Source organism: Natrix helvetica, assembly GCF_964273705.1.
Source record: "Natrix helvetica genome assembly, chromosome: 1".
Classification (NCBI taxonomy): Eukaryota; Metazoa; Chordata; class Lepidosauria; order Squamata; family Natricidae; genus Natrix; species Natrix helvetica.
Window position 1 is genome coordinate 204,728,310 of NC_138548.1, and position 53,425 is coordinate 204,781,734.

Sequence of the window (53,425 nt, forward strand, 5' to 3'; positions counted from 1 at the left end):
TATCACTAAGTTTTGTATCTTATGATTCTTGATGAATGTATTCTATTTTATTATACTTTAAATAGTCCGAGAGCATATGCACCAAAGACAAATTCCTTGTGTGTCCAATCAAACTTGGCCAATAAAGAATTCTATTCTATTCTATTCTATTCTATTCTATTCTATTCTATTCTATACTGTATATCTACTGTATATCTATCCTCGAATCATTTCCTCCCAAAGCTAGCTTCCTCTTTTAAAAGCAACTCTCCCATTCTTAAGCCCCATGTTTGTGTGGAATATTTATGAAGAATTTCAGAAGAACTTACAATACCTTTACCTTTAAATTTGTTTCACTCTTATAGGTAACATGGAAAAATGGGGAAATGCAACCACCGTGACTGAATTTGTGCTTATTGGGCTCTCTAAAAACTTCAAAGTTCGTGCTGGATTGTTTGTCCTCTTCTTGGTTATCTATCTCATTGCTGTAGCCGGCAATGGCCTCATATTGGTGCTGATTATCGTAGATTCCCACCTCCACACACCCATGTATTTTTTCCTTAGCAATCTCTCCTTCATTGACATCAGTTATATCACCACCTCTGTCCCACAGATGCTGGTCCACTGCTTCATGGACAGGCCTACTATCCCACTGGGCAGATGTTTTGCTCAGATGAGCATCGGTGGCTTATTAGCTATCACGGAATCGGTTTTGTTAGCTGTGATGGCTTATGACCGTTTTGTGGCAATATGCTACCCTCTGCGCTACAACCTGATCATGAGTCGCAATTTATGCATCCAGTTGGCTGTGAGTCTGTGGGTCAGTACCTTCATTATTACTATTGTCCCCTTTTTCACCATGCAGGCAACTTTGTGCCAGAAAAATGTAGTGAATCATTTCAAGTGTGAACTGCAAGCAGTGTTGAAACTGGCTTGCTCTGATACCCGTGCCAGTGGAATTAACATGGTAATAACAAGTGCCATTACATTAGCATTCCCCTTCTTCTTTATCCTGGTGACCTATGGCCGTATTGGATTCACTGTTTTGCGTATCCATTCGACACAAGGTCGGAGCAAAGCCTTGTCCACTTGTGGATCTCATCTCACTGTGGTGAGCATTTATTATGGCACCATCCTGGCCATGTATTTGCGGCCTCAAGCCAAGACATTCTCCAATAGGGAAAAAGTAGTGGCAGTCTTTTATAGAGTTGTGATCCCCATGTTAAACCCCATCATTTACAGCCTGAGGAACAGGGATGTGAAGGGAGCCTTCTGCAGACTAGCTGGGAAGAAAGTAGAGGAAGCAGCTTGATTGATCTTCCGCAAGCAAGTCCTTTTTTAATATAGTTTTGTCATTCTATAAGAGAGGACTTTGTGAAGTGTCGTTCTCCAAGTATTATCATATGTCACCCCCACTCCTCTTTCCTTATTGCTTATGCTGGCTAAGGCTGAAGAAATTGTGATAGCAGCAGTCTGAGGACCAATCCTAGAGAGTCTCATTTGAACTGTATGGTCATCAAAAGTTCTCAGTACTTTTGACCTTACAGGAATATGGCCTTACAAGAATATTCCCCCCACCCCATTTTTCTTTCTATCAGATTCAGCTCGTTCTGACTTCTATAATGAGAATTCTAGGTTTATTTGCTCTCAAAGAACATGGATTTTTAAAAGAAAACTGGCAGAAGGCTCACTTTGTTGCTAGTATAGAAATAAGGCAGGGAGCTTCAATATAATGCAATAAACTTTAAACTACATATATTTGTATTGTCAAGGAAATATGATGGTACAAAGCCACATTGACTGATGGTGTCACCTACCATAGATGTGAAGTTCCGCCGACTATGATGCAGAGATTTGCATTTTTAGAATGATTAATATTAACATTTTATGTACTTAGAAAAATGTACATTTTAGGTAATTTTTTAAAATTAAAAACTACACCTTTAAGTAATAATATTTAATTCAAACCAAAATCATAGTACGCAAAATATGTCTAGAGCATATTAAGTAGCCCCTCTGGACAGTTAATGTAATTTATTAAAAGTTTTGACAATTGGAACTACAGCAAAACGTAAGATAACTTATGAGTTCTTGTGTTCTTTCCTAATAAGTTTGTTTGTTTTTTTCTTAACATTTTTATGTAATTAACTTTGGCAAAATCCATTCATGTAGTAAATGAAGAATTTTCATATATACGGTATATATATATATATATATAATAAAATATGTTAAGACTATGAAAAGTTGATTCTTTAAAGGTTGATAAAATGTGAACTGTTTTTCTTGAGGTCTTTCTTTTCAATTGGAGGATGTGGGGCCATGCCTAAATTTTGGCACCCTAAATCTGTCTATAGTATTGAGCCAATCAGTTTGCAATAAAGATGGGCAATTATTATCTGACAATTATTATCTAGAAGAGTCTGGATCTTCTTCAGTTCTGTCTTGATTAAGAAAAATGATTTCATGATTCCCTGTTTCCCATCCTTAGAGATACATGCTAGTGTAGCTATTCAATAGCAAACTAAATATGGTGTGATTTATGATTGCATAAATACCATGGTCATTTATTGGATAGGATCTCTGTAGTTCCTAGTGGCATAACAGAATAACAGAGTTGGGAGGGACTTTGGAGGTCTTCTAGTCCAACCCCCTGCTCAAGCAGAAGACCCTATACCATTTCAAACAAATGGCTGTCCCATCTCTTCTTTAAACCTCCAGTGATGCAGCACCAACAATTTCTGAAGGCAAGCTGTTACACTGGAGAATTGTTTTCACTCTTACAAAATTTCTCCTTAGTTCTAGGTTCCTTCTTTCTTTTATTAGTTTTCATCCATTGCTTCTTGTCTTGCCTTCTGGTGCTTTGGAAAATAGGTTGTCCCCCTTTTCTTTGTGGCAGCCCCTCAAATTGGAACACTACTATCATGTCATCCCTAGTCTTTCTTTTCACTAGACTAGACATGCCCAATTCCAGCAAGTGTTCTTTATATTAGCCTCCAGTCGCCTAATCATCTTTGATGCTCTTCTCTGCACTCTTTCTAGAGTCTCCACATCTTTTTTATATTGTGGTGACCAAAACTGGATATAGTATTCCAAGTGTGGTCTTACCAAGGCATTATAAAGGGTACTAACAGAAAAGGTGAATACGTTGCAGTTGAAAAAGTTGAGATAGTGGTCATGACAGCATGATTAAAGCCCTGACTTTTAATACGTGTATGAAATATGGACAATACAAACAAAAGGAGGGAGATTTTGATAGTGTGGTGAAGTCTACCATCTTCATTTTTTTTTACCTGCACTTGTGATGATAGTTTTAGAGCCACTTCTAAACATTCAATGTATGTATTCTCTTCAGGTTTAAATTCTGAAAAATTTATTTGATATCTTGGTAGCAAAGGCAGCTATAGTTAACATCAACAATTGTATATTAATTCCCAGAACAAATTGCTCTCTCGTGCTCTCCCCCTCTCCCCCACCTCTGAAAAATAAGATAATGATTGAGACTTTAAATTAACAAACAATATAAGAACCTTTTAAAAAATAACTGAAGAATTTATTGAGGGTTGTTTATTGAGAATCAGGGCCATAGGATTCACACATAATGTTTAAACCTAGGATTCACTGAGAACCTGATGAAGTTCTATGATAATCTAAAGGCAAAAACAAGAAAAGTCTATCACTAGAGCTTTTTTTTTTTAATTAACAGGTTCTATAGCCTGAACAAATTTGTGGATAATTACTCTTCTGGACCCTCATCCCATGTCCCCCCCCAAAAAAGCACTTCCAGTTCCATCTCTATCCAGTGGTGAAATTCAAAAATTTTCCCTACCAGTTCTGTGGGCATGGCTTGGTAGTCATGTGACCAGGCAGGTGTGGCTTGGTGGTCAGGTGACCAGGTGAGCGTGGCTGCACAACTGATTCATACACAATGTAAAATCAGCTGGACTTCACACAAAATGTCCCCTGCAACAAGCAGGAACTTCACAGACAATCAGTCACAGCTGATTGTCACACAATTGATCGGTAGTAAAAAAAAAATGCTTTAAAAAAAATTTTTTTTTAATTCCGAGGATTGCCCGGCACAGCTGATTGTCCCACAGCTGGATTTTTTTATTATCGGTTCGGGCGAATAGGTAGTAAAAAAAATGCTTTAAAAAGTTTTAAAAAACAATGATCTGATTGTCGGAACTTTTTTTTTACTTGTTTAAGTGGTTTTCTTAACTACTAGTTTGGGCAAACAATAGCAATTTTCACTACCAGTTTGGGCGAACCGTCCAAACTGGTAGTATTTCACCCCTGTTTCTATCCCCTTTCTCTTGCTTGGTTTTTGTATAAATAACATAATGTATACATGTGTATGTATGTATGTATGTATGTATGTATGTATGTATGTATGTACACACACACATATATGTGTGTGTGTGTGTGTTGTATTTGTACTGATAAATAAATAAAGGGAGACTAGTATAGATCTATTTCGAGCTAATTAGCTCTCATCAGCTAGCCATACCCTTATGATGAGAGCTAATTAGCTCGAAATAGATCTATACTAGTCTCCCTTTATTTATTTATCAGTACAAATACAACACAAATATAAAAAGGCAACATTAAAAATAAAAATATGGTTTTCTGCCTGCATGGTCTTCTGTGATGAGCCGAAGGACAGAAAGAGGGAGTAGTGACCTTCCTCCCATATTTAGGCATACCAGGGGTTGTAACACAAATACATACATACACACACACACACACACACACACACACACACACACACACACACACATATATATATATATATATATATATATATATATATATATATATATATATATATAATGAGGACTATAAATTTGATCAATGTGATAGAGATTATTAACAATGTTAGTGTAAACTGGATCAATATAAATGAAACTTGGTTAAGTTTGTTCATATATAATAGAGAAATGTTTAGATAGAACAAGAAAGATGTAGATCAGTGGGTCTCAACCTTCCTAATGCCGTGACCCTTTAATACAGTTCCTCATGTTGTGGTGACCCCCAACCATAAAATTATTTCATGTTTTCCGTATTTTTTTTGAAAATATGTGTTTTCTGATGGTCTTAGGCGACCCCTGTGAAAGGGTCGTTCGACCTCCAAAGAGGTCCTGACCCACAGGTTGAGAACCACTGATGTAGATGAAGGTAGAGATAAAGATAAGGAGTTAGGCATTTTTTGAATATATATGTTTGAACAATATAATAAAAATTATTTAAAACCTCCACATTGGCAACAGGAAGGACATCTGACCAGTAAACACTAAGCTCCATTCAGTTGCCCAGACTCCACCCCACAAGGGATTATGGGGGTCATTAAAAAAAGATGATGATAATACTCAGAGAGAGAGAGAGAGAGATATACCAAAATAGAGGCTACACATCTTGACAGTCGGTATGGAAGTAGATTCTCTGGGATCAAAGCATGGCTAAAGTCAAGAAGTTTGGGATATTGTTCAAGAACGAAATCTACTGCATTGGAGTATTTTAAAAAAGCAAATCGAAACAACAGTTATTTATTTAACTTTTCTTCTTGGTTAAGGAAAGAAATAGTCAGATCATTTTCTCCTGGCAGTTGGCACTTCAATGTTTCATCTGTTTATGTTTCCCATGGAAATACATTTCTTTTCCCATAGTCTCTTAAATGCACCTTTGACTTCCTTATTCCGAAGGCTGTAAATCATGGGGTACATCATAGGTGTCACATTGGTGTAGATCAAAGAGACCAATTTGTCTTCATTCAGGGAGTAGCTGGCCTTTGGACGGATGTAGATAAAGATGGCACAGCCATAGTGGAGGAGGGCCACAATCAAGTGAGCAGCACAGGTGGAGAAGGCCTTTTTCCGGCCCTCAGCACACTTGATCATGAGGATGGAATGAGCAATAAAGACGTAGGAAATCAGAATGAGCAAGAACGGAACGAGTAAAATCATCGCGCAGACAAGGAACACAGCCACCTCTTTGTCATGTGTGTCATTACATGCCAGGAACAGCACTGGCGGGATGTCGCAGAAGAAATGGTTAATATTATGTGAACTACAAAAAGGAAGACTGAAAATCAAAGCAGTGAGTCCCAGTGAGATTGTGAATCCACTGACACAAGCTATCACCAAAAGTTGCTTGCAGAGATTCTTGTTCATGATGAGAGTGTAGCGCAACGGGTTGCATATGGCCATGTATCTATCATAGGCCATCAAAGCCAATAGAAAGCATTCAGAGCCCCCAAAGGCAATGAAGAAGTACATCTGTGATGCACAGGCAGTCAAGGATACACTTCTGCTCTTGTCCAAGAAGTTGGCAAGCATTCGCGGCACAATGACCAGAGTGTAACAGACCTCAATGAAAGACAGGTTGCGCAGGAAGAAATACATGGGGATGTGGAGGGCAGGATCAAGTAAAGTTAGGATCACAATGACCAGGTGTCCCGAGAGTGTGATGAGATGCATTAAAAGGAACAAAGTGAAAAGCACACACTGTAAAGTCCCATTGGTATTGAATCCAAGGATCACAAAATTATCCTCCATGCTACTATTCTGTCTGTGCATCTCCATCCTACATCTTGTAGTCGGAAGCTGATATTCTTAGGGTGCAAAGTCTCCTTCACGTTGCTCTCAGTTTCTACTAATAGGCATTAGCAGCAATACAAATGTGAATTCTTTCCCACGAGAATTTTTTCCCACTTCCCTATCTACTCTCTGAAGAGTTATTCTTCTAATCTTCTCTTAGCGAGACTTAGACCAAACACTTAGTTTTTGGTGATCAGCCATGATTGGCTAAATATTGTCACCTAGAGGGTCATAGGAAGAACACACGATTTTAGTAAAAATAAAAATGATGTAAACATGTCTGCCACCAATAATGTTCATATTTGTTACCCAGGATCAGAGGAATTTATAACCTGTTTGCCGCTTACCTTTTCAATTCTCTTTACATAGTGTCTATAGAGTTTTTAAGGAATGTTAAAAGTTGTTTGCTTGTGTGTGTTTTTAGATAAGCCTATATGTAGGAAGTGATTGTTCCAAAATTATAGAAATTCAGCTATCTCAGAAACATAATTTATTTTTCTTTTAAGAGCTTTTTATTCTGATTGGTGCTGAGCCTAGGATTTCAAGTTATAGTTTTTAATTGTTTGGTAGGTTAGGAAGAATTATCAATAGAGTTTCCATAGAAAGCTTCAAATATTCAGGGCCTGATTAAAGGACCATATGCAACTTTCTCATGCATTATACAAATAATTTGAGTCAGGATTGAGACCTTCACCCTTGTGGATCATATATGAGATGGGTTCAAACATATTGCATTCAGCACTGAATTGAATGTTCTAGTGTCTGTTTGTCTGTTGTTGCTCAGACCTTACTCCATCCCAAAAATAACTTGCCTGAGAGAGACATAGTTGGGGGGAAAACCTGCACTATAGCTCAAAAATGAGGGAATGCCGCATGTCCCCTTGATTCCTGGCTTTTCCTTTAACTTATTTGGAGTTTGGTTTTCAAAACATAATTTTGAAACATAAGCTTTTCTTGGTGTGAAATTGGAAATATCCAATATATCTTCCAGCGCAGAATTACAGGCAGTACCCCCCCCCCAAAAAACAAAGAAATAACAAAGGGAAAAAACCTCACAAATATCTCCCCATTCATTGACATGCCCTCGGAAATCTTGATCTGCATTCTTTTCATGCCAGAAGGAACTGAGGTGTATAGAGTGCCTAACAATCAGTTGTAGGATCCATTCCTTCCATTCCCCAAGATGGACAATTATGGTTTAGAATTAGATATCTGGACAAAATAAGTATGTCCAAGTTACCATTAGAGAACCAGCTTGGTGTAGGAGTTAAGGCACCAGCTTAAATCTAGGGGATTGAGTTTTAGTCCCACTTTAGGCATGAAGCTAGCTGGGTGATCCAGGGTGAATCATTCTCCCTTAGCTGTAGGGAGTAGGTAATGGCAAACCACTTCCGAAATCTTGCCAGGAAATTGCAGGAACTTGTCTAGGGCAGATACCAGGAGTCAAGAGTTATTTGAAGGGGCCAAAGAAAGGTCACCATTGTATGAAGTGCATGCAAATGAACCCAAATAAGCATTTTAATCAGTTGCTTAAATTAGCAGTAACTATCCCACCTAAAGAAACAGAAGGCTATTTTTAGTCTCAAAGACTATGCAACAAAAACTACTTTTACCTAGACAGATTCTCTTTTCATGAAGCAAATGGCACCACAGCGAGTCTGGAAACTTAAAGGGTGGGGGAGGGGATTTGGCCACCATGGAAGAAGATAGTGGATGTTTATCTGCTTTTAACCCTTAGATTCTTTTTAATTTACAGTACTTATATAAAAATATTCCCCTTTCCCACCATGTTTTCGATTGTACCTATTTCTGTGAATCTCTTTAACAGTAGCACGTAACAAATTCCCACTGTTAATGCTACAGGATAGGTATCGCTTTCTGTGACTACAGCAAGGAAGGAATAGATGATGGATGGATGGACTGATGGAAAAATGACTAGACAGACAGAGAGCTACCAGACCAATCAGTCTATAGATTCAACATTTGAGAATATTTCTTTTCCAAAGCATTGAACTCATTACCATATCGGCAAATATCTATATTGCAAGACCACTTGCGAAGGATGAAGGCTAGTCTAAGCAGTCTTTAAAAGTCTTACCAGAGATTAAATCCATGGTGGGTTTCCATTTTTTTTTACTACCGGTTTGCTCATGCGCGTGCAAGCGCAGAAGCGTCCGGGCAGGTGGGCCGACGCTTCTGCCTCCCGCCATCACTACCAGTTCACCCGATCCGGACCGAACCAGCAGAAACTCACCTCTGGATTAAATGTTTAGGTAATTGGAAATTTGGGTACAGATTCCCATCCATGATCAGTCTGAAATAAATCCCATTGAATCCAGTGGGAAGTATTTTTGGTAAATGTACTTAGGGATTCTGAATTTTTAATTTTAAGTTGATTTCTTTGTTTGCTAACTGTTTTGATTCTTCCAAAAGAATCAAAACTCATTGATGAGGAGCAGAGCATTCATAGTTTTCAAATGTTATTGGCTACTGCAATCATCATCATGAATATACAAATGTTCATCATACGTAAAAGCAAACTAGACGTTTAAGTATGCTGCTTTCAAGCAGATTTGATCCTGATACGAAATCTACGTTAAATAAGACATTTAGTTGTGATTCACATCTTAAACTGGATGAACATTGTGGGACTTCCATACAAACTGCAGTCATAACTGCAATTTTTGAGATTTTTTACTGGTCTCTGGTGTTTTACTTCTAATTTCCAGCAAAAACTATCTATCAATCAATTATAATAGAACTGTGAGGGACCTTTGAGGTCTTCTAGTCCAAACCCCTGCTCAAGCAGGATATCCTATACCAGTGGCTGTCCAGTCTCATTTTAAAAACCTCAAGTGATGAAGCACCCACAACTTCTGAAGGCAAGGCATTCCACTGGTTAATTGTCCCCAGTGTTAGGAAATTTCTCCTTAATTTCAGATTATAAATAGTCATTTGGTAAAATGGATACACTTAACCAACAGGGGATTTGTTTAATTAGTATGGCAAAAAATGTTGTAAAATTGGATCCTGTCATCTGGAGACCCATTTAATGACTGCAAGGACTTATTACCATAATTCTGAGCTCAATTATGGTCATAACTCAAGGATTACCTGTAGTGTATTTGCAAAGAATAAATAAATATGGCATATTAGTTCTTTTGTGTCAAATCATCTTACTGGAATTATTCAGAATTCTTTTGTTCAAGTAACTACTGTAAAAGGCCAGTATTACAAATATAAAGCCATTTGTTTCTTGTCTACCAGCTTCCTCGGTTCCTTCTTGGAAAAACTAGCTGTAAAATTACTGTCTTTCCATGAAAATCAATTTCCTTTCCCATATTCTCTTAAGTGTTCCCTCAGCTTCCTTGTTTGAAAGACTATAAATTATAAGGTACAACACAGGTATGAAATTTGGATAGATCAAAGAGATCCCTTTGCTATGTTCTAGACAGTAATTGGCCTTTGGACAGATGTAGATGAAAATGACACAACCATAGTGGAGGATAACCACAACCAGGTGAGCAACAGAGGTAGAGAAGGCATTTTCCGGCCAATAAAAATGCAGGAAACCCAGATATAAACAAGAATTGAATAAGCAAGTTTTCCAGGCGGACAACAAAGCCAGCCACTTCAATGGTATTTGTGTGACTACATACCAAAACCAGGCATTGGTCAGATATTGCAGAGGAAGTGATTAATGTTATGTGAGCCACAAAATGGAGGACTAAAAATCAGCATAGTGAGTCCCATTGAGATTGTGAATACACTGACATAAGCTGTTGCCAAAAACTGCACACAGACATTTCTGCTCATGATAAAGGTACAGCACAATGGATTGCATAATGCCACACAATTCCACATCCCCAAAAGCAAAGAAGAAATATATTTGTGTAGCACATGCTACACAAAGAGATTCTTCTATTCTTGAGCAAGAAATTGACCAAGCATTTGAGGCACAATGACCAGAGTATAGTAGTTCTCAATAAAAGAGAGGATGCACAAGAAGAAATACATGGGTATGTAAAAAGCAGGATCAATTAAAGATATAATCAAAAGGTATTCAAGGTATTAATTATGACTTTTAAAGCGCTCCATGGCTTAGGCCCAGGGTACCTGCAAGACCACCTACTGCTACCAGTAGCCTCCCACCGTCCAGTACGATCCCACAGAGTTGGCCTCCTTAGGGTGCCATCGGCCAGACAGTGTCGGCTGGTGACCCCCAGGGGGAGAGCCTTCTCTGTGGGAGCGCCTTCCCTCTGGAATGAGCTGCCCCGGAGCTTCGCATAATCCCTGACCTCCGGTCCTTCCGATGCGCCCTAAAAAGTTGGCTTTTCCAGCAAGCCGGCCTGGCCTGTTAATTTTAACTCATTTTTTAAATGTATTGTCCTATAAATTGGGTTTGGTTTTTTTGGATATGTATTTAATTTCTTTTTAACTTTCGGGATGTGTGTTTTTTAATGTTGTACGCCACCCTGAGTCCTTTGGGAGAAGGGCAGCATATAAATCCAATAAAAACAAAAATAAAAAACAAACAAACAAACAAAACAGTGACGTGTCCTGACAGCGTGATGAGGAATATGAGAAAAATAAATAAATAAAGTAAAAAACCCACAATCTGCAAAGTTCCATTAGTGTTGAATCCTAGGAAAATAAATCCAGTCTCCATGCTTTTGTTCTCTCTCCATTCTACATTCTGAAGCTAATAACTACTATCGATGCATCTATCAATCTGTATAAGATGGGCAATGAACATAGAATAGCAACAAGCTGGATATTAGTAAAGGCAGAAGTCAAAGATGAAGGAATTGTACTCATTATTCAGAAAGATTTTTGGGGACAATGTTGGCCTTTTCAAATTAATGATGTGGTATCTTAGTGGGGAACATATTTTTTTAAGCAGATGTACATCTGCTATGAAATAAGAGGTGTTTTCTCAACAGATTTTCTCAATCCTAGTTTAAACTCATAGCCTAACATAGGTAACGGGACTCTGCTACATATTTTTTTAGTTTCCCCTTTTCTTCTTTGTTTTCTCACTTTGAGATTTTGGGAGATTTGCTTACTCAGTTCATTGGCACTATATCTTTTAATGCTGACAGATTGTAATCAGATGCTTCTCTTTCATAAGGAGTTTATAGGAGTCTGCTAGAGAATAATGCAGGAAGCATTTCTAAAGGACATGGCAATCGCCTTAAGTGATTGATGTATGCTTCCAGCATCTCAGAAAAAAGGACTTAGGGTACAGGTGGTAGCCCTTGACTTATGACCACAATTGAGCCCAAAATTTCTCTTGTTAAGTGAGACATTTGTTAAGTAAATTTTACCCCATTTCTCGACTTTATTTGTCACAGTTGTTAAGTGAATCACTGAAGTTGATAAGTTAGTAACCTGGTTGTTAAGTGAATCTGGCTTCCCCCATTGACTCTGCTTGTCAGAAGGCTGCAAAATGCAATTGCATTTTGACACTGTAACTGTCATAAATATGAACCACTTGACAAGCATTTGAATTTTGATCAGATGATCATGGGGGGTTGCTACAAAGATAGTAACTGTGAAAAATAGTCATAAGCCACTCTTCTCACTGCCGTTGGGAATTTGAACGGTCACTAAATGAACTGTTGTAAGTTGAGGATTGCATGCAATTACTTTTCATTTTTCAAACACCCTTTTCCCCAGAATTCCAAAAAATTCCCCAAGGGGATTCGACTTTCAAAAAGATGCTTAGCCCATTTTGTGTAACTTTCTGGGCCACTTCTGTGCCCCGATGACACTTCTACTGGGGGAGGGATTTTCTTTGAAGCTCTGTTTCTCCCAGATCAGTTCTAGATTACTGTTAATTGCAGCAGACCCAACGGAAATGCCTCAGCTAGAGAAATAAGTGCGGGAGGAGATGGAATGAACTAAGCCCAAATGCCTTAGGAGCCTCCACACAGAAAGGACAATTAAGCTTTTGTGAACACAACTCCATATTAGAGCCCTGTTTGCCGTTAATGTGCTTGCCCACAATAAGCTAGCAAATTGATTATCAACGGAAGGTCCAGGAAATATGAACTGAATATGAATATGTTGAAAAGGAAGGAGGAAGGGAGGCAGTGGTGGGTTGCAGGCAGTATGCCCCGGTACGGGCATACCAGAGCTTGCCCGGAGCACCAGATACCGTTCCGGTACGGTGCTCTAGAGGGTCCACCCGCCCACCCAAGCTCCTTACCGGTCCTTTAAGTCTTCGGCACTTCGCGCACGTGCAGGGCACATTCAGCACCTGCGCAACGCTCCACTGAGCAGCTGGAGCGTCGCAGAGGCTAGCGGAAGCGGTAAGATGCATGCACATGCTGTGCACATCCATGTGGACGCCACCGGGCCCGTTCCAACCGTCCCGGTTGGAACGGGATCCGGAACCCACTACTGGAGGGAGGGGATAGTAAGACCACACTTAGAATACTGCATCCAGTTTTGGTCACCATATCATGAAAAAGATGTGGAGACTCTGGAAAGAGTGCAGAAAAGAGCAACAAAGATTATTAGGGGGCTGGAGGCTAAAACATATGAAGAATGGATACAGGGATTGGATATATCTAGTCTAGTGAAAAGGACTGGGTGACATGATAGCAGTGTTCCAATTTGAGGAGCTGCAACAAAAAGAGGGGGTCAACCTTTTTTCCAAAGCACTAGAAGGCAAAACAAGAAACAATGGATGGAAACAACCTAAAACTAAGGAGAAAATTCCTAACCATGAGGACAATTAGCCAGTGGAACCTAGTGCCTTCCAAAATTGTGGCTGCCCCATCACTGGAGGTTTTTAAGAAGAGACTGGACAGCCATTTGCCTGGAATGCTATAGGGTCTCCTGCCTGAGCAGGAAGTTAGACTAAAAAACCTCCAGGGTCCCTTCCAACTTTGTTATTCTGTTATTTGTGTAAATACACATATGCATGTATTCTGCCTTCAAACTCTAAGCAGGGCTGCCAGCTCCTATGCCTGCTTTCAGTTTCATCTCCAACTGTCTCAAAATTCATGCTGCTTGCTTTGTTCCCTCTATTCACAAGTTACTCTCCATATCAACACTCCCCAAATCAATAGTTATAATTAAAATTCAATTAAATGTTTATACAATACATTTTGGAAGGGAAATGTAGAAAAGTACTGTTGCTATGATTAAAAGAAATAGGAATCAGAAATAGTTGGAAATCTATTCACACACAAATATGGCTGTGTACACACACACACACACACACACACACAGAGAGAGAGAGAGAGAGAGAGAGACAGAGACAGAGACAGAGACAGAGACAGAGAGACAGAGAGAGACAGAGAGAGACAGAGATAAAATTGCTGGATCTAAAATACAATACAATAGCAGAGTTGGAAGGGACCTTGGAGGTCTTCTAGTCCAACCCCCTGCCTAGGCAGGAAACCCTATACCGTTTCAGACAAATGGCTATACAACATCTTCTTAAAGACTCCCAGTGTTGGGGCATTCACAACTTCTGGAGGAAAGCTGTTCCACTGATTAATTGTTCTAACTGTCAGGAAGTTTCTCCTCAGTTCTAAGTTGCTTCTTCCTTGATTAGTTTCCACCCATTGCTTCTTGTTCTACCCTCAGGTGCCTTGGAGAATAGTTTGACTCCCTCTTCTTTGTGGCAACCCCTGAAATATTGGAACACTGCTATCATGTCTCCCCTAGTCCTTCTTTCTATTAAACTAGACATATCCAGTTCCTGCAACCGTTAGTCTCCAGTATATAGTACCTAGTGTTTCCAGACCATCAATTTCTTACACAGAGAGTAAGGGAAATATTCCTTAATGGATGAATAGCGATCTAAAATATACTCTGTTGCAGAACATACTAGCATTATAGTTTTATTAGTAGTTTTAGTTTTTTAGTTTTATCTTACAATAGGTCTTCCCAATCTAGCACCCTCACAATCTATCTGATATTAATTGCCATCTTCCACAATTATCACAATTTATGCTGGCCGGAGAAGAAAGCTATAGTCCAGCGCATTTAAAAGGGGCCAGTTTGAGAAAAGACTTTCAGAGAATATTGAGGAAATGGTGTGATTGAGTTGAAAATCCTGTGCATATTATTCTGATCTTTTGCAATTAAATATGCCTATTCTTCTTTCTTGTTAATTCATGCATATATTACCTTTATATATTTCCTCTAGCAGTTAATGGAAGGCCTTTCCTAATTCTATGTCAGCAATAACAACCTCTGCAAGATAAATGATGCTGAGCAGCAGTGATTAATCCAAAGATAAGCATCACCTTTATGAGCCAAGTCCTTAACCATTACACTATACCGCAATCATTCTACTATACACAAAGAGTACTGGAGCTAATTACTGGTCACTGCAAATGGGCAAACATTACATTAACTCCTTATGACAGCAGCCATTAGTACAGTATTGGAATCCTTTCCATTCCCCCCCTCCTCTAAAAGGAAGCAGGGTGGTCACAGATGTTATTGTTGGAGAGTGGGGGTCCAGCTTGTACAGAGATAATTGAATCAGATTTTGTCACATATAACAGGAAGATATTTTGTTTGCAGGAAAGGAATGAGGCAAACCCAGCACTTAGTTACTTACCGTTTATCAGGGGGAAAATTCCAGAGGAAAAAGGCGGCTTGGGAAGAAAATTATCTTGTGCCTGAATCTCATAAAGAGTTGGCAGGGTGAGAGATAACAAAGAGGACTTAGAGAGGGAATTCCTAATGCTCTATCTCACTTCCCCTTGTGATTGGCACATTATGAGATAGTGCCTCTCAGTCACATCCTCCATGGTTATTCCCTTCTCACGATTGTTGTTTGAGTGGTACAATGGCAACACTATAATGCTCATTTGCACTATAAACACCAATTCCTCCATTTTAATCTCTAACCACTGATTGACAATTAGGTATGGTAAAAGAAACAAAAAAGAGGGAGTCAAACTATTCTCCAAGGCACCTAAGGGTAGAACAAGAAGCAATGAGTGGAAACTAATCAAGGAGAGAAGCAACTTAGAACTGAAGAGTAATTTCCTGACAGAACAATTAATCAGTTGAACAGCTTGCCTCCAGAAGTTGTGAATGCCCCAACACTGGAAGTCTTTAAGAAGATGTTGGATAGCCATTTGTCTGAAACGGTATAGGGTTTCCTGCCTAGGCAGGGGGTTGGACTAGAAGACTTCCAGGGTCCCTTCCAACTCTGCTAGTGTATAAACTTTAACAACCCTATTCTTTACAATGAAAGCAAAAGGAGTCTCTGCCACTATCTCAGCTTTTCCAGGAGAAAAAGAGATATTCTCCTCTACCCTAGAAATAATATAAAAGGTGTAGTCCTATCATTTATTTTTCCTTTGGCTTGTCAGAAGCCAAATTATTTTTACTCATTTTTTTCCTCCAAGAAAATTCATCATTCCACTGACCAAACTTTAGCAGCCATAGAGTTTATTTCTCATGCCCAAACTACCTATGGCAGAAGTTGTTAGTCTGGAGGTAATATAAGAGGGAGGTATTCCTTATTCTAAACTCAGTCCATTCATAAATAGCAACAAATGTTAAGATTTATATACCATTCCATAATGCTTTCCAGCCCTCTCTAAGCGGTCTACAGAGTCAGCATACTGCCCCCCAACAAACTGGGCTTTCATTTTACCCACCTTGGAAGGATAGAAGACTGAGTCAACTTTGAGCCAGTCAGGATCAAACTCCTGGCTGTGGGCAGAATCAGCCTGCAATTCTACATTCCAACAACTGCATCACTATGACTCTAAATAGAAGAACAGGCTGATATTTCCTGCAAAGTTGTAAATACATGACATCCATTTAAGGGCTCAGATGGTGATGATTTCCAAGTTCTAATTTTCCAGAAATCCCAGAGGGCTTCATCATGTAGCTGGATAAGAATGAGCAAGGGAGAGAGACTTTATCTCCTCCCCCCCGCCCGCCGCCACCAAAAAAAGTATTATTCTCTAAAAGGTTGGAAGAAGTGTGTTGCATAGCATCTTCAAATCCCACAAAGCCAGAATAAGAATGTTCATGAACTTATCCTGGACTAGTTTCTCCCTGTTAACCTAACAGATTGCATTGTGAAGAGATGTGTTTTTAAACAATGTTTTCCTCTTCAAAGAATGGGACTTAAATGTAGGCGATCTAGTTTTTGGTTTTGGTCTTTCTGAGAAGGACACTTCTCTTAAAGCCTTTTTTACAAGACACATTGAACAACAAAGGCAGAAAAGAAAGCACTAAAAGTGAAAATGGTTATTATCTCTAAATTGCATTAGAAATTGAAAGGAATTCTACACCTATTTTTATAAACTTGAATAAAGGAGATCTGATAGAGCCCTGATAGCTCAGTGCCTTTTGGCTGAAAAATATGATGGATTTTTTGTTTTCTTTCCTTACACCAACAGCCCTTCTCTTTCTTTCAACACCTTTCGGACACTCCACTATACTTATTCAATTCAAATTTTTATCATTGCCGTAGACCAGCAGAGAGAAAGTGAGATATAGTCAATAAAAAGCGCAAAGGATATATCAAGAACCTAAAAATATAAAAAGCTAGGAGATATAAAAGATGCATAAATTAAAAAGTAAAGGTGGATATAAAAAATAAGAATATGAAGTTATCTTAAAATTATTCTCCAAGGATATTCAAGGGTCTTTCTTGATACCTCTTACTGATGGGAAATTCAATCATGTTCAAGAAGAAACTCTGCTTTTTCTCCACAATCAAATCAAACATTTTTTTCTCCTGTCAGTTATCCAAAACCATTTTAGTTCAGCTAAGGCATTTGATCAGAAAATCTAGGATTAGGTTGCAATGGTATCTGAAATAAAATAATTCAAAACTGAAATCTTATCAGAATTTTATAGACATGAACAGAATATCTAGATCCTGGCACCAAATGCCCATCTTTAGGCCAAAAACCAGGGCCAGGAAGTATAATATTGAACTATATTAATCTATTTGTTCATTTATATCTTGCCTTTTTATTATGTTTACAAATACAAGCAGTGAATATATCCAACACATCTCCCACCTATTTTCCCAACAAGGTGAGGTGAGGTGAGTTGGGCTAAAAGAGAATGACTAGCTCAAAATCACCCAGTTACCTTTCATGGCTAAGGTGGGAATTGAACTCAGTCTCCCACAATCTAGCCTGGTGCCTTAACCACAACAGCTGTATTATATGCGTCATTACTCCTTCCTGCCATTTTTAAAGAGCAGGTAGCAGCTGTGGCCAAGAAATCCTTTACGTCAATTGTACATCAATTGTGCACATTTATTTTCCAAGCGAGTGACTAGTTATAGTCACTCACATCTTAGTCACCTCTGGTGGGACTACTACAATGTACTCTATCTGGAGCTGCCCTTGAAGACAGATGCACTGTTCCAAGCTGCAACAGTATGAGTAGTCAGTGTACCGATGTAATTTCTCTATTTTGTGAGCTGCGTTGTCTACCAGTACATTCTGTTTTGAGACAAGCAACTTATGCGGAGAAGGAATGAAATGAACAGCAAGTGAATAATCCAACAAATGTTTTGGCTTGGTGTTTTCCTATCTTTCCTAAAAACATAGATAGAGTTAAAATGCCTGAAAGGAAAAACACTGAAACTGGAGAAAGATTAGAAAATCAAATTCTTTTAGGAAATATTGAAAGTTGTGTATACATAACTTGAAAAAGGTGTTTCCCCTTCATGGCTGTTGTGTTGCACTGCTGCGACAGCGCAACACAGCCATTCGCCCACGAGGCTGTGCCCGGCTCTTTGGGAGCCCGCTCACAAGACAGCAGCCACCCGGCAACCCCCCTCTTTAGCTGGGCACAGCGCTGCTCACCAACCTAGTGGTATCCCGAAGGCGCCAAGCAACGCGATCACCTTTGCCTTCCCCCAGGTTCCCATGGCTTGGCACCTTCGGGATACTGCTAAGTTGGTGAGCGGCGCTCTGCATGGCCGGAGGTGGAGGGTTGTCCAGGGGGCTTATATGCGGGGGGGCTTATATTTTTGCCCACCAGAAAAATGTGGCATGGCTGTATTATGAGGACATGTCGAATTTTCAGGGAAACACGGTATTAAAAATCAAATAATGTAATAGCTGAAGCTCTATTATTGATAATGGAGCAAATGCATTCTTTGTTTTGTTTCAGAGAATTACAAGACACTTTTTACCAAGAAAAAAAGCCTTCCTAATGACCTGAGCTATTTGGAAATGAAATAGAATGCGTTGAAAATGATCGACTCCTTTATTTCAAGTTTTGATGGATACCCATCCATTAGGGATGCTACTGTGGTTATGTTGCAATGCCAACAGTGGCCAAGGTCACTCTTGAAGCTTCTTCCAAATCCATAATTCAGGATGAAACAGGATAATTCTTGAGCTTACAGATCAGGACAAAGAAGCCACATCCTCCATTAGAGGATGTGGCTTCCAAACAAGCTTGATTTTCAATGTCTGTTTGGAAAAAAATATAACTGTTACCAAGCTTCCGAAGTTAGTGTGCACATCATTCTAGAATTTTCCCCTTCCACCGTTTCGTCACAAATGTCAAACAGTTATATCGCCATGCTGTGTTCCAAAGTTACTTTCCACAATAGTTCGAATCAATCCTGTCCCAGGAAAATCCAGGATTACCACACCCCAACACAGAGCTGGTCCAGCCTGAGACTTGAGATACTGATAACAGCGTGGGTTGATGTCTCTGGCTAATTTCTCAGGATTTGTGAAGAGGCCATTACCAGAACAAAAGGTAAGGTGCAGGACAGTTGGGTCACCAGTGGTTGCCAAGTCGAGATGCTCCTTCACTTGTTCCCATTTGCACTCAGGGCAGAAAACATGCCACACATCACTGACACTCAATTCTTCATATGGAACACCTAGCACCTCTTTCTCAAGTTCCTCCAAAATAATGATCTTCCCCCGAGCTTGCCTTAAAGTGGGAATGGCCTCCTTTGTCCAAATTTTATTCTGGCCTTCTTCAGCTAAATAACGTTGGAAGCGAGAAGCGTAGTCTACATTGGGAATAAATGGGAGTTCTTCTTTAACCCGCATAAGTACCGTTTCCCCTGGGTGTTGGTTGAGGAAGCTTAAGGTTCCTGCCAGGATATCAGAAAAGTCTGCCTCCTGGAAAGTGTTGACATGGTAAATAAGGAAACGGCCATTTTCCAGCTTACAACGAATATCCAAGAAACGCACGCCAGCTGCTAGCTGAGCCTCGAGTGGCCAAGTCTGACAACGGATCTGTAGGCCTCCAAGCACGCTCATGGAGTCATGGGTGCCAGGGATGGAGATTTTGGAAAGAGAAAGGTGGTCAGGTAAGCCAGACATCCAGTCAGGGAGAGAAGAGGCAGGCCAGAAGGTATTGTCAAATGCCTCTGTTTGCTGCCTCTTTCCACATTCCATAGTGTCCATCTGAAAAGGAAAAAAAAATCATGATCTTCTGCAGAACAGAAAGCATCCTGCTACAATGTCAGCTAAGTTAGGTTAAGAAAGATTTCCAACTGAATGCACTTCTACTGGCAATTGGTCAGCATCTCTCAGCATACTTGAGGACAGTTGGCTGTTTAATCAGAGAATTCCCATTTCTCTCACTGAGCATCTTCAAATATAGATACTTGGATCAATGTACCAGCGCATGGGTTCAAAAAGCAACAGTATTCCCAACCCGGTGTCCTCCAGATTTGGAATTCTAACTTTGGAATCAACATTAATTTATTTTATTGATTTCTATAGCCGCCCATCCCAACAAGTGACTCTGGGAGGCACACAGCATAAAACATAAAAAAAGAGTATAAAATAAATGTAGGGATGCAACATGAGATGGGATGGGATGTATGGGATGTATAATATAGGATATAATATACGTTATGGAACTTACTCTCCCAAACATTGTTGGAGAAGATTGGTATATGCTATCTAATAAATATATCTAACAACATATATGACTTGAAAACAAACTTCAAAAAACCAACAATCCAGTTGGCTAAGGTACTTACTCCTATTCTTTTTTATTCTCCATTTGGAATTGAGAACCAATCATGCCTCTTTTTATGAAAGACTGTGAATTAATCTGCTATGCAAGAATCACAATATCCGTTGTTCAATACTGAAGGTATTTGAAGGTATGTAAGCAGGCATGAAGTGCACAGATAGTCGATATTAACAGGAGTGGCATAATGTTCCTCCTGTCAATTAATTCACAATGCTATAATTATCACCGGTCACGTAACACAATATGGGCAGGACAGGGGAAATGAAGTCTCAAGTTTTGGTTACAAAAGATCTAAATAAAATATTTTGAACATTTAAATATCAATGTTGAGAACACTAGAAACATAATGCTTTAGGACGATTTGATAATTTTTGAATTCTAGAAAAATAGTTTCTAACTTGCACAGAACCACCAAAATGCGATGCAGTCTCAGCAGTTGGCAACAATTTCACTGATCTTCCCTGGGCTCAAAATCCAAGCTGCATCGGGCTCGGATGAAAGACCACCAGGAAATTGCAGGGCTATATGTCAAATGGGGAAGTTTTTTAAAAATCCCAAAGGAAAGCAAAGGATTAAAATCCTGTAATATTGCCAAACACACTGCATTCTTGCATGCATTTATCCATCAGGAGTGGAAATTGATTTGAGACTATCTTACATATACATGTACATATCCACATATATCCCAACGACTAATGCATGCGTCATCCACACAAGCACCACCTAACTATGCAAAGTTCAAATTCAGTGCCACGACTTTCCATAGCGCAAGTGTTTTTTTAAATCTGGGTTTATTGCCCTTTTTCAAGTCTGCTCTATCTTATCTAATATTGCTGCAATCTCTGTTCAGCCAAGAAGTTTTCAGTGTTTTGAATTACCGGTAAATCCCAACTTCTATCTGAAGCCTACTAACCTACCTGGAAATCGCGCTCCTCTCTTATCTGTCTGTCTTCCAAAATTCAGAGGTGGATTTACTTGCTAGGACGCTATAAAATAATTAATCAACAAACCATCATTAAGTGGGTGTCAACTAGCACACTTGGGCTGGCATAACTGGTTCGTTTTTGACAGCTTATGCAAAACCTGTCAGAGCTTTATAATTATCTTGAAATATCAGGTCAACACCCTTTTATTTTAATTTTAGTGATTAACTTAAATCATTTCCAAGTGGGGTGGATTGTAAGCAGCCAGGAGATACTGCGGTTAGAATGCAATTCATTGTTTCAGAGATGGCATGTATTGGTAGTCCTCGACTTATGTCCACAATTGAGCCAAACATTTCTGTTGCTAAGTGAGACAGTTGTTAAGTGAATTTTGCCCCATTTTATGTCCTTTCTTGCCACAATTGTTAAGTGAATCTGGCTTCCCCATTGACTTTGCTTGTCAGAAAGATGCAAAAGGTGATTACATGATCCCAGGACTTGTAAATATGAACAAGCTGCCGAGCATCTAAAATTTGATCATGTGACTACTGGGGTGCAATGATCATAAGTGTGAAAAATTGTCAAGTAACTTTTTTCCATTTTTTACACTTACAATGTGATGTTATAACTTTGAAAGGTCACTAAGTGAATTGTTGTAAGTCGAGGACTATCAGTATACCATTTTAGTTGCTTTTGTGGTTCTGTCATGGAGATCCTGAGCACCAAAAGCTTGTGGAGGACAGAAGGGGGGAAACTGTAAAAGGTTGTCTTTAAAATTAAAGAGCAGCTATGCAAACAATGGGCTGACAGTTTCAACAACACAAATATGGAACAATCATTTAGATACAGGGCTACGTAACTTCCCAGATATTAGTGCATCACAGTACTTTCCAGCCTTTTCCCCCCAAATTCAATCTGAATGCGTAATATTTCTTATATAGGACTTGTTTCTCTAGAATTCATGGTAAATTTTTCACATATATACAGTAGCTATACCCATTTTTTTTATATTTACCAGAGGCCACACATTTTTGACCAAGATGATTACATTCCAACAGACCTAGACCATCATTTTTAATATGTTAATACTTGAAAGCATATAAAACACACTTTTTCTCCTTTGTTCACCAAGTTTTTTAAAAATTTTGAATGGTTATTCATCTCATTATTAAAAATATTTGATATTGATGATGATTGTTCTACATTTAATTTATGAAGAAGCACCAGCTGCTTGGACCTGTTTTTGATACTGTGTCTGTTCTTGGTCTTTATTCCCATTGGGCCGTTTATTTTGGCCCAATATTTGGTCTGCCTGTTCTTGATCTTTATTTCCCTGTTACCAATAAAGATTCAACCATTCTGTTAGCATCATGAAAAAAATATACAAAAGCTTTGCCTCCATTCACAAAGACCTTCAGACAAAATTGAGCTGTCTGTTTCTATCTAAACTTTTTGTCCTGAAGAACAGCTGTTAAAAATCTCATGTCTATATCTACACATACATATGATAAAATCTCAAAATTGTATCACCAAGTTTTAAGGCAGTTTCTCTTATTTTCAGTTAATCTTTATAGCCTTGAAATATGTGGCTTTTAACAGATTTATTCCTTGGCAATTTTCTCCTTTATGCTACCCAATAATTTATTCTATGGATATCTTCAATTTCCAGAGTTTTATCTATGTTGAGGTTAGGATATGTCTTGAGTAAATTTTTCAATTCTCCTTCTAGATCTCTTCCAATATCCTCAGGTTTATCTCTAGAGTTTAAATTATGTTTATGGATTTCAACTCATTCTAATTTGGCTTCCAATTAATTTTTGGCTGCTGAAGTGGCTCAACAGTTCCCAAGATCCTATCTGCAATTCTTTATTTTGATATGCTACCTGTCATCATTTGAGCCATGGTAGCACAGTGGTTAGAATGCAGTATTGCAGGCTGACTCTGCTCACTGCTCACTGTCAGGAGTTTGATCCTTGACTGGTTCAAGGTTGACTCAGTCTTTCAGCCTTCCGAGATCGGTAAAATGAGGACCCAGATTATTGGGGGCAATTTGTTGATTCTGTAAACTGCTTAAAGAGGGCTGGAAAATACTATGAAGCTTTATGTAAGTCTAAGTACTATTGCTATTTTACTGTATTTAATATGAGCCTTGACAGAGTGAAATGTTTCTAAATGTTGATATATTTGCTTAATTAATTTAGAGAGATGTTTGCAGTTTTCTTGTAACAAATTATTTGGTTGAACAACCAGAAGAATCAAACTGGACTATTTCCAATTTGGAAAGATTTATTATGTTTCATTTTACTTACCTTAGAAAAATAATAAAACTTAGAATTTCTATCCATTTAAAAGTAGATTAAAATGTTAAGAATAATAAATTAAAGAAATTCTTCCCAATTTCCAAATAATATAATGTATGAATGACCAAATAGTACAATATGAGAGGAAAATAGTATCTTTAACATACAAATTAAATTTCATTTTAATTCTCAGCATTTCATTTAATTTTGTTCTTTGTCCTGGAGTTCCATTTCATGGCTAGAAGAAAAAAAATCAAGAGTAAAAAAAATAATAAGATAAATTAACTGTGCACGTCTGATCACAGAAAATGTAATCACTTCAATTTAATTAATTTCAACTAATTTGTCTCCAAATTAAGAGTTCTTAACTGTACAACTGCATACACTACAACGTTCCCTTTGATTTTCTCAAGAAAAAAAAAACTAATAGCTAGTTAAAAAAAAACAATAATTGCTACATTGCAGTTATAGTAGCCATCCTTGCAGACAAAAAAACCCCCACAGTTCTATGTTTGATTAATTATTTTCAAAGAAAACTTCTAAGTTTATCTTATTAAATTCGTTGCGGCTCTCCTCTGTATGAGACTCTAGATGGCTTGCAAACGCCAGATAATCTCGGTCATAAACGAAACATTACAGAAGGGGAGGGGAAACTCATCGGTTACTCCCAGAAAATCCAAAAAGATCAATTATTTGGAAGAGGAGCGTAACGTCTTTTAGGTAAAGCGGCTCGGAGGAAGAGCCACCAGCAGCGACCTCGTCTCCTCCCTGGGGAAAAATAAAAGGAACCCCCCCCCCTCCCCAATTCACCACGGGGGAATCCCTTTTAAGCAAAGCGGCAGGACGACTCTGCGCATGCGTCTCCTTGCGGGAGTCCGCCTCTGCCAGAGCTTCTCTCCGAGGCTTTCTTCGCAGGTGAGCGATTGGGGCTTCCTCCGCTAGCGAAGCCCCCTCCCGTGGGTGGCCTGTCCAGACGCCTGAAATGCCACTGGCGAGCCTGGCGCGTAAACGAAGCGCCGTATTTCTGAGTGTAAAGAGGGTTGCAGCGGGGTTTGTTTTTTTTCTCTCTCTCTCTCTAATTAGGCTAGGTAGGAGGCTCTCCATAGCAGCCACGGAGGGTGGGTGGGTGGGAGTTGCTGGATGTTTTGCCTGAATTAAAATGGGAAGGGCAGCGAGGAAAAGTCAGGAAGGGTTCTTTGCTTGGTGCGAGAACGATGTTCCCCCTCGGGTCCCCTTTCTCGCGGGAGAAGCAACCGAGCTGTCAAAGAAGGACAGCGAGGCCTGTCTTCAGTGACTTTTATTAGCAGCGAAATCTTTTCTTAAAAGGAAAAGTAGCTCCTTTTTTTAATTGCAATCTGCCCTCCCTGTTGTAAATGACAGCCCGGAGCAATTTCTAGGGATGTTGTTGAACAACACCTCCCAGCAGCTGCAAGCCGGTAGGGAAGGATTCTGGGATATGTAGTTCAACAAGGTCTGGGAAACCTTGGTTCCTTGGGTCGCTCTTCGATTTAAAAAAAATGCGGAATACAATACTGTACACTTTCTAAGAAAAAAGAAAAGTGCCCATTTCTTCACTTATGGAAAGGTAAAATGTAGTAATTTTCTCCGAAATACAGAATGTTATAGCTATATACTGGTTTAGGCTGTTCTTATAATCTTACTATAACAGCTTACACGAATACAGGTAATCCTCTTCTTACAAACAATTCGTTTAGGCATTGAAAAAAAATGACATATGACCGTTTTTCACACTTACGACTTGCAGCATCCCCATGGTCATGTGATCAAAATTCAGATGCTTGGCAACTGGTTCATATTTATGACGGTTGCAGTGTCCCAGAGTCGTGTGATCAACTTTCGCAACCTTCTGAGTTCTGACAAGCAAAGTCAACAGGGAAGTCAGATTCACTTAACAATCGGGTTGCAATTATTCACTTAACGGTGACAAAAAAAGTTATAAAATGGGGCAAAACTCAACAAATGTCTCACTTAGCAACATAAATTTTGGGCTCAATTGTGGTCGTAGGTCGAGGATACAAGTATATAGCTATAATAATGCCTACTTCACTGACAGCATAATCTTATCCTTATTTTCAGGTCATAGACCTTGCATATGGCATGCCATGATCGTATGATGGGCTGGCAGTAATTGTAAAAGTTGTTTTGGTTTTTGGTGTACAGTATGGTTTTGCTTTGATTTGTTTTGGAGAAATTAAACACTACTTTGCTCCAACAATGCTATGTTTTCATTTTCATTATCAGTTTTCAAATAATTGATTTCTTGTGAAGTTGAAGCTGCAATCCTGTACGGTTTTATTTGGGAGAGGAGCTGTCACTGAACCTCTTGGGACTTAACATCTGCATTATGTAGAGAACTGAACTGTAAATGCCATTTAAAAAAAAAAGTCATTGCTGCTTCTTACCCAACAGTATGGCGGTTCCCAGTTCAGAAGAACAGAAGAAACAAAACTGTTTCATCTTGGGTGCTTCTGGAGAAACTGGGAAAGAATTGCTACTTGAAATCTTAAAGCAGCAAAAATTCTCTCGAGTGACCCTCATTGGCCGCCGAAAGCTAAATTTTGAAGGGACTCTTTACAATAATGTGGTATGAAACAAAACATTTTTTTAAAAAAATACGCTTTTGTCCCCTTTCTCATTCCCTTTAGAACTGGATAGATATTTAAACCTGGGTCTCTCAGGACCTAATTTGCATTCTAAATGCTAACCACATGGATTTTTGATATATATTATTATAGTGAACCTCAACCTAGTGCTCAGAAAAAAATACTGTAAATTTATACTGCCTGAAAATCTAGTCTTATCTCTCAATATTCCTTGGCAAAAATGTGGATGAAATATATTTATAATAATAAATTATATGTTACATATCTTATACACTTTACAAGTTTCTCAAAAACATAAGTAATTGAAAATATTAATGAATACGCTATCCAAAATATAAAACAGTCAAGCAATTTTAAATGCATACCAAATGAGTATTTGTTTACCAACACTTGCTTGACAACTATCTTCAAATGGTTAAAAAAAAATTAGAAATCTAATTTTGTGGGACATAATATAGTACATAAATAAAGTAAAGAATATAGTGCCATAAAGAAAACGGCCATATAAAAAAAGAACTGGAGGAATCAAATTGTCTTCTTCAGTCTTTTCCATCATACTAAGTTGCCTGTATTTCAAGAGACTGGAGTCTCTTTTATGTGGTGTAGCTCTTAAGTTAGCTTACTGGCACTTTTAACTGAAAGAAGGAGCATAGAAGTGTCCGAAATAAAAGTCTGAAGTAAAAATAAAAGAATCTAACTGATTTACATAACTGTTTAGATATAGATATATAGAATAACAGAGTTGGAAGGGACCTTGGAAGTCTTCTAATCCAACCCCTTGCTCAAGCAGGAAACCCTATACCATTTCAGAGAAATGGTTGTCTAATCTCTTCTTAAAAGCCTCCAGTGTTGGAGAACCTACAGCTACTGGAAGCAAGTCCTTCCACTGATCAATTGTTCTGTCAGGAAATTTCTTCTTAGTTCTAGGTTGAGTCTCTTCTTGGTTAGTTTCCATCCATTGCTTCTTGTCCTGCCCTCAGGTGCTTTGGAAACAGACAAGACAATATAACAAAATATGGTAAAGTTAAATTAAAAAGAACAAGTAGGTAATATATATATAATCAACACTGTAACACAATCTAACATAGTAATTTATTGCCAATATCCATTACTTATCTCAGATACATGAATCTATTCAATTCTTCAGTTCCTAAATGCTGTCCAGAATAACCATAACTTAACTAGCTTCTTAACATCAACAATGAAGGTGCTTTTCTTATTTCAGAGTATAGTTTATTCCACAAGAAGGGAGCCTAGCAGAAAACATTTGCTTCTATACTCCCTCTTACCACACCACATCTGGATGGAAACTTCAGCATTCCTTCTCTGACTTGTCCAAGTTGTGCATTTTAATATGTGCATTTTATTTATTGATTGATAATTTCTCAACATGATTTGAAATTTCATTGTTAGTCAGGAGATGGTCTGTCTTCATTTGTTTTGGGAAGCAGACACATACATTTCATTTTCTCCATTGAAGTCTCCCGTTCTTTCTTTCACATCTGATTTTTTTTGGGTGTCTGTTTCCAGGCCCAAGAAGTTGTTGACTTTGAAAAGCTAGATGAATCTGCTGCTGCCTTCCAAGGACATGACGTAGGATTTTGCTGCTTGGGGACAAGCAGAGCCAAAGCTGGAGCGGTGAGGAGGAAAAGGGGGCAATACCTGGGTCAGGGAGGAATTGAGAAAGGTGGAAGACTGAGAGGAAGTTAAGAAGTATAAAATACATCTTAGTGTGGAATTTGCTGGTAAGTTGGGTTTCATGGATTGTTTCAGTCTTTCCCAACTTGGCATTCTCCAACTATATTGGACTATAGTTCGAGTGACTCAGGGAATTGATTGTAATTGGACTTCAGTATACTTGGAAGAATCAAACTGGAAAAGGTAAGTTCCTTGGGATCTGTGATATAGGATATTGAACTGGGTGCTTGGCATTTTGAGGCAATGAGTTAGCCTGATGATGAACAGGTGTGAAGAGTTTAGAAGTTTGACTCTACTATGTTTCTTCCAAGGAGCTAGACATGTATATCAACTTAGCTTATCTTTTGCCCATGGTAACCCAATTTGCATGCAATCTTTCCAATATTTGATAGTTAACACAGAATTTTATCCAAGTCAACCGAGTTGTGCATTGTATTGGCCATTTACAAGTTTAATTTTTGGGGAGTTATCTTGCACCTCGGATGAACCAAAGGTTGCACTTAATTTGAGTGCATGACAAGGGTGGAAAAGAATTCAACACAGCAAAAAAAAACAAATTTGATCTCAGTTAATTTGCATTTACATTTACAATTTAATTAAGCATGATTATGTATTATGTTATTCTCAGATCAGCATGTATTTATTTTATTTTTCCTTCTTCCACATTAAAATTAATAGCAATTTTTGAGTTGCCTGATTGTCATAAACACGGTTTATGAAGTCTCAAGTTGGATAATTCTTGATATGTCATTTCTTGATACCTCAAATAAGCACTAACTTATTCCAGGTGATTGTAAAGGGGTGACTTTTTCAAATAAGTAAATGCTACTTTCTATACATATAAATACAGGATGGATTTGTGCGTGTTGACCGTGATTATGTTGAACATGCAGCAAAGCTAGCCAAAGCTGGTGGCTGCCACCACTTTATCCTAGAGTCAAGCAGAGGTGCAGATAGCTCCAGCAGATTCCTCTACCTGAAGATCAAGGTATGTCTGATAGGCTGCAAAATGAGATAAGCAATGGGTGAGAGAACTACCGGATTTCAGAGTTGGGTTCCTTGAAGCCAGGTTCTGTTTAATCTTGATATACAAAATGCCAAATCTTCCATTCTATTGCCATTTGGGATTAGACAGAGAAAGAGGCTTATTTAATGTATCCTCCAAGGAAGCCATGATTATATACTTGGTTCTTTACTCTTAATTTAAGCCAGTGCTTCTCAATTATTTTCTGTCATGCCCCCCCTAGGAAGAAGAAAACATTTCGCCCCCCCCCCCCCCCCGCGCGACTGTAAATAGTATAATTTGTCTATAAAATTGTTATAAGTACACCTCTGCATAACATAGCACACCGGTCTTTCCTCGTCTCCCACCGTAGTCACATGCTTTCTTTCCTCTTTCCCTCTTACTTGTCTATCCTTCCTTCCACCCTCCCTTCCTCCTTCCCTTCCTTCCTGCCTCCCTTCCAGTTCCCTCCTTCCTCTTTCCCCCTGACTGCCTGCCTTCTTTCCTCTTTCCCTATCCTCCTATCCTTCCTTTCTCCCTCCCTCCTTCCCTGCCTCCCTTCCAGTTCCATTCTTCCCTCCTTCCTTCTGCCTCCTTCCTGCCTGCTTGCCTTCTTTCCTCTTTCCCTCTTGCTTGTCTATCCTTCCTTCCACCCTCCCTTCCTCCTTCCCTTCCTTCCTGCCTCCCTTCCAGTTCCCTCCTTCCTCTTTCCCCCTGCCTGCCTGCCTTCTTTCCTCTTTCCCTATCCTCCTATCCTTCCTTTCTCCCTCCCTGCTTCCCTGCCTCCCTTCCAGTTCCATTCTTACCTCCTTCCTTCTGCCTCCTTCCTGCCTGCTTGCCTTCTTTCCTCTTTCCCTCTTGCTTGTCTATCCTTACTCCCTCCTCCCTTTCTTCCCTCCCTCCCTGCCAGCAGCTCCTCCAGCATCCCAGCTGGAAGCAGCAGCACAACAGTCGCCGTTACCAGGGGCGAAGGGGTGGCGGTGGCAAGATCGGGCGACCTCCGCCCCTTTGTCCCTTCCCCAACAGCGGCTGTTGCGCTTCCGCTTCCAGACGGAATGCTGGCGGTGGAGCTGCTGGCGGGGAGGCGAGCTACCTGCATAAAGACGCCGCCGAGGGCATGGCAGAATATATCCCGGCTTGAAGTGGCAGCGCTGGGGACTGCTCAGAGACTCATCAGAGCCGCGGGCTGGAGCTGTGCAAAAAGTCTGCTTGGGCTGGGGGGGGGAGGGAGGGAAGCCTGGGACAGCCATGCTTCCCTCCCTCCCACCCCCGCCCGAGCAGGCTTCTTGCACAGCTCCAGCCCGCGGCTCCAATGAAAATCCACAGTCCGAAGTGCTGCCACTTCCAGGCGGGATATATTATGCCTCGCCCACGCCGCCGTCGCCGCCGCCGTTGCACCCAGATGGAAAGGGAGCCTTCGCGCCCCCCTTTATGGAGCCTCGCGCCCCCCCAGGCGGGCGCGCCCCACTATTTGAGAACCGCTGATTTAAGCCAACTCCCTGTGAAATAGTTAGGCAGAGCTGGGAATTTGAATTTGGGTTTTCCCAAGCATAGTCTACCACTCTAATTCCATAAGAGGCAACTTGATGCCTTCTAGCTACATTCAGTGGCAAGTCCCAACAGCCCCAATAAATATTGCTTCAGCAGAGGAAGCAAGTTCCATTTACAGCAATGGTTCCAGAAGATACTGTTATTTATTACAACTGTTATTCCATGTTGTTCAAAGGAAAATGCTACACTATGACCTGCAGCGTAATGTAGGTGGCAATAAATTTTCACAAGAAAGACATTCCTTGGCTGAGGATCTATGGTTTGCCAAATTTTACCATTACAGAGCCTTGCAAGTTAGTTTTTGTCTGCAGCTTATAATTCTAAGAGTGGAAACTAATAGTGCTTAAGAAGGTATATCTCCTCCGTCATATGAGGATCTTCATTAATCCTTCCTTCTGCCTTATTTTGATGTGCGTACTTTGTATTTCTATGTACAAGACAGAGATCTCGTTCAATGGAGGTTGTTTTTTTCCTTCTTTTTTTAGGGTGAAGTAGAAAACAGGATTAAGGCACTTGGATTTGACCGATTCTCCATATTTAGACCAGCGTAAGTATATTGCATGTGTTAATCATGAATCTGATGGAAGGACAAACTGTTAGTTCAGGAGCATGTAGAAGGATGACCATTCCACCACATAGGAAGTTGTATTAGTTGTGAGTGTTGCTGATTAGTTAAGATTTGAAGTTTCTCATTGTAACAGAATTAGTTAATTAATTCAACTGCTTGTTTAGTTGTTGCTGAAAAACTTCACAGTCCTCTTGTGGGCTGTTAAAGTCAAGCGTACACCAAATAAGCAACGTGGAGGTAGAAAGGTTTCATTTAATGTGTCCGATTTCAAAATGTTGCTTTGATGGAAGTACAAGTATGTTTCCATTCACACATGGCTAGGAAAATTGGTCAAAGCTAATATCAGCGATGAGAACCTAATCCACAGACATCATTTATGTAGAGTCAGATTCAAGAGCTAATTTTGTTTGTAATTGGGGATGCAGTCCAAGCCACAGTGCTGTGAAGCAGATTAACATGCAAATGAATAAGTAAATGAGTGGTTACCCTATTTTGTTTTTTATCGATGTGCAGAAATTTATCCCCTGGCCCTTCCAAGGCAAACCCAAAATTCACATCCACATTACACTGAAGGTCACAGATAACAATTTTCCTTCACCTGTAGCTGTTCAACATATTATTTGAACTACGCAGACTAATAGAAGGAATTATCAACAGCCTCTCCCAGATCCATTGCTTTCTAAACTGAACTGAATATGCACCTATCATGGTGTAGCTGTCTTTTTCCAGCTTGAATAGATATCTGTGCCCTACTGAAACACAATCTATATAAACATGGTTTCTCTGTAGTTGGTTAGCTTTGACACCCCAAGCAACAGATGTTGTCTTGTCAAGAGGTTTCATTTCTTCACCATCGCTCTGCTCTTGAATGCACCTCATTTCCCTACCTTGAAGAAAAAGAAGTAAAATCAACCAATGAACTGCTGAGTGCACACAGGATTTTTGTTTCTGTTTGCCAGTAGGGTACAGATTTAAGAGTGTTTCACGATAAAGCAGTGCATAACTCTTTTTAACAAACTTCTTAGAGCTTTATTGAAATGTGCTTTTTCCCTCTAATATATAACCAAGGAGTTACATTGGAATATTTCCATTCATACAAAAGAGCCAATACATTGCTCTGGGACAAAAATCAATTCATCTAGAAGCACCAGCTTGAGCATTAGTATGGTACCGTATAACGTTACACTTGTAATCAAACTTTTCAGTATATTCTATTGACAGGCAGGCAAATTTTACTGAGTGTTGTATCAATAACCAAACAATAATTCATTATAATGATGGCTTTAATGTACTAAAACCCACTATTCCTATCTCATCCTCCTGTGGCTTATTTTGCATTTATCTTACTTCGCACGTCTTTGTTGCAAATAAGAAAAGATTACCTTCTTGTTGCTGCTATGTTGAGAGCAATAAAATCCAGGTATCATACTGTATAACTGAGGAAAAAATAAGATCTTTTTCTGCCTCTCTGCCCTAGGGTGCTGCTATGTGATCGCCAGGAATCTCGGCCTGGTGAATGGGTGGCCAGGAAAGCCCTAGGAGTGGTAGCCCATTTCTTTCCCACATATATGTCTGTTCCTACCACGACAGTGGCCCGAGCAATGGCCAATCTTGCAGTGATGCCAGCAAAAGACGGGGAGAAAGTAGAGGTGCTGGAAAACGCAGCCATTCATGCTCTGGGTCAGTCAAAGTAATCAACGGAGAAGAAGGGATGTTTTTTGGATAGCTTTATAATGAAGGGGTTTCACTGATTCCCCAAAGCCCAGCTTTAATCATATATTTTTATACTTCGGAGGGTCTTTGAATAATCAATACCTATGAATTGCATTTGATATGATGGTTGCATCAAAAGCATGCGATCCAGAAATAACTATTTAAAAAGCCTTAATGTCATTGGTGCTGTTTCAGAAGCTTTAAACGTGTATCCTGCCTCTTAATAAAATTAATTGCCAATGGAATTGTGTGGGGGCTCTTGATTAAATGCTAACACCCTAAAAGTGAAACTTAAAAATGCACTGTGGAATGAATGAAGATATAAATGTTATTATCATCAAAATCTGGGAATATCAAGCAGAAAGCAAAAATATTTACACAGTAGCTACGGTATATAGAGGCTCCCTGTAACAAAATTCACTAGTTTTATAGGAATGTTAGGAAGAACTTCCATTAATCTCATTTCAGGCCTTATATGCTGCTGCAGAGACTGGCTGATTTGTTGCCTAGGTGCCTAAGTCTAATACATCAACCCCTCATTTAGTGACTGAGTTCTGGTCCAGGCCATTAAGCAAAATGGTCATTAAGTAAACGCATGACTTAGCTTGAGAGAAGAAAGAAAGAGATGCTACAAAGTCCACTCCTTACTGCCATCTAAAAATTCTCATACTGTAATACCAATGTTGCTCTCACTCTGATAGGCTTTGTTGTCAGGTGCACAAAAATTGCAAATGAGTTGCCTTGTGGCGAGATGGATGGTAAATACATTTAATAAATACATGTAAAAAAATAGTGGGAACATTATTTTTATTACCATTGTATTTGTGAATGATCACTAACCAAGACATGCTAAACATAGAATGGAGTAGTAAAAAAAAATCAAATAATCTTGTTTTGTAGATCAAGGGAAAGATTGATTTTAAAAGGTTTTAGGTCCCAAAGGTGCTTTTTCAAGAGGCAACTGGACTTTCTGGATTTTTTTTTAACACATTTTGCTTCTCACCCAAAAAGCTTTTTGGATAAGAAGCAAAATGTCTTCAAAGAAAACTCAGAAAGTCCAGTTGCCTCTTGAAAAAGCACCTTTGGGACAACCATGACCTGGACTGAAAATCTCCATAGACAAAAGGTTTTAAGCTTCACATCCCTATAATACCTGCAATAAGCAAGACATGGCTAGTTGTTTCAGTTATACCAGATCTGCCCAGACAAGTTCACTCCTCCCAGGGAATCCTTTTAAGCTGGTACCTCCAGAAAAATAGAAGTCAAACTAGATTAGATAAATTGCATTTCACAATTCTTTTCACAGCGCAGATCGTTTCTGCTTTCTTGCCCAATCCTTAACCACATCACCACCACTCCTTCTTTGACTATATAAATTATTTCAAAACTTCTGAATGCAGGCTGTCTGATTTGCATGCTCTCCTGTTAGTTCCGTGCTATATTCCTATCACAATCTGCATGGAACAAGTATAAAAATGACCAATACATCATGGATCAGGTAGAGATTTGGATTTATTAAGATTATTAAAGAAACCTTTCATCAATGCTGGTGATTTAAGGTTTTATTCTATAGATTGGCTAGAAAGATAAGCCTTCATTACTTGGAAAAAGCAGGACCCTGTAGCCTCATTTCCCTCCATTCATTTGAAAGAATCCTATCAACCAACCATGACAGCATTTCAAGTTCAAAAAAAGGGATTTCAGCTCAGCACAGAGGTGAAAGAGAAATTGAGAAGGCTCTGCTCTAAAGGACATAGGGAATAGCCTTAAAGGACAGAAAGAAGAGCCACTAACAAGTCAATGGTCAAATAAGAGGGGCTTGAGCCCAGACCAAGAAAATAACTTGAGAAAATGTCTCAGACAAGCCCCTCCCTGGTTCATACAAAAAATAAAAGTGAGGGAGGAAAAAGCACACTGTATTCAGACGTGCAAGTTTTTGTTACTATAGCTGTTAAATTGAAAGTATATGCAACTCGTTTCTTAGTTTGGACTATATTGTTGGACACACTGGCTGAAATAAATGAGAGCATGAAATGGAGCTGAAAGTGTTTCCACTGAGCTTAATTTGAATAGAGTTCAAAGCCTGCCAGCTCAAAGAAAACCTAAGATTGGCTTTGATGCCTTCCTGGAAAGGAGTGGTGATAGTAAGTCCTAGTAGGAGGAACCCTCAGGGCTAAATTCCTCTAGAGCCCTGTAAAACCCAAGCTTCAGCAAACTTTCAGAAATAAGAAATCTAATTCTTAGCCCCTTGCATATGGACTATAGGGACCCTGAATAAACAAAGATAAAGGGGAGAAGCAATAACTGGTGCCTAGGAGTAGAGCCTTCTCTGTGATGGGCCCAACCCTCTGGAATGACCTCCCCCCTGATATCAGAACCACCACCGACTTCCGCTCCTTCCGACAAAAACTGAAGACTCACCTGTTCCATTTAGCCGGCCTGGCCCATTCATAGTTTATTCTACCTCCTGGCAGATATTTTAATTGGGTATTTTTAGGGTTATTTAAATATTGTTTTAACTGCTTTGCTTGTTGTACAGTTTCTCATTGCCTCCTCTTTATGTTTGTATCTATGTTTGTATTTTCTATCTATTGATGTGTTTTATCTGACTGTACACCGCCCCGAGTCCCTTTGGGGAGAGGGGGCGGTATAAAAGTCTAAATAAAAGTAAAGTAAAAGTAAAGTAAACTTATAGCTGATGTTCAACCATTTCCAACTTCCAAGCTACCTCATGGCCAGGATTTTCCTGCTGAACAGATGCTTCATGGCCTCTTTCACATCTTTGTTCCTCAGGCTGTAGATGACTGGATTCAGAAGAGGAATCACCAGGGTATAAAACAGAGAGACCACCTTGTCTTGATCTTGTGATCCATCCTTGTTCCTTGGTTGGGCATACATGAAGATGGCAGTGCCATAGAAGAGGCTCAGAGCTGTCAGGTGGGAAGAGCAAGTGGAGAGGGCCTTTTGGCGTCCTTGAGTAGAGTGGCTCCAGAGGACATTCCACAAGACCCGGAGATAAGAAACAGAGATGGTGGTGATGGTTACTATGGCAATAACAGTTGTGGAAACAAAAAGGATTACTTCAGAAAGCTGAGTGTCAGAGCAAGAGAGCTTCAGGACAGCAGGGATATCACAGAAGAAGTGGTTGATATGGTTTGGCCCACAATAGGACAACCGGAAAGCTCCACTCGTCTGGACGATGGAACCCACTAAACCACAACTGTAAGCCCCCAGCACAAGGCAAACACAATTCTTGTGGGTCATGAGTAAGGTATAGGTCAAAGGGTGGCAAATGGCCAGGAAACGATCATAGGCCATGGCAGCCAGGAGAAAACATTCTGTTGTCACCAGAGTAGTAAAACAAAACATCTGAACTGCACAAGATGGAAGGGAAATATAAGCCTTGCCCTGTTGTAGCTGAGCCTCCAGGGCCTTGGGTGCAATGACTGAGGAATAGCAAAGATCCAAGAGAGAGAGGTTGCTGAGGAAGAAGTACATTGGAGTGTGCAGACGCCGTTCAGTTCTGATCAAGGTCACCATCCACCCATTGCCCAGTACTGTCAGCACATACAGGAGAAGGAAAATGCTGGAGAACAGAGGATTCAATTCAGGTCTCTCTGTAAAGCCCAGGAGGATGAAAGTGGTCACAGTGCTTCTGTTTTCACACTCTGGGGAACTGTGGCTGGCTCTGTGAGATCTTAAGACAAAACCATAGACATGGTACGTCACAATAAATAGGCATAAGGTTAAAAGTAACTGCAAAACTTAAAATACCAGTAAAGATACTTCCATAAAAGAAGGCGGAAGTAAAGCAGAAGCATTGGTTGATTAGATTATGTAAGTATTAAATTGCCCATTGACCAGAGGTGGTATTGAGCAGGTTCTGACCAGTTCTGGAGAACTGGTAACGGAAATTTTGAGTAGTTTGGAGAACTGGTAAATACCACCTCTGACTGGCCCCGCCCCCATCTATTCTCTGCCTCCCGAGTCCCAGCTGATTGGGAGGAAATGGGGAATTTGCAGTATCCTTCCCCTGCCACGCCTATCAAGCCACGCCCAGAAAGCCACACCATGCCCAGAAAGCCACGCCCACAGAACCGGTAGTTAAAAATTTTGAATCCCACCACTGCCATAGACATATACACATATACACAGAGATGCATACACACAAGCCAGAAAATTTGAAGTAAGTGAACAAGACACTATCAGTCTACAGACAAAGTTATCTGTCTACAACAGAGAGTCCCGACCCCCAAGCTGTGGACTGGAACCAGGCATTCTGTGGCATTCTGGGTTTTGCAAGCAGCCCCTTAGGCTGCATTACAGAGCAATGCAAGGCCAGCCCCAGCTCAGCAGTACAAAACAAATACTTAATAAAGATATAAATCTGCATATTAGAATGGCATATCAATTTGAAGGTTTAAATCTGTACTAAAATAAGTAAAATCTTAAAGTGACAGTAAACAAGTGTAATAAAGATTATTCAAACTGTAAGCTATAGACTGTGATTTTATAAAATACAGTAATGTCTGCCTAGTCAAGAAAATGGGGGGGGGGGGTTATCAGATGGTAATATAATTAAACATTTTAATTTATGTGAGGAAAACCACAAACATGGGTTATAATACAACTGTTTATAAGATTTTAATTCAAAACTGGTTTCCAAATTTACATTCTATATCAGATTTGTTTTTCAGATAGGAAATTACTATTGACATGCCTCTATAATTTAATGAATTATTCTTCTGCAGAAAGGATTGTTCCAATAAGAAGCATAAAGAATCCTAGCAGTTGTTACCATGTAAAATTTTAGTTTTGTATTCTCTGTAGAAATATTAGTATTAATAATATTTAACTAAAAAAAATTACAAGCTGAGAGAAGATATGCGCCTTTAAAATTTGTTTCATTCTCTGACCAATCATTTTTCAAAATCACTGGGTTTCACAACACTACCAACTGATATGAAAAAGTGATTCAACATGATTGTTACATTTCCAAATTGTGTAATGAATTGCCTATTTTCATAATCAACACTGGAGTAATAGATAGAACATCTTATACCAATTTCCTCTGTATGCAGTATTGTAATGGGCAGAAGGAATGACCTTGAGGGACAAGAAGAAAAGTCACTGCTAACAACCGATAAAAGAAACTTTTTGATAAAAGTCCAGAGAAGAATTATAACCTAACAAAACATCTCAGACTAGATCCTCCCTGCCTCTCATGAAGACAAAGGGAGGGGGGGAGCACATTTCAGACTTGCAAGATTCTGTTATTATAACCTTATAATAAAAATAATATTACCCTGCATGATTTTGGTTTCCGGTCAATATGAATGGCTCATAAATACTGCCTGCAAATTTGACAGTTTTCTTCCCTTGATACTCCCATTGTTGCCATCAATTATTCTATTTAAACTACTGTATGCATCATCCACTTAAAATCATTTAGTCTTTCTGATGTTCTTCACCAGCAACTCATCCATTTTAGTGTAAAATGTAAGTCTACAAACTTTGGCATTAACAGGGGTCTCCAAACGTCGGTCCGTGGTCCATCACCGCTCTGCAGCATGGCAGAAACTGGGCCCTGCAAATAAGCAAAGCCCCATCTATCGAATGCGGGCAGCATACAAAACCATACCTGCTCCAGTCTGCGGAAAAAACTCTCTCCACGAAACCGGTCCCTGGTGCCCAAAAGATTGGGGGGCCATTACTTTAAAACATAATGCTTGTCATTCTATTCTAAGCAGTTCTTGCATCATTTTCCATTGTAAACAATTTGCTAAATTTGCCACTGTAACTCTGGAGAGGCTTTGGAGCTCCCAGCATCAGTTCCATCCTGCTCCAAGTTAAACTCCAGATCTGTGGCTGCTTTTACAGACTGTCTCTAGTACCCAGAAGGAAAAAGTATACTAAGCCAAGCTTGCATCTTAAGTTTAATAATATTTTCTAAATGATGTTCTTGAGTAATAAATACACTCAATAATATATAAGTAAATGTTCAACCCCATCCAATCACCCCAACTCTACCATGAATTAAGGGATTCTGGGGTCATAAAAAAGGGAAGTTACTGTATTATAAATATGCCAAATTAATGATGCATTTAGGTGGAGGGAAAACCCCTAAAAGCTGTTTATCACATTTGAATTATTTGTATATGTAACTAAAGATCGGCTTATTTATTTATAAAATATTTTTGCCACCCATCTCACACCCAACTACTCTGTGCAGCTTACAACACAAATAGTATACTGAGAAGGGCTAGGAAATTAATAGATTTCATTTTAAGCTGGTATTTTGTAATCTACACATGTTTTATATGAAAGGCTGCCAAGGGGTAAATAGATGACAAGGGTAATCCAGCAATGCACAAACTCAGAAGCTTTCGCCCATGCTGAATCCTCTGTTTTTGCCTGCCCCATTAGACCAAATGAACAGGTAGAAGCATGGCAGGAAGCCTTGCTATGTCAAGTTGGAAAGAGGTTTGATTATTTTAGGAAATGTACTACATGCAGGATTTGCTAACTTTTAGTAGACATGATCAGTATTTTAAGATAGCAGAAAGGAAAGCAGCTCCAGAACCTACGTTCCTGCTCCCTGCTTTCATGCCTGTTTCACTTTGATTTCAGCTGCTCTCCAACTTTGGCACCATATTTTGAGCTGGCTTCAGAGCTCAGTCATTCCTTCTTTCCATTCCTTCTGTTGGGAGATTTTGTGGAATGTTTTCCCAAATCCAGTTATCACCCTTTTCTACCTCCTGATTTCATCCCAGTGAAAGGTAAAAATGAAAGAACCAGGGATGATTTGGGTAAAATGTACAACGTACTGAATAAATCCATATAGTTATTTTTCTACTCTACTGATTTCTTGAAACTCTATTAATCATAGTTTTTAGAATTTGTTTTAAATGATTGGCAATAGTGTCCCACACAAACCCACAGAGTAGGGAGATGATCTGTGGTGGATCTTTTCAGATCAGCGGCCCTACAAGATTTGACCAACTTATAAGGTGAAGGGTGGGTTTAATTCAATAAATTTATGCTGAACAGAAATATATTTCTGGATCTGATTCCAATAAGAAGAAAAATTAACTATTCCAGATTCAGAATTGATATGATTTCTCCTCTATTTGGGGGATCACATTCAAAATTTAATGAGGTTTTAGTTCTATCAGGTTGAAACCTGCTCAATTTTTGATATGTTTCTAGCATATCTTGTTTTCACTTTTAATAAATAAAATCAATAGTAAGGTTGGAGCTTTTCAGTCATAGTAAAGGAGAAATCTTTTTACAGAAAATCTGACTGGGTTCTGTGTCCTCTCAGAGACTATAGGATTACATTCTAAATTGGCTTTTGTTTGATTGATTTAAAATCTATTTCTTGTTATGAATATCAAGACTGGCTTTCAAAAGCAAACTGGAAAGATTTAACATTTTAAAAATCATTTTAAAATTTTAATAAAGCGTAACACAAAACAAAAGTAACATTCCAACTAAGCTCTGTAAAATAAAGTTGTTTTACTGACTCACCTGTCCATGATTTCTCTTCGAACATTTATCAGCAAGCTGCAAAAGAAGAATCATCAGATCACTGTTGGCAAGGAACAAAAGATAGGTGGGAGGATGTCAACATTTGAGAAGATAATGATGCTAATTTGGGAAAGATAGAATGTTTCACCAGCCAGCACTGGCATATTGGAAGCTTTCATATATATTAATGAGGGTTTAAAAAACAGTGTGCACATTCTTGAGTTTCCATTAAGGATGCTTTGTTTTATTTCCATGAACTATTCTTCAAATATTTTACCTCAGAATAAGATTTTTTAAATGTTGGGTCCTGAAATCACTCAGCAGTAAAAAGTGTCCAGATTAAATAACTCTGAAAGACCTCCTTAATCATAGCATTGGAGTTAGAGAGGAGTAAAAATGCTCAGGATATACTTTCTCTCATTTCTAGTCATAAATCATTTCAGTTGAATGTGGTAAAAGATGTAGGTGGACAATGGCTGGAGGATGCAGGCTCTGTGGGAAAAGATGCCTTTTATTTTAGAAGTGAAAGAAATAGATATTATTTTCAGTCCTTTAAGTTTTTGACAGTACCTTCTGGTATCAAGTCTAATGCAATTAGTAGCTGTACAATTTACTCATTCATTTGTTTGTTCATTCATTCATTCACTCAATTTCTATAACTACCCATCTCCATCAAATGATTCTGGGCAACTTGCAATTCAAACAATATATTACAATTAAAATACTAAAAACATTGTAAAACAATAAAAAGAATGAAAAACAATAAAACATCCAAACTAACTTAATAATGCATTAAGCTAGATAATATTTCAATCATCTGCTTGCTGGGGTTAGTTGCATAGTGTAAAAATTAGACCATCCACATATAAAGACCTGGAATAAGGCAATCCTTGCTTCACCTACAGTTGGTTTTCAGGCAATATTTATAAAATCATGAACTGGAAGATCGCTATGTACTGCTCAGTCCAGGAATCCAAATTAAAACATCTCAGATGGATGGCTGTTTAATTTCTTCTTGAATACATCCAATAAAGATGGCTTACCATCTCTCTAATTGGTCATGGCTAATTGCTTCTGCTGTTGATTTGTTCTTAATGTTAGGAAGTTTTTCAAGTGGAATTTCCTTTTCTATTATAAAAACAAGTATTCCATGTCTGGTACTCTGGAATGATATGTGAATAGCAATAGTCTTCTGTATGACATTTCTTCAGGTACATAAAGACTGCTCTCTTACTGTTCTTCTACTCCATGTTAATATTCCCACATATATAAGAAAAAGTATGAAAGAGAGTTTAATATAATAATGTGACTATGGCAATGATGAAAGAATATTTAAGAAAGACCACAGTGTCAACATACACTGGCTCTTAAAGCAACGCCCTCCTTGGGAGACTTACCTTCAATACAATAAACTACCAATGGGGCAACAAATCAACCACAAATGCATTTAAGACAGCTTAGTTCTGGACCTTGATTTCTCTGGTCATTTGCAAGAGCTATGTCAGATGTACACATCTGTCATGTATAACCTGGCCTGAAAATTCCATTAATTGTGATGCACCTGTGAGCTTTTATTTATGACCTCACAGGAACTGGGGGAGGGGTAACGTGCCTGAAAACTCCATTAACTGTGATGCGTCTATGAGTATTCATTTGTGATCTCATAGGAATGGGGAGGGGGGAGGAAGGACCAAAATAACATTCCAGGAAAAGTACCAGCTTTGGTTAATTTATTATTTAAGACCAACAGCAAATGACAACAATTACATCAAATTCATTCACATATAGGGAAAAGAGGGCAAATTCCACTTCAGTCTGGCAAGATTGATGTCAGGCCCCAAATCAAGAACAATACATAGCAGTTCTTTAAAAGTTCTTTATGTATAGACAAAATCTTGCATGACTGAGCACTTTACTATCTGCATCTACAAAACACCTTATGAACTATTAGGGAGGGACTGTCTTCACCCTCTTTCTTTCACATATAAGATCTTGGCTGAGATGCCTCTTACTCCTCTGGAATGCATCTCCTCCCTCCCGTGGACTCAACTCCTCCTACATACTGGTTGTTGCAGTAAAACCTTTGAAGATGACTCCTGTTTTTTTCTTATAGGGTTGTTGGGTCTTTTGGTCTGCTTTAGATGTTTTGAAGGGCTTTAGTGGGCTGCTTGTAGGACAAACAGGCAGAAGACATGATGAACGCATCTAGGAACACCAACTGGCATCAGAAGACATGATGAAAAAAATTTAATTTCACAACATATAGACAGATTTAACTATAGTTTCAATTGGGAAAATGTGACCATCCTAGACAGTGGTGAAATTCACATTTTTTTTTACTACCGGTTCTGTGGGCGTGGCTTGGTGGGCGTGGGAGGGGAATGATATTACAAAATCTTCATTCACACCCCACTCTGGGGCCAGCCAGAGGTGGCATTTGCTGGTTCTCCAAAGTCCGAACTACTCAAAATTTTCACTACCGGTTGTCCAGAACCCATCAGAACCTGCTGGATTTCACCCTTGATCCTAGATCAAGCCAAGTCAAAAAAATGCCAGGGAATTTCTAGAAGCCTGCCACTCTGACAAATCAGCCATCAATAGACACATAGACATCAACAACATCTATAGACTCTGCAAAAGAGAATATCACCCAGCCCAAAAAGGAACAAAAAAAGCCAAGCACCTCTCCACCAGCAATCAGCACCCAGATCAGCATAGATTAACTCCAAGATCAGATCAATAATCAAGTAAGCAATACCCCAATTAAGAAACTGCCAAAGAAGCCAACAGCAAACAGCTCAACTAAAGAATCTCTAAGACCAACCCCACCAGCACTGACAGGGCAAGCTGTTAGAATATAAACTGACAGCAAGCTGCACTTTTTGTACGAGCACTGATGATGTTACCTAGTTTGGGTAATGAAACATCTGCAAGAAAACAAGCAAGCTCAGAGAGCGCCAAGGACCCCTTCACACTACACATGTCTTATATCCTAGATAATGCATAATGCTTCTTTCACTACCACCATGATATATTTCCTATGACTTGTGTTATGTCCCAGCTGTCAATCAGCACAGCTTTGGACATACATTGGTTAAGCATGGGTTCAGCTGTGTTTCTACTGGTTAACGTTAAGCTGTGTTCCTATTGGTTAACGGGTTGACAGCTGTGGGTTTAAAATAAACTGTCAACCCAGAGTTCGTTGTATTCGTTCTGAAGCAGTGGTGAATAAACCGTTCCGTTAAAAGCCTCCGACTCTCACATTGAATACCCGTCCAGAATATATAAAAACTCGAATTTTGATAAACCCTCAAGGTGGACCAGAAATAATGAAAAAAGTGTTACTATTAACCACTCCCTTGCCCTTTTCTTTAATACGCAACATGGTCCACAATAAAAAGGTTGCTTTTTCCTTGGTTATGGCTTATATATAGCAAATGATCAACAGTAACATGAAGGAGTAAATGAAGGTCCTGCGAGCTCTGGAAAGTATTTACTGGGCCCCTGTTCACAGCAATGCCAAGAGCACATCATGCCATTACGAGAACTTATTCTGTGGCACTGTCGAATTGTTTTTAGTTCCCAGCATCCTTTGCCAGCTTAGCTCCCTCCAGCTTTATGGGCTTTGAGTGGAGATTCTAGAAAGAGTGAAAGATTCTAGAAAGAGATTCTAGAAAGAGTGCAGAGAAGAGCAACAAAGATGATTAGGGGACTGGAGACTAAAACATATGAAGAACGGTTGCAGGAACTGGGTATGTTTAGCTTAAGAGAAAGAAGGACTAGGGGAGACATGATAGCTTTGTTCCAATATCTCAGGGGTTGCCACAAAGAAGAGGGAGTCAAACTATTCTCCAAGGCACCTGAGGATAGAACAAGAAGCAATGGGTGGAAACTAATCAAGGAGAGAAGCAACTTAGAACTGAGGAGAAACTTCCTGACAGTGAGAACAATTAACCAGTGGAACAGCTTGCCTCCAGAAGTTGTGAATGCCCCAACACTGGAAGTCTTTAAGAAGATGTTGGATATCTATTTGTCTAAAACGGTATAGGGTTTCCTGCCTAGGCTAGAAGACCTCCAAGGTCCCTTCCAACTCTACTATTGTATTGTATTGTATTGTATTGTATTGTATTGTATTGATATATAGGTTTGAAATTTTTGGAATAGAAGACCAACTTACCTGAAGGGTCCAACATTTGGGAAAACTAGTTTAATGGATCCTGTCACAATCATCCAACTACCTTGGAACTGTTAAAGCTTTGGTGAGATGGGATGAAACAGAAATGAAAAGAAATCAAGTTCTAGGACACTATTTAAATGGATTAAAAATCAAGACATTAAATGTTTATTTGATCAAGATTAAAATAGATATCTTATCCCTGGTTACCCTTAATGGACTTTTGCTGATTAGGATTGACATGATGATGGGATAGATTTTTATAGATAAAAAATGGGACATAGAAAGAAGAGTCCATTCACAGCATTTAAAAGAAGATAATAAGTTACTAAAATTATTTGCAGTTGTAATGAAGGGAGATGTCATTTATACATATACATAGACAGGAAAGTTGCATGTTCTACTATGCATTTTGGACTGGAAGTAGTTGATAGTTATTTTGTATAGTAATTGTATTAAAATTAAAATTAAAAGATAAAATTAATACAACACTTAAAAAAAATAAAAGAATAAGGAAAAACAGAAAGTCTAGAAAAGAAAAAAGGAAGAAAAATAGAAAAGAACAAAATATAATAACTGAAACATATACATATTTTATTTATCTTTTTGTATTTTTTTATAAAAGTTTTTTTTTTCAAAACAAACACAACACATTTTTCTTTACATACTGTAGAAAGTGTATCAGTTGGTTACAAAAAGGCTTACGTGCATCTCTTCCACAGTCAACAAACATAATTCATATTAACTCAAGTATTTTAACTTAGATATTTATACATGTTACCATCATCATACCTCCATTTTCATTTGACTATAATTATTTAAACGTCCTTCATCATAAAATATACCAAGATTTAATACATAACCACATACTGGCATTTCATTTACTATTTCTAAAATCCTCCAATAACACTGAATCCTTATGTCCTATTCTAGCTAAACATCCATAATATTTAATAACAAAGTTTTCTAATCCTTCTTTCCAAATCAGTGTTTACAATTTACATCCCATTTCCTTATGTTGTACCCATACATATATATAGGTTGTTATCATTATCCCTCCTTTATTTGACTATATCCTGTATCATATCGTTTTCCCCCTAATAATCAAGACTTAACTGAATATAACTTATTTTTTTTATTAACCCTTACATATAGTCCAAAAGGATTTCTAATCTTCCTTTCATGGGTACCATTCAATATTCCTATCCAATTATTACATATCATAACACTACACATTGTATACATTATTATCATTATCAATTATTTATTTAACTATATCTATTGTCACTAAATTTCACTAAGTTTAACTAGTTTTAAATTATACTCTTCCATCTATCAGCCTGTATCTTTCCAGTAGCAAAACAGTCTCATATCTTCTGCCATTTGTGGTGTCAATCCTCTAATCATCTCCTTAATCAACTTTGTATGGACTCCTCGTAGCAACTCTTTGCTTATAAAATCTCTCATGTAATTTTGATGCCCTTCTTCTGTTTCCTTAATCAGCTTATCTTTGATTGTCTGTAGTGTTATCAATGATATTGCTAATAAAATTTCTCTCTTTAAATCCATAAATTCTTTTGTTTTCTCTTCTGTATCTTGCCATCTGGGGTAAATTTCCCCTCCATTTAATTCCTCTTTCAGTATTCCACTCTTTCCCTTTTCAGAGACAAACCAATCACCATAAATATCAGCAATTTTAATTTCTTTATATTCATTTTCATCTTCGATTTTTAAGATTTTAACTGCCACCTTTTCCATTTGATAATCTTCAAATTCTTCATCATATTTTTCTGTTAGATGCACTAAATCTTCCAACTTCTTCTCTATCCTCTCACATGTATCTGATAATTTCTGTATTTCTGAGAATATCTTTTGCAGACTTAAAACTTCTTTCTGCTGTTGAAATTGTGCCATTATCTCCAGCTAACAAACACTGCTGCTCTAGCTTAGAAGGTTTTAAGAGGATTAAGCATAAATTCACCATAACATTTCATTTTCACCTTTCTCTGGTTAGAAATATACTTCAAAGGAACATCTGTGTGCTTTTCTTCTTATCACTCTCTATAAACAAGCAGTGAGATCTTGAAGTGCCAAGCCAGGATAATCAGTGAAAAAAATAATAAAAGTGTTTCATTTCCAATACACAAACCTCTAGCCTCCGAGTAGCAGTGTTATTGTTGCAATGTTGCAATTTTCTTTGTTTCTTTTTGTTTCTTTTTTGTATTTCCAGTTAAAAAAGAGTTCGATTCTTAAATGAGTTAGAAAAACACCCACAGTAGTGAAAGAGGAGAATTTTAGTCCATGGGTTACAAAGAATAGTAAAAGAAAAAGAAATAGAAGAAGAAACTTAATCCATTCGTTTTAAAAGGCTTGCATAAATTCCATCTGTGAACATAACATTTAAAAAGTAAGATCACCCACTGTCCAAAACCATTCCAAATTTAATTCCGCCGTTTATTTCTTCTATTCGCCAATTTAAATTAATTTTAAGTTTTTTATAGGCAGTCACTTTTAAAACAGTAAAAATTCCTCACCAGTTGGAAACACTTTCTCTTTCCATATCCTTCCATTTTGGAGCCGCCCTGACTTCATCAGCCAAATGGCTGGATTGAAGAACTTCTCTTGGATCAATCAGGGACTTTGCGATGTCCCTGAGATCAGAAAGACGTATTCTTCCTGTTCACCGTCTCTGTGGGATGATTTAGGTCCATTTGGACCACCCAGTGGCAAAAGTATTGACTGCGATCTCAGAGCATTGAGATCGCACGTCGTCTCGTCGCGACTTTGGCTCCTCCTCTCCCATCTTTTTTGTACTTTTGTTCCTTTTTTCTTTTCTGGACTTTCTGTTTTTTTCTTTTATTTTTTAGTGTTGTGTTTTTACTGTAATTTTTAATATAATTACTGTAAAAAAAACTACTCAACCACCTCCAGTCCAAAATATACCATAGAACATGCAACTTTCTTGTCTTCTCATTAAAAAATAATAATTGTCTATCCAGAGAATTGATGTAACAGAGCTTATTAGCGAGATGTTCCCTTAAAAAGTATACTTTATGTGACAGCACCAAGGGCCTTATTAAAACTTGAAGGAAGTTTCTCACACAAGGTAGGATGGGGGAAGAGAAAACTTATTTATACGTTCTCAGGGGATACCACTTTGTTTTTAAAATAAACAGGCTGGTCCCATGGATGTTACAAAAACTGTTTTAATTTAATGAAGCAGAAAAGGGTTATAACCTGGTATCTCCACATTAAATAAGAAGATCCCATGCTTCTGTAAATGAAATTTTAAAAAATAAATAAAATTTACAATTAGCATCCTAATTGAAAGCACTAACAGGATTTTATTTAGCAATTTTCACTGATTCAGGGTACACAAACTGTCTAAAACTTTCAAATAGATTTGGTCTAAAGCATCCTTTTGTTGAAGGATGTCTAATTCCAATCCTATACAATGCAATAACAGAGTTGGAAGGAACCTTGGAGGTCTTCTAGTCCAACCCCCTGCCTAGACAGGAAAGCCTATACCGTTTCAGACAAATGGCTATCCAACATCTTCTTAAAGACTTCCAGTGTTGGGGCATTCACAACTTCTGGATGCAAGCTGTTCCACTGATTAATTGTTCTGTCAGGAAGTTGCTCCTCAGTTCTAAGTTGCTTCTCTCCTTGATTAGTTTCCACCCATTGCTTCTTGTTCTACCCTCAGGTGCCTTGGAGAATAGTTTGACTCCCTCTTCTTTGTGGCAACCCCTGAGATATTGGAACACTGCTATCATGTCTCCCCTAGTCCTTCTTTCTATTAAACTAGACATACCCAGTTCCTGCAACCGTTCTTCATATGTTTTAGTCTCCAGTCCCCTAATCATCTTTGTTGCTCTTCTCTGCACTCTTTCTAGAGTCTCCACATCTTTTCTACATCGTGGCGACCAAAACTGAATGCAGTATTCCAAGTGTGGTCTTACCAAGGCATTATAAAGTGGTATTAACACTTCATGTGATCTTGATTCTATACCTCTGTTGATGCAGCCTAGAACTGTGTTGGCTTTTTTGGCAGCTGCTGCACACTGCTGGCTCATAATTAAATGGTTGTCCACTAGGACTCCAAGATCCCTTTCACAGTTACTACTGTTGAGCAAGGTACCACCTATACTGTACCTGTGCATTTAGTTTTTGTTGCCTACAGTAAATGTAGAAACGTACTCTTGAAAAATGATAGAAATCAGTCTTTTCCATGGGAATTTGTTCCAGCATTTGGCCCATGTGTTTAAGGAGATTTTTTTTAAGGATTGAAAATAACATAGCTATTCAATCGTGGCTGTTATATCTATCTGATCTATAAAACACCCTGTGGAATACTGTGGTTTTGTGCCTAAGGTGGGACTAGAATTCTTGGTCTCCCAGTTTCTAACCTGGTTTCTAACCACTACACCAAGCTTAGCTCTATCACTTTACATAAACTGTTAAAAATGTTTACCTAAACTGTGTTCAATTTCCTGATTAGCCCATGGCTCTGATCTAGAATTGTCAAAGATCCTTTTGGTGGAAAAGAAATCAGGACTCAGGTAGCATCTTTTCTGATTAACAACTTTTATTAAAAGGCAGTTTTCTGAATTGCAGCTCATCATCGGATATGAGAAAGAAGTAAGACCCAAAGGTGCTTTTCAAAAGGCAACTGGACTTTCTTTGTTTTCCTTGAAGACATTTCGCTTCTTATCCAAGAAATTTCATCAGTTCTGGCAGGATGATGGGGGGGGGGGATGGAAAAATTATTTCTGATAAGATGTGGGAAATGGAAGGATCATATTTCTTTGCAGTCATCTGCTTGTTAGCACTCTCTCTGAGAGCCTGAAGCTACTTGGATGAGATGAAGATGAGATGAGATGAAGCTTCTTGGATGAGAAGCGAAATGTCTTCAAGGAAAAACAAAAGTCCAGTTGCCTTTCGAAAAAGCACTGTTCAAACAACCATAACCTGGATGACTGAGAATCTCCATAGACATAAAGAAGTAAAATTATTATAACTTGCAAGCCCAAAAGACCAAGCAAGTGCTGCCATCTGCTGAGACATCTTGCATATTGCCAGATCACAATTCTCATTGTTTCCAGTTAGCATCAGAAATGTTAAGGATGAAGTTCAGCAACATCTGGAAACGCTAGCTTAGGAAAGGCTGCATTGTGGCAAGAGGAATCCAAGGGGTCTTCTACATGTCGTTGCAATTACAACACATAACAGCTTGGCCAGTGGCAGGAGATGCTGGAATATGTGGTTTTAGCAACATCTGGAGGACCATACGTTCCTCTTATATTGTTAGCTTTCCATTAGAGAAGTTTACTATTTTCAAGATTAATATGAGGGTGGTGCATAAAGCTACTTGTTCTTTGCCCTTCAGCCCTGATGGTCTCTTCCTCACTAGCTGCTTTGTGTTCTGAACCTACCAGGGCAGCGGGGATCCATCAGAGAAGAGGCGCAGGGAGTAAGGATCATAGAGAAGTGGCTGGTGGCTAAACCTGCCATTTTAATGGCTGAAAGTTCAGCAAGGGAAAAGACCTCTCTGATGTAATTACAAACAAAGGGAACAGGACTTGGATTATATACATTTAACTGTGAAGATGAGGTGGGATTGTTGCAGAAAATGACAGGCTTTAGACTTCTCAGGATACAGGAAAAGTTTATTTGGCAGCCAGGTTCAGAAAGCTAGCACATGGCTAACATTGCAAATTCTGAACAACCTTCATTATTGAAGCACATATTCTTATACATTCTCAAAAGCAGCGCAACACGGAAATACTTACGTAACTCATTTCTTATTAGCTATTTGGGGGGGAAAGCCTTATAAGTAGATGGGGGTCTTACTTCTCCTTTTGTTACAGGTATGGACTACGTGTCATTAACAAACTTTATTTGAACCTTGTGGTTTTGGACTTTTGACATAGGGACATTTGCTGGAACATGTTGCGGTTGAAGGCTGATGACATTTCCCTGTCCCTTTAAGCAAGCTTCTAACTGTCCCTTTTATGCCACATCTTCATTCTTATATTTTAATCCATATTTTATTCTACTTTAGGATGGGATGATGAAAATGTGAAAGAAGCAGCTGATAGTCTTTACATGGCTATGTATAAATCAGTTGTTTACACCACATTTATTCTGTTTGCTTCATAACTAACATACATAAAGTATTGCAAAATGAGCTGCTTCTCTTTGAAATGCCAAGCAAAGAGTTTCAGGTATCTTCCACCAGCAATTTTCTTACCTTTTCCTGGGAAACCAACACCTACTCCATTTTTTTCCAATTTAAATTTATCTGATTTGGAGAAAAAGTCAAAACAACCCTGCCCTCATCTCTGTGACTGCCCCTCAAGTACTGGAAGACAATTATCAAAGCATCCCTAATCCTTCTCTTCATTAGAGTAGGCATACCTAATTCCCTTAACTATCAGCATGTGATTTAGCCTCCAGTTCCCTTATAATAATTGTTGTTCTTCTCTGCACTCTTTCTAGGATCTCAACATCTTTTTTAAAAAAATATGGTGACAAGAAGTGTATGTGATATTCCAAGTGTGGCCTCACTAGTGCGTTATTAGAGCAGTACTATTACTTCTTGTGATCTTGATGCTATCTCTCAGTTGATGCAGCCTAGGATGGTATTGGCTTTTTTTGGTAGCTACAGCACATTGCTGGCTCATACTTGATGGTCCACTAGGACATCCAGATCCCTCTGTTACGACTGTTGAAACAGATATTGCCAATTCTATACCTGGGCATTTTGGTTTTTTTCTGCCTAAGTGCAGGATCTTACTTTTCTTACTAGTAAACTGCATCTTATTGGAAAGGGCTCATTGTTTTAATCTGTCAAGATCCTTCTAAATCTTAAGTCTCATCTTCCAAAGTGTTAGAAATTCCCTCCAGTTTCGTGTTGCGTGCAAAGTTGATTAGCTGCCCTTCTATCCCCTCATCTAGGTGATTTATTAAGATGTGAAAGAGCCCTGGGCTCAAGACAGAATCTTGAGACACCCCACTGTATGCTTCTCTCCAAGAAGATGTACCGTATTTTTCAGAGTATAAGACACCCCACTGTATGCTTCTCTCCAAGAAGATGTACTGTATTTTCCGGAGTATAAGATGCACCTTTTTCCCCCCAAAGAGAGGGTGAAAATCTGGGTGTGTCTTATACTCCAAATGTAGCCACTTGGGTTGTCTGGAGAAGAGGCAGGTGAAGCGGGCACTGCACAGGAGACGTAAGACAAGGTGGCTTGCCACTCGGACTCCCGCTTCTCCAGTCGGACAGCGGAGGGCTTCTGCTCCTGGCCCAGGAGACAGATCTGGCCAGGAGGAATGCATGCCCTGTTTTTGCAATCAGGGAGGAAAAACAGGTTTCAGGCAGTGAGTGATCCCTGCAGCCTGGAATCGCACACTGCCTGAAATGCTCTTTTTTCTCCCCAACTGTACAAATGGGGCATGCATTCCTCCTGGCCAGATCCATCTCCCCTGCCAGGAGCAGAAGCTCACTGCCCTCCCACTGGGTCGTCTGGAAAAAGGGGAGGCTGAGCAGCGAGCCACCTTGCCTTACACCTCTCACACAGCGCCCACTTCACCTGCCCCTTCTCAGGCGGTTCCAGGCGGCAGAGATCACGGGAACAGCATTTTGGGTAGCAGAGTGGCTATCTCAGGAGCCAAAGTCTTTGAATCAAGCTTGACTGTGCCCCATTCTAGGTTTTTAACTCTCCAATGTAGCTTCCTGAGAAGAGCCTTCATGCAGAGGAGATCGGTCCTCTTCCCCTCCTCCACCACGGCCCCAACCCCCCCCCCCCCAGATCTGTCATGCAGTGCTTGGTATTGCTTGCACCCAGCTACTGTATCTCTTTGCTGCATGACAGAGCCAGGCGGATTGGGGGGGGGGGGGAGATGGAGCAAGGGAAGAGTACCAATCTCCTCTCTGTGAAGGCTTTTCTCAGGAAGCTAGATTGGGAAGTTAAAAACCTGGAATGGGGTAGAATCAAGCTTGATTCAAAGGCTTTGGCTCCTAGATTGCCGTGCTGCCACCCAAAATGCTGTTACCATGATCTCTGCTGCCTAAACACACACACACACACACACACACACACGCCAAGAAGGGGCAGGTGAAGCAGGCACTGCAACTGTGGGGACAGTCTTCCAAATTTTTTGTCCCACAAGTGACATTCTGCCAATGGTCTTGCTCTTGGGGTTCACTTTTCCTGGTATTTCTTCACTGCTTTGCTCACTTTGGATACATACCTCTTGGGGTTCATTTGTCCTAATCGTTCTTTCTTTATTGTTTTGTTCAGTTTCAATACAAATCTCTGCTTTTACCAGGAGTTCATCACATCATTCATAACTACATAATAGGTGCTTAGATGCTGAACCACAATTCCAATACTTGGTAACCTTTGGACATGATACTGATGGGAGTAGGAGTCTGTTTCTATTGTAGATACACAGAGAATTGGAGTCTTGATGTATCTGGCAGGTGCCAGTTTGTGAAATATACTAGATACATGCAATATTCATCCATCCATCCATCAATTCATTCATTCATTCCCAATCCAAATTAATCCACCGCAAGGGGAAAACCTTTAATTCCTTGCTAACATCATTGATATGCCAAAAGTTGGTTCTAGTTAACACCCCTTACATTGAGTTATCATCTGGTTGTTGGTGGTTTTTCAGGGAGCTTGCCTTTTTGATAAATCCAATTAAAAACTCTTAGGGATATAGCTAAAATTGTACCATCCAGCACAAGGGAAACGCGTTAGAGGCTCAAGTAAATCATGATT

At 39.0% G+C, this 53,425-nt stretch overlaps 5 protein-coding genes across 12 annotated transcripts; 2 read left to right on the forward strand and 3 right to left on the reverse strand.

Moving 5' to 3' along the window:
• Positions 1 to 349: 349 nt before the first annotated feature.
• On the forward strand, positions 350 to 1,291 carry LOC309395901 (olfactory receptor 13H1-like; the record flags this gene model as incomplete). The annotated part of the gene is made up of 1 exon (XM_081960548.1): positions 350 to 1,291. One exon carries the CDS (start codon positions 350 to 352, stop codon positions 1,289 to 1,291), a length of 942 nt encoding a protein of 313 aa, XP_081816674.1.
• Positions 1,292 to 5,597: 4,306 nt separating this feature from the next.
• On the reverse strand, positions 5,598 to 6,557 carry LOC309384471 (olfactory receptor 10Z1-like; the record flags this gene model as incomplete). Its single annotated transcript, XM_081938070.1, has 1 exon — positions 5,598 to 6,557. The coding sequence occupies one exon, from the start codon at positions 6,555 to 6,557 to the stop codon at positions 5,598 to 5,600; it is 960 nt and encodes a 319-aa protein (XP_081794196.1).
• A 12,010-nt stretch (positions 6,558 to 18,567) lies between these two features.
• LOC309384472 (1-phosphatidylinositol phosphodiesterase-like) lies at positions 18,568 to 24,208 on the reverse strand. 4 transcript variants are annotated; one of them, XM_081938071.1, is made up of 3 exons: positions 24,063 to 24,208; positions 21,464 to 21,532; positions 18,568 to 19,966 (listed from the first exon to the last, which is right to left on the reverse strand). In XM_081938071.1, exon 3 carries the CDS (start codon positions 19,964 to 19,966, stop codon positions 19,103 to 19,105), a length of 864 nt encoding a protein of 287 aa, XP_081794197.1. In that variant the 5' UTR covers positions 21,464 to 21,532; positions 24,063 to 24,208; the 3' UTR covers positions 18,568 to 19,102. The 4 variants fall into 4 exon arrangements, 3 of the variants coding, with proteins under 3 accessions (XP_081794197.1, XP_081794199.1, XP_081794198.1); XM_081938073.1 differs by lacking the exon at positions 24,063 to 24,208 and adding an exon at positions 23,937 to 24,022; XR_014174063.1 differs by lacking the exon at positions 18,568 to 19,966 and adding an exon at positions 20,554 to 20,739.
• A 63-nt stretch (positions 24,209 to 24,271) lies between these two features.
• On the forward strand, positions 24,272 to 33,189 carry HTATIP2 (HIV-1 Tat interactive protein 2). 5 transcript variants are annotated; one of them, XM_081938076.1, is made up of 6 exons: positions 24,622 to 24,684; positions 26,200 to 26,374; positions 27,924 to 28,031; positions 28,942 to 29,079; positions 31,131 to 31,192; positions 32,691 to 33,188. In XM_081938076.1, the coding sequence occupies exons 2-6, from the start codon at positions 26,201 to 26,203 to the stop codon at positions 32,905 to 32,907; spliced, it is 699 nt and encodes a 232-aa protein (XP_081794202.1). In that variant the 5' UTR covers positions 24,622 to 24,684; position 26,200; the 3' UTR covers positions 32,908 to 33,188. The 5 variants fall into 5 exon arrangements, with proteins under 5 accessions (XP_081794204.1, XP_081794202.1, XP_081794200.1 ...); XM_081938074.1 differs by lacking the exon at positions 24,622 to 24,684 and adding an exon at positions 24,716 to 24,819 and having other exon boundaries at positions 32,691 to 33,189; XM_081938077.1 differs by lacking the exon at positions 24,622 to 24,684 and adding an exon at positions 24,746 to 24,857.
• A 2,461-nt stretch (positions 33,190 to 35,650) lies between these two features.
• LOC309395962 (olfactory receptor 5AR1-like) lies at positions 35,651 to 41,962 on the reverse strand (the record flags this gene model as incomplete). The annotated part of the gene is made up of 3 exons (XM_081960673.1): positions 41,854 to 41,962; positions 40,457 to 40,517; positions 35,651 to 36,623 (listed from the first exon to the last, which is right to left on the reverse strand). Exons 2-3 carry the CDS (start codon positions 40,462 to 40,464, stop codon positions 35,651 to 35,653), a joined length of 981 nt encoding a protein of 326 aa, XP_081816799.1. The 5' UTR covers positions 40,465 to 40,517; positions 41,854 to 41,962.
• Positions 41,963 to 53,425: the final 11,463 nt, after the last annotated feature.

What these genes read in the sequence shown, in the direction of transcription:
- LOC309384472 (XM_081938071.1), bottom strand. Translation starts at nt 19,966, where the DNA reads ATGGACACTATGGAATGTGGAAAGAGGCAGCAAACAGAGGCATTTGAC.
- HTATIP2 (XM_081938074.1), top strand. Translation starts at nt 24,752, where the DNA reads ATGCCACTGGCGAGCCTGGCGCGTAAACGAAGCGCCGTATTTCTGAGT. An exon ending in GTAAAGAGGGTTGCAGCGGG is followed by an intron (nt 24,820 to 26,199) that starts GTTTGTTTTTTT and finishes CTTACCCAACAG; the next exon opens with TATGGCGGTTCCCAGTTCAG. An exon ending in GGACTCTTTACAATAATGTG is followed by an intron (nt 26,375 to 27,923) that starts GTATGAAACAAA and finishes GTCTGTTTCCAG; the next exon opens with GCCCAAGAAGTTGTTGACTT.